This window comes from Schistocerca americana, chromosome 1 (assembly GCF_021461395.2).
Source record: "Schistocerca americana isolate TAMUIC-IGC-003095 chromosome 1, iqSchAmer2.1, whole genome shotgun sequence".
NCBI lineage: Eukaryota > Metazoa > Arthropoda > Insecta > Orthoptera > Acrididae > Schistocerca > Schistocerca americana.
This window is the reverse complement of record NC_060119.1, coordinates 1,155,777,279-1,155,849,367: the sequence shown is the minus strand read 5'-3', so window position 1 is coordinate 1,155,849,367 and position 72,089 is coordinate 1,155,777,279. Positions and strand designations below refer to the sequence as shown.

The following is a 72,089-nucleotide window of genomic DNA, read 5'->3' as shown; positions in this document are numbered from 1 at the left end:
ATTTGTATAAATGTATTAAGTCATAATATGATAAAACGTCAGTTACATCTGTAGAAAGAACTAAATCAGCTATAAACTTATGACAGGTAATGCAATATTAACTTTATTTAGATCAATATTCATAAATTCCTCAATTATATAGAAGCAGTTTTTCTGAAGTAAAATGTTTACTTTTGCTCTTAATTGTTCTCTATTTGACTTTAAGCTTTCAGGTAGCTTTTTGTACAGAACAGCTCTGATGTGCCTTACAATGCTGTGTCCTTATATGGAAGTTGACTGACTATAGATACGTAATTGGAATGATGAGTCTGGCAATTTTTTTTAAATGTGTAAATTTTCGTGTAAAACACTCTTCTTCATGAACATAAATTCAAGGGAGTGGCAGGATACTGTGTTCCAGTGTATCGACAAATGTCAGCACGCAGACGAAGATTGCAGGAGCAAAAAAGGCGGTGAGAGGACGTCAACCAATAGCCCACTGACAAGGACCACACCGTGACAGGAGCACCCTCTAGCTGAAGAGAGTATAAGCACTGCTCCTGCCAGCCTCAGCCGAACAGTATTAGATGTGGCCTAGCAGAGAGCAATACGATAGCAGTGACGTGTGATCCATACCGATTGCTTAGATGGACCTCGCATACAACAAAGGACTCTTGATTGTTTGCAACACCATTGTAAATTCAAAGTTAAGTATCTGCAATTTGCGTTACTGAAATAAAACTATTAATGTTATTTGCTCGAATTGTTGTACAGCATTCCGAGAAAGCAGCATCCTTTAGGCAACCTATGAGCGATGAGGAGACAGGACCCAAACATACTGAGCTCCAGAAATGGATCTTTGTGGTAGAGGAGAGAGAAACTCTTCTTATTGTGCTGACTAATCCCTGCTGCATAACAAATATCTCCCTGTGCAAGACACCTCAGAATGCAATGCAATGTGAGTACTTAGTGTTTCAATGTCACAGACTTTACTCAGGACTCAGTCTTTTACAAACTTTTTTTGATGTTTGTACCACCACAGAGAGTCATCTATACAAACTCCCAAGGATTCCATGATTACTTCTTGATTTATACACACATTTTCAAATATGACATCTATCCTTGATGAAACTGTTGGTGATTGGTGAAAATTTATATACACAGCTTTGTCCATATTCAGCAAGTTTGTTTGTTTAACCAATTTACCTACTTGGTGTTTGTATCAAGAGAGCATGTCATGAAATTTATTAGCACAGTGATTTGAGTATAAATGCTTTGGTATCATCAGCAAACATTACTGTTAGACCTTTCTGAGAGACACTGATAACTATAATAACCAGAAGCAGAACCTTGAGGAATGCCCTGTCTTACTACTTGTTCCAATGGCTGTATGCTTCCAACATATTTTGAAGTGATTAAAACTCATTGTACTCTGTCTGAGAGAGATGATCTAATCCAGTCATTGCATTTTCTCCCAATTCCATACTGTAGCAGTTTCTTTATAAGTGATTCTCAGTTGATAAGATTGAAGGCCTTTGTGAGGTCAAGGAATACTTCTGTTGTATGCTTCTCATCACTGTGCGCACTATAAATGTCATTTAGAAATCAATATAGGGCCCTGTTTATTGATCTCCCTTTTCTAAAGCCAAACTGATGAGTGCTCAAGAAATAGTTGTTTCCAGAGACTTGATAACACGATCATACACTGATTTGTCAAGAACCTGGGATATTCTTGACAGGACCAAGATAGGTCCGTAGTTATTAACTTCACTCTTTCCATCTCTTTTAAAGGGAGGAACCAGTTCCACTACTTCAAAAATTTTAGGGAATTGGCCCAACAGCAAGGAGCAGTTTATTACGTCTGACAAGCGAACATGCTGGAGATTTGTTTGAAAAGTTAATACAGTATGCAATCAAAATCACATGAGTAAGAGTTTGAACGATGTGAACTGAGTTGCCCATCGATGTGATCTGTCCACCAGCCAGCACCCACAAGAATAACATATACCCTTTACCATGACACACTGTGCAGGTTATTATTACTAATACTATAAAATCAGAGTGGGGATTGTAAAAACTACCAATGTAAAATGATATTGCCAAAAATGTTAGGGGTTATCTGCCAGAGGGAATGTAAAGTTGTTTTGAGTATAACAATACTTTATGAGGGGCATTTGAAAAGTCCGTGCAAAAATAAAAACTACTTAAGCGTTTGGGGTAAACCATTTTTATTTTTCGACATTTTTTTTAGACTTTTACACTTCGTCCAGTGCTGTTCTGATTTGTTGATCCCTTCAGAATAATAGGAATTGTCCACCTCTGCAAAATAGCTATTAGTTGCTGCAATCACCTTCTCGTTTGAATAAAATATATGTCCCACCAGCCATTTCTTCAAACTGGGGAACAAATAGTAGTCCGAGGGAGCCAAATCTGGAAAATGAGTCGGAATCCTATTTCCATTAATTTTGCAACCACAACTGCTGAGGCGTGTGGGGCTGGTGAATTGTTGTGATGGAAAAGGACTTTTTTGCGGTCCAGTCGCCGACGTTTATCTTGCAGTCTGTTTTCAAATGGTCCAATAATGATGAATAATATGCAACTGTAATAGATTTACCCTTTTCCAGATAGTTGACGAGGACTATCCCTTGCGAATCCCAAAAGGCAGTTGCCATAACCTTTCTGGCCGACGGACTGGTCTTCGTTTTTTTGATGCAGATTCTCTCTTGGTAACACATTGTTTAGATTGTTGTTTGGTCTCAGGAGTATAGTAATGTATCCATGTTTCATCCACAGTGATGAAACGATGCTTAAAGTCCTGCGGATTCTTCCTTAACAGCTGCAAACCATCCTTGCAACACTTCACACGATTCTGTTTTAAGTCAAGCATCAGCAATTGCGGAACCCATCTTGTGGATAGCTTTCTCACTTCCAAATGTTTATGCAAAATATTATGTACCCGTTCATTCGAGATGCTCACAGCACTAGCAATCTCATGCACCTTAACTCTTCTGTCATCCACCACCATATCATGGATTTTATCAATAATTTCTGGAGTCGTAACCTCCACAGGGCGTCCAGAATGTTCAGCATCACTTGTGCCCACATGGACACTCTGAAAATTTTGAAACCACTTATAAACTGTTCTAATCAAAGGTTTAGAGTCACTGTAAAGTTTATGAAGCTTCTCTTTAGTCTACTGAGGCATTTTGCCATTTATAAAGTAATGTTTAATCACCACACGAAGTGACTGGGTGTTGTGTGATGTCCTTAGGTTAGTTTGGTTTATGTAGTTCTAAGTTCTAGGGGACTGATGACCATAGATGTTAAGTCCCATAGTGCTCAGAGCCATTTGAACCATTTCACTACATGAAGTTCTTCTTCGTCCATTTTTTGACTTTCACTTGACTTCCTTGATTCACACGAACGTCAAACACAAAGAAATAGAACAGTATGGCTGAAACTTGGTGTGCGTTCTTTTCAAAGATACTGCTTTAAACACGACACAGATACCATCTCTCGGACTTTGCACGGACTTTTCAAATGCCCCTCATATATGCAATAGGTATGCAAACAGCTTGTATTAATGTTCAGTACAGTGCCAGCTAAAGTGTGTTGCACCTGTCTGCAATGCAGCATGTCATCTTTGCGATGAGTAGCAGTCTGTCCTTTTCATAACATTGTTAGAATTTTTAATAATATTGTTCTGAGAACTGAATGTGCATTACCATTTCTTCATGAAAATATTACAAAGAATAGTCAGTGTGGCAGCTGAAAAAAATCATGGCAGTCCAAAGTATATTTTGTGATGCAATATGAAAAGAAATGGTCAATAAATGTATGAACAATGATAATTTAAAATTATGATGAAGATAACAAGGCAAAAATTGTAACACCAGAGTGCGTACACAATTTTGGGCCTAAGTAGTAGGAGGTGAGTCCCTCAGCTGCGCAACCATTTGCCCTGACCATTTCTTCACAATCCTTGGAGTGGCTGGTTCATTTTGATTCCTTTTACAGTAATTTCTCTCTCTCTCTCTCTCTCTCTCTCTCTCTCTCTCTCTCTCTCTCTCTCTCTCTCTCTCTCTTTAGCAAGCTGGTGGGTGAAACTTTTCACATATTTTTTGCTTTTGTTTTCACATCTAATTTTAAATATTTTAATCACACGTCTTGATTTACAAATGCATGGTGAAAAATAGCTGTACATGCAGTCAGGTGATCTACACGAAATAACCATGAAAGCCACCACGTGTGCAAAGTAGATAGTAGAGATTATCTGATTTATAAATGTTTTATGTGGGGAACTTTGACATTAAATATCAGGGTACCCAAATGCACAGTGCTAATAATATACTGAAACACATGCAACTAACTTGTTACAGCGGAACACCCTACACACACAAATAACATGGTAATTTGCAAGTGACTTATATGTTTATCACAATACACTAACTAGCAAACCTACCATACGCTTGATAAATTAAAATCAAATGAGAGAGAGAAAAAGAGGCCAGTCTCAGCCCACAACCAGTATGGCAAATTTGAATCAGAATTTAAGATGGATGCATTATATATTGTTATCAAATATCTTTCTGCAAATAGCTCTCATCTTCCTGGGAGTCAGTGCCTCTGAGAGGAAAAACCTGCGTACAAATGTTTTATTGAAACTATGAATTTAATGCTGTCTTCTCCCACCAATTTTGTTACACAGATTAAGTGTAACTTCTATTTAAAATTATCGCTTACAATCAAAATATGACTAAAATCTAAGTAATTCTGTTTACACATAAATGCAATTGTCAGAAATTAAAAAGGTACATTTATAATAAAAGTCATGTGTCACCCATTTTGGTACTTCCTGTGTTATAGAGAATGCCAATGATGCCATAGAAAAACTTTTTATATCTCTGTGTTCCAAGGCAGAGCCAAAGAAGAAAACAATTAATGCAATGGAAAACCCAGCATGGAATAATGACAGTATTATAAAAAGGATAGATTGCTACTCACCGTGTAGTGGAATGTTGAACCGCTGACAGCCACAACAAAAAGACTGCTAAACAAGTGAGTTTTCAGCCAAAAGGCCTTCTTCTAAAATAGACAACTCACACACATATTCACGCAAGCGCAACTCACACACATGACTACTGTTTCTGACTGCCGAGGCCACAGTGCATGAATGTGTGTGTGGTGTTACTTTAAAAGAAGGCTTTTGCCAGAAAGATCCCTTGTTTTAGTAATCTGCAACTCAAAGTCTCCACTATATGGTGAGTAGCAATCTATCCTTGTCATAATATTGTCAAAACCATGAATGCATAATTCATAAATACCTGTTGATTACAGTTATGAGTAAAAGGAGAAATGGTATGAGTATTATAAATAGCTTCTTCCTATTCACAATACAAGATGACAGCCATGGAAGATGTGTTTTACTCTGAAAAACATGGGCAAAAATTAGAGAACATAGACACAGTTGAAACTTGTATATTTCAGTATGACACGAACACATGTAGCATCCAGAACAACATTCAAAGAGCTATGTCTTTTCATCACAATGGATTTTTTTTTTCACAGCGTAGGGTTTTGCTATGTTCACACTGCAAATTCTGAAAACAATTTACAAAAAGTTTACAATACCATTTTTGTAACACAGTGAGGCAAACTGAATTATAACAGCTACTGACTGAAGAAAATACAGAATAAACTGACAAGACAGTTGATGAATTATTACACAATTAAAAACAATAGATTAAGGGAAATCTCTTGGAAGAAACAGCTGTATTTAAAATTTTTATAATATGGTTGCATTAATAAAATTATGTCCTCAAAACACTACTTATTCAGCCAGTCACACTAAAATATATAATGTGACATTACTATAGCTGATTTTTGTGTATCTTCCACAAATAGTCTGTTGAACACCAAACACAGAGACAAAATTCACGCTTTACAGAAGCACAGCACAAGCAACATACAGTACATGACTAGTTGACATCTACTTTGAAGTCTGTAAAACTCATTGTTCAAATTTCACATTTTACCAAGATTTTTTTGTCTTATTTTCCCCACATTAAAACTGAACTGAAATTTTACAAATACTAAAATAGCACGAACCATAAACCTGAAAATAACAATACTCATGAAAGCGTCTTAAATGTTGTAGCAAATTCAGATAGTTACATCTACTACTATCCCGGAAAACCTTGTATCAATTGAAATCACTTTCCTAGAAGAAAAAGAATTATTGATTACAATTTGTTAACATAGTTATTAACAAAAATGACCAAATTTCTCATATTAGTGGTCACTTTAGTAATATTGTGACTACTCTCTTGGTTGATCTGTCCAGCTATGAAACTGACTCAACATAAAAAAGATGTATCTTGCTTTCAGAATAAAAGTCTAGTTGATATGTAGTATTGACCATAGTATCTATATGAAAATACTGATGTAAGTAATGGAAGAGTTTTGCCTTTACTACTATTTGCACCAAAACGCGTGGTGAATCAATGGCAGTGTTTGTGTTTCTGAACTCTTTTTCCAATTCTGAAGTATTCAAGCTTCTTGACTGAACAGCAATTATAGTCTTCATCAGGGATTTCAGTTTTACTGCCACAGCATACAGTCAGTTCTGAATCCTGGATATAATTATTCATGTGGGTGCATAAAACATATCACACACACACACACACACAGAGAGAGAGAGAGAGAGAGAGAGAGAGAGAGAGAGAGAGAGAGAGAGAGAGAGAGAGAGAGGGGGGGGGGGGGGGGGAGAGGGAAGAAACAGACAACTATCATGTGCAAATAGGTGCTCCATGTCTTAACTCCTCCTTCACTGAAATTGTTACCAAGTAAAGACAGAGACGGCAGAGTGGATATTATTTGCATAAAAAATTATTATTAGGCATTGATAGACATGAGATCACCCAGGAAAACCAATTCTTTATCTGAAATACAAAGCAGTCCTATCACAAGTCAGGAGCAACAACATTATGTGATATATGCAGTGATAATGAGGATCTCTTATTGGCGCACTCCATGACAAGCTTGTCAGTGCTATTGCATTGTGTTTGCCTTCAACGTAAACATTTTAGTACAAAGAGAAATCTGAAAATGTATGATATTTGGAATAAAACTAAGGGAGGAGATTTAACTTCATATTGCCCAAAAGTACAACAAAAAAGAAGGAATGCGAATATCAAGTTTTAACTTCCCATCTATGATGACGTCATTAGAAACAGAAAACAAGATTACGTTTTGGAAGGAAACTGGCTGTGTCCTTTTCAGATGAATCATCCTGACATTTGCCTTAAACCATTTAGGAAAACAATAGAAAAGCTAAATCTGGATAACTGGACAAGAATCTTACACCCTCCAAAATATGAGTCCAGCATCTTCATCAGTACTTCACTTCACTTCACAAAGTTTGCTGTAGAGCAATCACAGGTATCTGTTACCTCTGTTAGATCAGGAAGACAAGTGATATTTATAGTTTCTGAAAATACAATGAAATTTAGAAATAATCATAAATGGATGAACTACTTTGCAAAGAATAATGCTTTCAGTTTTCAGTTGATTATATTTTCTGGTTTATGTAACACGAGAAAAAAAAATTATTTTTATTATCTTGGAATGACAACTCATTTCCCAACATTGAACAATTTAATAATTCAGTGTATACACAAATGCAGTAACTGATACAACATTATACTTATCTAGATGACAGAAAAACACTGTATCACAAATGATACTCAAGAGTGCTACAGGTACCAGCTGTTGGTTTACAATTATAACACCTGAACAGATTTAGAATTAATTTTCTGGACTGGCAACACAACACTAAATACATACAGCTTCACTTCCTTGTATCTAAAGAGAAAATATTTACAAAGTAACTGTGGTGAGAACTGAATACAACAGCAGAGAAAGAATACAAGAAGTGGTATAATGAAGTAACTTTTGGGTTTGTATGTGTATGTTTTCAAACGAAATAACAAAATAGCCGAATGAAGGATGAAACCAACGAGAAGTATGAATGATATGGTCAATAAAAATAGAGGAATCATAAGAAACAAAAAGCAGTTCAAAGATAAGGAAGACATTTGAAAAAAATGATGGTTGATAGGAAATATACACTTTCTCTCTCTCTCTCTCTCTCTCTCTCTCTCTCTCACCCCCCCCCCCCCCCCCCCTCCACCCCACACCCCCTCTGGCCTTTCCTTCTCAGTATTTCTTAATTCAGATTTCCTTTGATTCCACATGCATTATGTGATGCAGTTGTTTATTGTTTATAAGCATTCTCCTCCACTTCAGCAGTGCCTTGTGAACTGTAGCTGATTCTCTTCCTGAGTTTCTTTCTTGCATTGCAACTACAAGCAAGAATTGTAGATATCTGTTGCTCTCAGACAACAGCAGCACATACAATATTGTAGTGCCTGTGTTATTCAGAATTATGTTACAATGTTCCATCAGACATGGATACACGTGTGTGTGAGTATTAGCAGAGTCTTCAATTTAATTCTTGTGTAGGTAAAGATTCAATTACTACGAAATTCAACACTTACTCTTTACTGCATTGTGCTCATCACTCACTCCATCTCCGGTCACTGTAATGATGCGTCCATGTAGTTAAATTTTTCCCAAATTTGACAGCTCTTGACTATGATTCACATGTGTACTGTCTTTAAATTTTCATGCCATTTCACTCTGATGTAGCATTTGTGAGCATTGTTCCACTAATGAGAACATAACATCATAATGCTGTGAAGTTAAAGGATGAGTAAGAACTGTGTTATTGGTTCCATACTTTGAAAAATGCTGTTGTGTATCTACCAGACAGTATGGACAGACACTGACTACATTACACATTAAATGAAAGTAGCATTCCTGGAATTACTTAGCTGGATTTGCAAAACATATTTTCTTGAAAATTGTGGTCATAAAATAGAAGGATACAATATGCTGTGATCTGACCTGATATATTGGATGTTAGCTCCTGGCTCCCATTTTACATAAATCAAGGGTTGCAGAACACTTTCAAAATCAGAAACTAACATGTTCATTGATGACAAAAATCGTCAGCTGCATTTATTTTACAGCCTAAAGTCATAATTTATTCAGATGGAGCAGTACAGAAAATTATTTTTAAATTTAACACATGGCCTCAGGAAAAAAGGGCGAAGCATTAGCAACGGTTTTGATTACTTTATTATCATTTAATTCCATAACTTCCCTCCCCCACACATCAAATATTTTTTTATTATTCAGAGTAACATCTATTTATCCCACTTCCCCTTCCTTTATCTAGCACCTTTTCTAGAATACATCTAATTCTTTATTTTCTTTACTCACTCTCTCCTCCAGCTAAGAAGCCCAATTTTATTCCCACACTGCAAAACTCTACTATCTTTATCATGATACAAGTAACATTGCATCCACTTACATTCAAATATTATTTACAGACAGTATGCAGTTATTTTTACATTATCGACGCACTAATTACAATTCCCTCAGCAATGATAAAATAGTGTTTTTACAAGAATAATTATTTAACTGTATTTTTACAGTCATGGTTGTCCTCCAAAGCAGAATCAAAAATTTAATAATTACAGTACTAAATAAATTCATAAAAGCATAATCCAATGATAATGTCAGACATTTCCTCATGAAGGCAATGTAATGAACTCAGCTGAAGTAATGATGAAGATTAAAAAGAAGAAAGAAATTAACACAAGGTCCATAGCTACTGCCTAAAATCAAATGTATATAATCAAACACTGAACAATACACCACTCGTTCCTTGGAATAGTACCTGCTTATGCTGGCAGTCATTTAAAAGATTCTCAGGAAATGAAGGTTTATCCAAATCACTGATAGCAAAAATTCATATAAAAAACTGAAAAATTGTAATAGTAGCACCTAAGCCACTAGAAAGCTAGAACTCTGAATAATGCAAAAACATCTAGCACTAATAAAAGCCAGTTACATTTTGTTACTCAATTGTTTATGAGTGATATGAATTATCTCAATTATATGGTTCACTGTATGCGAAGGCAATAAGCTACAAAAGCAGAACATATTAATTCAAAAGCAATTTCAATGTCTGGTAACAGTTATGCAGTATTTCCTGGTTCATTTCCAACAATTCATTATAAAAACCTTTCCAATATTTTGCAGCAAATGAGGTTTTTTTTTAGTCTCTGTCTATTAATTATTCATTTGCTTTATACGGTTGCATGTCCAGCTATAAAACTAAGAATTTACTTTGTGTCTGAGTGTGAAGTATGAGCACACACTATGGCTACGCATGCTGTATGTTAAGTGAGTAAACTCATACTGCTTACAAATTGTTGGTGTTTTACTTTACCATAAACATTAATGCTGGAAAAGTGTACCACAGAATAAAAGGTTTACAAAACTTCGTTATTACAAGAAAACTGATTACAAAAACATCTACTGTTTGTTCACAACATCCTGTTCTAGATTGGCTGAAACCAGCAGAATTTGGCTGATTTCAGTATACAATTGTTTTGTGTCTGGTTGCTGTCAACATTGGTGATCTAACAATGCAGTACCTGTGTGTACTGTTGCTGTTACAAAGTGATTGTCATGCTGTGCCATCGAAACTAGTGAATATACATGCAGTGCTGGTGCTGCTTGATAAAAGCAGAGCTTATTCCCCCGGCACTATCTCTCCTGCTCGGCTGCCAACGTGCTGTGGAGCTGGTGTGCAGAGCTTGCTTCCTTCTCTTCCACAACCCCTGAGAATTTGTTCAGGATGTTGTGAACAAACTACAGCACTACAATGTAGATGCATCATTAAACAGTAAAAACATAAGAAAGTTACACTTTACAATACATCACTAAAAAGACAATTGTGGCATCCTATCTAATACAAGTTATGTTTCTAAGGAATTTTTATGATGTATATTTCATTGACCTCAATTCTTATGTACATAAAGAAGAAGGCAAATCTATTTGCATCAAATCATAGATCTCATGTATGCCTGCACAAGTTACTGTAGAGCTACATTACACACTAAAGATCAGCAGCTTTTTTTCTAGCTTAATTCAGCACACAAAGAAAGATCCAGGTTACATAAAATCTGAACATCTCAACAGTCTTATAAAAATTTAAAGCATTTTTAACACAGAAAAATCATAAAATTAAAATTAACTAGTGTTTAAATGACCAGTAAATTTGTCACTTATGGCAGACAAAGATACATTCTCTCATAGAATGGCAGCAATGATAAAAAAAAAGCACTAAATAGCTCTGTGGCTCACTAATCAAGTAGAATGTAATAAAATCTTTCAAAATATGACTAGCTTATTCGACTTACATGAAACTGAACACCAAACAACAATAGAAGTCATATGGTAAGAGAAAGAGGTGCGTATTACTGAGTTTAATTGTATGCACAAGTCAGCACTAAAACTAGTGACAGGATTACTTAAAATCATTTTATACACTAAATACCTCACTGTCAAAGTGCAACGTAACAACAAATGCGATACAAAAGAAATGTCATTTCAATGGACCAACAGTAGAATAACCTCAAGAGAAGGGTTGAAAGGCGCCAGACCAGAGGAAGCTTCAAAGATAATGACAAGCGCATTTTTTAGAACTATGTAACCCAACATTCTTTGCCAAACAAGAGAGTTAAAGCAACACCAGGAATGAAAGACAAGACAGAGAAACAGACCACAGTTAAAGAGTTACAAACAGTTCACAAAACAATTTGGTAGATGCTAATATGTATGCCTGATGACAGAACAACTAAGTTCAGCAAGATTTTAGTAGCTGAGTCAGTGTACGAGTTATCTTAAACTACAGATGCAACAAAATACATGGAACAAACTATAGAAACTCAAGGCTAGAATATCAACAATGTAAGGAACAGACACATTGCTACTTACCATAAAGATGACACGTTAAATTGCAGACAAGCACAATTAAAACACTTACACATTAGCTTTCGGTCACAGCCTTCATTAGAGAAAGAAAGAGAAACACACACCATTCAATCACACAAGCAACCACACCTCATGCACATACGACCACAGACTCCAGCAGCTCGAACCAGAATGCCTTTCTGATCCAAGCTGCCTGAGGTTGGCGGTTATGTGTGCATGATGAAGGCTGTGGCTGAAAGATATTGTGTAAGTGTCTTTTAATTGTGCCTCTCTGCAACATAACACGTTATCTTTACAGTAAGTAGCAATCTATCTTTTCCTTACACTGTTAAAATACATGTATGATATTTATACTGGACAATACATTTTTACATTTCTCTAGGCAGCAAGTGAAGCTAATTTTTTACAGATTCAGGTATGAGAAATGTATATAGCAATTTGTTGAATAATGGACAGTCCAGGTGAGCATTTTGTGGAGGAAAATACTGACGAGATTTAAAGCACTTTTATTCAAAAATTGTATTATCCAACATAACAACAAATCTTATTACAGTGAATTGGGTTGTCACAACAGTGAAAAGAAATTTAATGCCACTTTCATTTCTGATTTCACTACCACAATCATAAGGCAAGCAGCCAGTTCACTTCACTGTATCAAACTTCTTTCAAAATGCAAGTACACAATATACTTACACATATTTATATCTTTGCTATACTAAGCTCACAATCGTTTATTATTCCCACTCCCATACATCAGTGAATGGGTGGAGGAGGGAGGTGGAAAGATATATAGAGAGGGCTTTTCTCTGTGGGGTTTCATGGGGCGAGGGGGAGGGGCACGCCAAACAAAAATTTGTCAGTCTAAAGTGATATTGAGGACAACAGCTGTCTTTTCTTCTCCATTCAAACATGGTTTTCAATGAATAACAAATACAAAGCAAGAGCAAGGGAAATTGTTTCCATTATTTGTTGGCTGCAGAATATAGGAATTATACTTATTAACAGATCGAAAATCTTTTAATCCAATTCTTTAAAAGCTCTGCATTATCAACAATGCTGTTTTTGACGGGAGGGGGGGGGGGGGGGGGACTGTACCAATTGTCAAATAAGTTGTGGATGAAGTTGTTAGTAGAAGACTAATATGGTTTGTGTAATTGCCAAAGTTGACTTCGTGACTGCTCACTGAAACTTGCAATGGCGTGCGTTGAAGATAAGTGTATTTCTCTTCGTTGTAAAGCCAGTAACATTATGATAAGGCCTTCAAAGTGTTCTTAATTCCACCATATTTCTATAACTGGAATAGTCTTATGAAGCTACTCCCCCATTTTATTAAACTAAACTCCAGTGACATTTTTCTATGAGATCAGTGCTGTTTACTAAAAAACTCTGTGGAATTAAAACCACTTTTTCTTGGCCCCTAATTTTTTTCTTCTGATTTTACATATTTGCCTTTGTAGACAAGAAATTTTAACATTTTTTGACAAACTACTTCCATTATAGAGAATAGATAAATATGAATAATTGATTTACTCTATCAGGAGCAGTTAATTTCAATATTAAATTAATAATCAATTTATTACAAGAATTGGGAATCCAGTGACAGTCTCATTCTTAAGGATACACTGGACCCGTATGCGTCACTTTCACTTGCCAGATTTTGCATTCCTAAAAAGACCAAAGAGTACCAGAGTTTAAAATTGACATTATCTTAATGAGTTTGTATGACATATGTTTATAACATAAGCAAACAACTATGTATTACGTATTGACACTGTCAACTCCCTCAATGGTGCAAAATTTAATGAAATGTATACACCAAATATAGAATTCCATTTCAATACTAGCAAAATAGGCAATGCTAATAGTGCACTACAAAAAAAAAGTTGCTATGATGCTTGAATTTACTCTCAGATTACTAAAACATAGTTCTAAAATATTTATTAAATATATTCATTTTTTCTTTGTTTGTCTTAAAATTTTACTAACTAGATACATGCAGCTTTGCAACAGATAAAACTATATACTGGACTAACACTCAAACCTGTACTATTAGTTTTCACTGTCAAGTTATCTAAAGATATGCCATGCACACAGAGTAAGGAGTGTCTTTTGCAAATTACACTAAGATTGCACAGTTGTTGAGAGTAACAGTGAACAATAAATATCTGGATTTAAGCTCACTCAAATTTATATTTATTACAAAGATGCATTTTGAGTCACACTCCATTATAGAGTGCATAAAAAAAAGAATGCTTTGAAAATAAGAACAACTATACAAGTAACAAATAGAGAAAACACTAACACAGTCCATGTCAACCCAAAACAAATACAGATTACCATTCCTTGGGACCTATAAGTGTCTGAAAGGTACTTGACATGAAACCAGATATAGAACATAAAATGAACAAGAGTATAAATAAATTAATCTCTATGAGATTTTCTTTTGATATTTTGGATATGACTTGCACGAGTGAGAAAAGTTACTGGATGAGGTTCTCAACAGAACAAAATAATCACAAGAACCATAAGCTAATGAGCCCTACAGTCAAAAAATAAAATAATGGATTGCAAACTTTTATAACAAACAACTAACTCTTAAAGTAGGAAAAAAAACCTACATGAAAAATAATTTGAACACTTAATTCACGTGTGTGTGTGTGTGTGTGTGTGTGTTTGTATGAGCAGGGAGAGGGGGGGTGGGGGAGGGTGGGGGGGGGTGGGGGGGGGGAATTATCAATCATGACTTACTGATGGCAAATTCCATCGTGTGTCTATAGTGGTAAAGTGGGTAAAGAAATTGTCTCATAAAGGTTCTACAAATGAATGGAATATGCTATGAGCACTCAAAAATAAATACATTAGTGGTTGTTAATTGCTAAAAGGATTCAATTTTGAACTGAAAATAATTTTCGAATTTAACAGAAATAGTTCTTTTCAGTAGCTCACCATTCTTTCATGTGCAATTAATCATCCTTTCTTCCCGTTTAATCAAATTATAAGGATGGAAAAAACTAAAAACCTGGAAGACTAGGGATTGTAAAATTTATCAATGACATAAATTGATTTCAAGTGGTCATGCATGGAACTGTTTGGAATAGCTAACTGTCTCCTCTTCAATGATTTCAGGAATGCAAGGACTTCCAAGTTACCCTAAAATTGCGCAACACACAAACTAAATGCAGTAACTTCAATTATACTGTAACAAAACAATAAAATTTATTACACCTAATAACGAGATACTATGCAATAGCCATAGTGCTAACTATGACTTTTTATATTAATCTTGATAAATTTTGTAATCCGAACTTCACATTTATAGACAAAATATAAAACAAACACCTCATTGTTCTGAAAATTTTGTACACTTTTATATTAAAAAATCTGTTCTCATAAAACAGAAGTAATAAATTACTCTCAAAAAGTTGTCACCCAGAATACAAATACTTTACATATTTTGCCATTATGAAATTACTCTGTATAAGAATACTGAGAAGTCCAGAATTATATGACATGCTGATTAGCATGTATTATTTTTTTCTTTTACAAATGGATGACTTGTCAAAAACAGTTGCCATAACAATGCAAACTGTGCTACCACTAAAAATGCTATAACACAAAAAATCTGGCTAAACAAAATCTGCAAAATACAAATACAAAATTCATAATATCCTGTAGTGTGTTTATTGCCTGTACCTAAAAGTAAGGCACTTCAACACAATTGCAGTTTTACACATGTTTTAAAATCTTTGCTTATACATAATGTTTAGATAAGTGTCCATTCTATATGGTACCTGTTACTATAAAATACATTCATACAGATTTGCAACATGTTGAGAACACATATGGTTTTATTTTCGCACTATTTCATTACATCCTGTCACCTCAATTTTACTTCCTATGATTCACAACATTTAAAACTCTTTAACCCTGAGTGCCTGTAACTGTGGCAATGAATAAGATACCAAAATCAGGCAATTAGTATACCAGAAGCCACAGATTGTGCATACAGGATAACAATACTCACCTTTTTGTTCCACAAGCACTCTTCAAGCACGCAATTCTACAATAACCAACTTTCATTATAAAGTGTCCACTTCACATCCTGCTTTAGTCCACAGCATACATGTTTTAACATTCATTTACAAACACTTCAGGTAGTAAAAATAAGAATTAAACCTTTTTGGTTTCCATTAACCAAGAAGACTGTATGTGAGGATCTCTGTGTCCACCACACTAAGTATGTTGTAGCATGCCAGGAAAGACTTCTATGAATCAAGTTTTGCTAATTCAGCTGCATAAATGCCAATGCTTTCCATGTCAAGTAGAACAAAGTAGATTTGCTTCAATGATGAAGACATCACATTTACAAAGTAGTTGCTGATAGCTTTCAAGATGGTCTGCGCTGCCAACTGTTTGGGAAAGCCAGCCCTGCAATTAAAATAATACACAATTATAGTGATATATTTCCAAAAGAAAGGAGGATGATGATTAAGTTCAATTTCAAGCTATAAAAAAGTTTGGTAAAACAGATGAATGGCTCTCAGAGACATAGAGATACTGCAACATTGGATTTAGATGCAGTCATTCCTGATTATCTAGTCCTATGCAGTTCAAAAGTAAACATTCCTTCTTATTTCTGTTTAACTAGTTTGTCACCTATTTTTCATAATTCTTTGTGATTTTTACCCATAAAGCTTTAATTCAGTTCCTTTGTTTTGTGCATGTAGTACAACGAGGAGTCAAATGAAACATTTATTTAGAAAGGCATATTGATTTTCAACATAGTATATTTCACATTCAATGAAAGTAGTTCAGTAGTTACAATAAGTGAATTTACACACACACACAAAACCACACACAGTTTGCACAGGAACTCTTGTATTGCACGGTTTATATTTACAGCAGAACAGGTCATCATGATTTCAGCGGTCCTGATTCAAACTTTAGTCATCACTGATGTTTGTAACATTACAGAAGAGAGCATAAGTGCCACACTCAGAAATGTTGGTACAACATGAAAGGCATTTGAGAGACCATGCTCACATGAGTGGATGAGCGATGTCAGAGGTTTTGCCATAACTAGTCGCTGGACCAGGCAGATATGAAATGTCAGGTGGGAAGGATCTGTGTTATGGTGGTTTTATTCCACAGTAACCAGTAGACAAATGTTATCACAAGCTTCCGGCTGCATTGTGGGCACACAAAGCATGCATTCAAGTAATACCATAATCTTGGTAATCATTTACACCAAATTTCATCTGCATAGCTAAAAAGATGCATCTCTGAGAAATGAGTGTACAGCAATATAAGCCACTTAATTATACCATAAAAACTACATAAAAGTTACAGGGCATCTAATCAGACAGACAGTAGCTAATAAGTAATTATAATCAACAGCTGCTAAACACATGAAGCTACAAAGCCATGTGATATCTTAACTTGAATACTATGTACAGTAAAACTTCATCTATACATTTTTCACTTATACTCTCTCTTATATTTTTTTTTCCGTGTCATGGCGAAATATCCACAGTGTGCACAACTCATGATGCAGTGTTTCTGTGTGGGTTGATGGGAAGTGGATTGGTAAGGCCGATGTTAAACTAGCCTATAATAAAATTTGATAGTGTAATAAGGAACTTTGACAAAGTTAGACATTAGTCAAATTTTCTTTGCTCAAATCTAGCATCTCGCCTTAGATTTGATCAAAAGAATTGTTTGTCTTATGTTTACTGCATGGAGAAATCAACTGCTTCGAGCGCTAGCATCGCTGCAGCTGTCTGACACACAATGTTTATCAATATGACACCCAAATTTACATGGTGCGCCGCATATATAACGAAATTGATAGAAATATTTGAGGCAGATGAGGCACTGTGTAGCTTATGACATCCCGAATACAAAAACAGAATAAAAAGTGAGAGCTATAAAAAAATTGCTGATGCTATTAGCAGTGAAGGATGGCCAGGATATACTCCCCAGAATATAAAGGAGAAAATCTACAATTTCTGTGGAAATACAAATTTTACTTGACTGCAGTACTTATTAAATTTATTTGCCTTCACATATTCCTCCTTCAGTGTGTTATAAATAGCTTCAGACATTTCTGGTATTATTTTCATCAATGTGCATTGCATTTTGTTCTTTTGCAGGTACTGGGCCCCTGGATGTTTCTTCAAAGCCCATTTATTCTACTTTCATAAAGACCATTCCACAGTCTAGTAAATTGTACATGCAACATCACAGGTTTTATGGCAAAACCTATAACTTGAACATATGCCTATGCCTTCTGCAGGCAAATGGGAGCAAGTAACACACAGTTTTTATGCACTGTGGAACCTGCCCAACTGTGTCAATACTGTTGATGGTAACATGTAAGAATAAAGACAACACAACATTCAGGATGTGCCTTTGTGAACTACCAAGGATTTTTTTGCAGTTGTTTTGTTAGGCCTTGCAGATGCAGATGGGTTATCTGTAACAGTGGACATAGATGCATAGAGACGCAACGGTGATGGACACGCTTTTCAGAAAAGTAATTTTAGTCGAGCTTTGCAACAAGGACACTTACCATCAGACCCAACTCCATTACTGGGTGAGACATAAAAGGTTCCTTTTTATTTCATGGCAGCTGAGGCATTCCCTCTTTGCACAAATATTTTGAAACTTTCCTCATGGAATCAGTTGACAAATGAGTGAAGAATATTTAACAGTAGATTGTCACGGGAGGGGGAGCAAAACTCAATGGAAAGTGCATTAGGTACATTAATGTCTACATTCAGAGCTTTAAATATGCCACTGCATTGCAATCTTCCCAAAGTTGATTTTATAATTCCAGCTATGTGTGTGTTACACAATGTTATCCAAAACTACGATGGAACATTTTCAAGATCTCAATGTGGCAATAGCCTAATATGATACCAAGTGAGCAGTGAAATACAATCACATTTGACGACTCCACTATACAAGGTGACTCACTTAAAACTTGCACTGCATATATTGAGGAAATGGAAAGTGCTATTGATGTGCAGTTTTCACAGAATGGATTAGTACGCAGGGGCTCATATTGTTAGCCACAAAACAGATGTAATAATACTTAAAAAGTGTTTTTTTTGTGCAAGCATACGCTTTTTAAAATGTAACACTGCTGACTGACAGTAACAGACTAAAAGCAGGGTAAATTAGAATGTCAGTAGTGTCTGTTGAAGGATCCTACTGCAAGTCATTTATGAGATACCACATTTTGAAAAGTTTCCACACTGACACTTGTTTTTACCATTCAACCTGCACAGTTGCTAGGAATGATGTTGTTATGTTTGCTTAGAGTGTGCTTGTGTGTTCCTTGAGTGCATTGCAACTTTCTAGTCATTTAGTGTGTGTCAGTCGAAGCAGAAGGTTGAGAGTGGACAACAGGATTTAACAGTGCAGAAAAAGCAGACATGCTCATGGTGTATGGAGAATGTAGGAAGATTGCAGTTCGTTCTTATACAGTGTATCAGGCAAGATTCCAACAGATGTCAACTATTTTGGTAATTATTTATCAACTTCTTCAACTAGTTATGTGAAAGTGGTAGTGTAGGATCTAGACAATGTAACAGAAGGAAACAAATGTCACCACAAGAGGGGAAAATTAATGTTCTTGCTGCTGCTGCTGCTGCATTTGATCCGCATGTTAGCTCCCACATAATGGCACGAGGAAGTGGTGAGTCAGGCAAGAGTCCTATGTATTCTCCATCGACATAAATTCCATCTGCATCACATCTCTCTCCATCAAAAGCTGTATGGAAACGATTATGAGAATTGTGTTAACTTCTGTACATGGGCATTAAGACAGGATACTCCAGATGTATCATGTACCTTGTTTAGTGATGAAGCTAGGTAAACCGCTGAAATGTGCACTACTTGGTCTGTTGACAATCCCCATTGGCTTCGTCAGGTAGAATGTTAGCATCCATGGAGTGTAAACATGTGGTGTGTGATAGTGAACCATCAGCTCATAGGCCTATTCTTCATAGATTGAGCACTGAATGTGTACAAGTATTACAGCCTCCTAACAGACCACCTTCCACAGATGCTAGATGATGTTCCCCTTCAGACTAGGAGGAACCTGTGGTACCGACATGGCTGTCCAGCCCATAGTGCAGAAAGTATTATGGCACTTCTTCATGAATTGTTTCCAAATCATTAGATTGGTGCAGAGGACCTGTACCTTGGCTGGCCCATTCTGGATCTGATGCCTGTAGACTTTCTCTGTGGGAAAAACTGAAAGACGCTGTCTACAGGAACAGACCAACTACGGCCGATGATATGCAATTATGTACTACTGCAGCCTCCTCAAACATCTCTGCTGAAACTCTCAGATGCAGCAGTTGTTCCATAACCAGAATGAGAGCTTGTATTGCAGTTGCCGGTGGTAATTTTTAACACAACATATGATGTTCAGTTGTCTTGTTAATGGTCAGAATCCACATAACTAGTTTATGCACTTGTGTTGTTCTTTAGTGTGAGCTACCACAGGTATTGTACAAGTGTTGGTGTGGGAACTTTTCAAAATAAGATATCTCGTAAATGACCCATACTAACATTCTGCAACGAACACCACTGACTTTCTAATTTACCCTACTTTTAGTTTGTTAATGTCAATATGCATTGTTCCATTTAAAAAAATGTATGTTTGCACAAAAATAGACTTCATAAGTAATATTACACTTTCTTTATTGACTGACAACAGGAGCTTATGACTACTAATCTATTCTATGAGAACCGCACATCAGTGGCACTTTCCATTTCCGCAAGATTTTTGCTGCAAGTTTTATGTGATTCAACCTGTATATTAGATAATATCTTTCCAAATGCTTTGTAGAACACACATCCATTATACTTCAGGATAGATACTGCACCCACTAACCACTCATAGTCAGAATAACAGCTAATTGTGAAGTGTTAACTTTTGCACAATGTTACAAAAAGGTGGTTTAGGTACTAACTTATGACTATTGTTTTTGATAAGCATTGTTTTTATCACATGAAACTATGTTATACTTTTAGTTAGGGCTGAATCTTACAAACTCGCTCAAGTGATAGCTATTACAAAGTTCAGTTTTGTTATCTGCCTGTCATTGTGGTGCTGCATTTGATCCATGCAACAGGTAGCTATCAGGAAAGCTATTCGAACAGGTGTCACTGACAAGGGGAGGACAACCTAGGGCACGCTGTTCCAGAAGTTTGTATTTAACTTAAAATACCTATTCTGAACTTAAGTTTTTCTTGTGCCACCATTGCTTTTATATCTGGAAGCAAACTTTGGGGAAATGTCATATCTGCATCAAGTTAATCTACTTTGTCATGTTTTTGTTTTAATAAATTCCTGAAAACAGTTACAAGCACTTTCATTGGGCTTGTATGTTTACTTGCACTCTCCTCCTCTTGTTATCATTGAATTTAATAACTAAAGACACTTCCAGAAATGTATAAGAAGTATTTGGTTGGAGAGTGGGAGAAGGTCCAGATGAGGAAGAACAAGAAACCTCAACCAACCGATCATGATCTTCTATATCACCTAAAAAGCTCTCATCTATTTCTTCCCCTCTTGACTTTCTCAATGATAAGGTTGCACTCTGAAGGAGGTCATCTTAAAAAGTTGTTCAAGAATTGAAGAACGAGGCCAATTAATACTCCAGAACCTGATGGAACCACTGCTACCTTTTTATATTTCAAAAATAGAAAATCCAGGATGGAATGAACAATATTATGAAAAGGATATTTGCTACTCACCAAATAGCAGAGATGTTAAGTCACAGATAGTCACAACAAAAAGACTGTCAGAAAATAAGCTTTCGGCCAACAAGTCCTTCATTGGAGGTAGAAAACACACACACACACACACACACACACACACACACACACACACACACACACGAACGCAGTCTCTGGCAGATGAGGCCACACTGTCATTAAAGCCAGAGACTGCAGTTATGTATGTGTGACTTGTGTGTGCGTTTTCTACCTCCAATGAAGGACTTGTTGGCTGAAAGCTTATTTTCTGATTGTCTTTTTGTCGTGGCTATCTGTGACTCAGTATCTTTTTGTATTCGGTGTACTGCCCTCTTATATTTTTTGGTCTCTCTTTAGAGTGCTACACTAGAAAGAAAAAAAAAAAGCAAATTTTTTGTCTAGTGAGTGGTCTGCATTAAAAGGTAAGGATTGCCTGAACAATGTTGAAACCAACATTTTTGTTGAAAGTGAGTTGGAATGGATTTGTATCAAACGCTCTGAATCTTCTGATGAAACGGGTTTTGTCTGAAGTTATTTATAGTACCACTGGTGAACCGCATAATTCTTTGTTGCAGCAAACAACAAGCGGGGCACAAAAGTGCCAGAATAAAGAAAGGAAACAAACTTAACATTTGTGGATGGTAGGACAATACATGCAAGGCATACAGGGATAGTGGATGCCCTAATATGTCAAGGAGAAATGGTCCTGTTCCTGGAAAATTGCCTCCTCTTGCTGTGAGTGGAACAAAGTTGTACCTGCAACTCATAATGAAAAAAATTGTTTCTCATGATTTGTGTGGAAAGAAAGTTGTAGCTATTTGTTGAATATTTGCACAGTTTTAATGTAATAGTGTAATTAGTTGAAACTGAATTGTTTTGATCACAATCACTATTTTTTTTATATGATTTTCATTTGTATGTAAGCCTAAATATCACAGATTTTATGAGAGATGTTCAAAGTATTAAGACACTTTTCCAAAATTTGATCATCCATACATATTTCACTGCTATAGACCGGAAACTCCTCATTAGAGGGCATAGTTTCCTACCATGTGATAGGGATTTTGCCCTTACAGAGAAGAACAAATGACCTTTACAAATAAAGGGTGTATCAAAAAGAATCATTCAGTTTTAAAAAAATCATAACTATTATGTTATCTGAGATATGTGGGTGAACAACTACAGTTGAAAAGAGCAAAACTCTTGAGTTTTACATGATTCCCACTAGGTAGCAGCAGTGTGCGCCCACTTCAGTTGTAGTAAAAATGGTGTCGGGACAACAGAAAGCATTTTGTGTTCTATGTTTTGCGCAGTATGGGTCAGTAATAACTGTTCAATGTGACTTTCATACTAGGTATGGTGTGGATCATCCTAGAGGACAGAACATTAGATGATGGCATAAACAATTAAGAGAAACAGGTTTTGTGTAATGGCAAAGTGTCAGGTCATCCCCGAGTGTCTGACACAGATGTCGAACGCATCCACCATAATTTCACAAGGAGTCCACAGAAATCCATTTGCCGTGCAGCTCGACAGCTCAACATGCCCCCGATGTCCATCTGGCGTGTGTTGCATCAATGTTTACACACGACACGATACGAAGTTCAGCTACTGCAAACTCTTTGTGAAGGTGACAAACAACAAAGTGTGAAGTTCTGTAATTTCCTTCTTGACATGATGAAGGATGATAGTTTGCTTCCAAGCTTAGTGTTTAGTGACAAGCTAACACTCCATTTAAATGGAAAGGTGAACTGTCACAATGTGAGAATATGGGGTACAGAACACCACTTGAAGCAGTACAACAAAATTTAATGTTTTTTGTGCAGTTTCGCGGAGAAAGGTATACAGTCCATTTTTCTTTGCTGAGAACACTGTTACAGGAAGCACATATCTCAATATGCTTGAGAACTTTCTTTTCCCACAGTTGGAGACTGATTTGGACAACTTCATTTACCAACAGGATGGGGCACTGCCACACTAGCACTTGGAAGTGCAGGAATTTTTAAACCAACGGATTACTGAATAATGGATCGGTTACACTGGATCAAATGATTCAGCCTTACATTATTGGCCTCCAAGGTCACAGGACCTGACTGTATGTGATTATTTCTTGTGGGGGTTTATAAAAGACTCTGTTTATGTGCAACAACAATGAATGAACTGAGATATAACAGCAGCTTTGAAAGCTGTAACTGAAGAGATGCTCACTGCATAGTGGGAACATTTTGAATACCGCATGGACATATGCCGTGCATCTCAAGGAGGGCATATTGAACACCTATCAAAAGGTATGAAAAAAACTTTTTGAATTTCCTGTTCATCAAAAAGCAAAGTTCATACAATATGTTTATTAGTTTCAGAAATACAGACGTGCGAAAGTGAATTATTCTTTTTCATACACCCTGTATATCACCCAGATGACTGAAATCAAGTTACTGCAATGCCAAGGACACTGGACTCTTTGTAATATTGAACCAGAAGTTTTCAAGGATCTTAGTGGACTAGACCACAGTTTTTACAGGGGCTCACTCAGAATAACTAAGTATGGCTACTACAATTTCCTTCTGATGACCCTAAACTAAGGGGAAGAAAAAGTTGCAATATTCTGCAATCACTGGTTTGTCAAAGCATTGCAAAGGAGCCAACAGGATACTGGGAAAATAAATCTGCTGCCGGATAACATTTCAGTTTTCCCTTTCTTGTCTGATAATCTTTTGTCAGTATAAAGTGAGAAAAAGATGCCTTATTTGACATGTGGCAGCATCTCCCAACTGAAAAATGTAATGTCTATGTGCAATTAACAAGCGAATAGTGAATTTACATGTCTGTCTAGCAGAAATTGTAAAGCTGACTCTAAAAGTTTAGTGTAGTGCCACAGAAATGGTGTTAATTCTTTCTTTTTTTATGCTGTTGCAGATCTGTACTGTAATAAACATTGTGTGTTTTGCTCTGTATTGTTGTACTTTCTCAAAATAAACTTTCCATTTTTGCAGTACGTAACACAGGAAAACCAGTGTGTTCCAGCAGCCCAATGTTGTAATTGGGCAGATACAATGTTGTTCATCCAAGAAAATTAAAAAAAGGTGTAATAATTGTCACAAAAATGTGCAGGATAGCTTTTCACCACATACTGTAAGCTCCAATAGATAAGCATAGAACAGTTTTTTTTTTTTGTTCTCCTATAAAATTTGCTTTTTTATGGTTACAAAATTGTTTAGGTGAACAATTCATTTGTGCAACACCAAGTACAATATTATTAATGATGAGATCTATTGGCTAACCTAATATTTAGTCCACCAGTGACATTCTGCCATGCTTTGTTTTGCACACTACAACTGCAATAGTCCTCACGATTATGATCATGCAATTGAAAATACTTTTGTACTAAATTGTAAATAATTTTGCACTTTGACACTTCAAATTAATGACTTGAATGTCTCTGTCACATGTTGCTTCCATGCACAACTAATGGCTACTGAAAGACATGGCGGAGAGCACAAAGCACAGTGTCTTCACCAAGTCACTTCTGTGTGCATTGCCTCATTTGTTAACATGGACATGGCTTAAAACAGTGCCCTGCCAGACACCTGTGCTACACCATTTTTGTGTGAAATGGGCCTAAGGGGCATTCAAAAGCATCAATGTTGAGTGATCACTGAAAAGGACACATGTTGCGTGCTCATGCGAGACAGCGTTATCAGCACTTGACTGAGTTTTAAAGACGCCTCATTGTGAGTTTCCATTTAGCAGGTTGGTTGAACCATGCAATGTCCGTATCTATGGTGCATTTGGATGTGACAGTGGCCTGATTTTGGAGTCATGACAATGTGATGGTAAGCATATTGTCTTCGTGGTTCTGGTCAACCACGTCTGACCATCACAAGAGAGGGTCAATGTACAGTGCACCAAGCACATTGTAACTGTTTCACATCTGCCATCCAAAAATAAGTAATGGATTCCTTGCAACATTCTGAGTCACCTTTTGCCGCTTGTTAGAGACTAGCAGCAGCCAAACTAGAAAATTACTGTCCCACTGATAAATTTAATATTTAGCTGAATAATTACATGCATTCTACATGAAAAGCTGACATGTCAAAATAGAATAAAATAAACTGTACAAAGCAAAATACATTATGGAAAACACAAATAACAAAAAAATGCTATTGATAACTGCAAAATTAAAACATACAAAACAGTTACACAGCAAGAAATAACATAGTCAATGGAAACCACATTCAAAACAACTAACACAGCAGAAATTTATCAGCATATTCAAGCCAGAGAGAAGAATATTTAGGACATGTATAAATAAACAATATGAAGTAAATAGGCAATGGAGATCAGCTTCAAATGAAACAATATACAAGGAAATAGAACAGATAATGAGCATCACCAGGAAGAAACCCATCTCATTCTTTGAACATCTGATAAGAAAAACAGAAAACAGAATTACTACAAGAATAACAGAAAAATTGTGGAATAGTAACATTAAATGGATTACAAAAATTAAGGAAGATTATTACAGCAGATGACCTGAGTATGTGTGTGAAAGAGGCGGCGGCGGGGGGGTGGGGAGATAAAGATAGCTGAAAGAATGTAGAAATATTAGGCAGGCAGAAGAGCAAAAAACCCTTTACATAATAACAAACTGTAACAATCCTTTGTATTGCCATTGTATTATTAAACTGTATCTTGGAATATTACTGAATTAATGAATAACAAAAACTCATAATTTTGTGTGTAAACTTCATACAAATGACTAGTGAGGTCTAATGAAGGCCATAAAATACATTAACAAATTAAAAATTGTAGATGTTCACAAGTGAACTGAAAGCAGTTTGGTAATGAAGTCCTTTTCAATCAGAATGACATATAAGAGATACATAAATGTTACTATAGCCTGCGCCATGTAGGGAGGTGTCCCAATTTTCAGCTGTTCTGCACATCACCCTCCATTAACTATTAGCAGCCGACATGATTCATTCTCTCTCCAAGCAGCTAGCCAAGAGATACAGCTAGACAGTGAGAATGTCTCCTATATGCTGCTCTGTTGCTATACTTTAAGACAATGCAGTTTCATTCAAAGAGCAACCGCATCACTCATTCAGATGTCAATGTTATTTTCTCTTAACACTACAGCTGAGAACCTGTATCTCTAAATATGTTAGTGTGATTTCCAAATAAACATCTCACACGACTGCAATACAATGAGGTAGTTTACAAGAAGTGATGGTGTTTAAAAAATGTTTTAAAACATGAGCTTGAAAGTGGGCTCCTATAGTTGACTTTAGCATATGAACAGGCAGGACATTGTCACTTCACTACATGATTGGTGCAAATACTTCACAAGCCAAGGGTGGCTTGATAATAGTTGGGAACAGGACCCCATGAAACAAACTTGCCATGTGAGTCAATCTACGGGATGCAGAGAGTCCAAATCTACAGATATGAGCACGAGAACTCAAGTGTGCACCATGCATTGATGGCTAACAGCTAAGCACTCGGCACAACGCATGGCACGATACACTAGGTGAGGTCCTTGATGGATGAACTCATTGGCAAACCCGGCCTACTGCCTCTCGCAGGTAAACAATTCTGTCAACAAGTCTGCCATACAAAATGTTGTGTGCACTCTCCATGGCAGGTTTCTGCACTATCTCATTACACTGTCCATGCCACCTCAGTCTCCTTAGTGATGTCTGCTGGCGGGGATACTAAATCCCTCTGAAAAAGACTACATAAGGCCAGAAATGACCAGGCTTGGGGCCAGACCTGTGGACCAACGACCAACTACCAAAGGAGGCAATTCTAAAACTGATTAAGACAGAAGAGCATGGAGTACGGAGGCCACAGCAACGGGGCAAGGGCGGAGGCCACAGCAATGTGGTGGGGGGGGGGGGGGGGGGTGCCTGTGGCAGTGGATGTGATGCCACCTCCATTGGTGAGGAAGGAAGGAGGTGGAGGGTGGATCAGAATCCATGGGATCCACATCAACAGGCGCAGGTGAGGGCTTCACTGAGAGCTGTTACTGCAGGTGATGGGAGAACAGTGGTGCGCAGAGAGGAGGCAGCAACAGAAAAGCACGCCACTGCAAGTGGAGCCCCTCACCCAGAACAACATCATGACCAAATCTGCAGCCTGGTCGACCAGCAGATCATATCCATGGCACTGCCCAAACAGCGCAAGCTGTTTGCATGGTGGGTCAGTTGCTTCCTACCAGCATTGACCAGAACAACTGCTGATGTTTGTGGCATCCTCAAAAACCCAGCTGCCATTCCTGCCACGACCCAAAGGATCGGACCCAGACGGAAGCCCTGGGAGGAAAATGTGGCAGTCCATGGTGCTCTGTAGCGTGCGATTTGGGGTGCACCAAATCCAGGAGACTTCATAGCTGGTGCCCATGCAAACGTTTGCTCCACTGGGCTGCATCCACAAAGTTGAATGGTGTTGCCCAATATGTAGCCAGAAAGATCATCATGGGAAGCAGCAGACACAGACTTCTTCATTTGTGTCTTAAATGTATGGGCAAAGCGCAGCAACTCCCAAGTTAGAAGCCGGATGAAACAGAGCAGTATTCACATGCAGGACACCACTGTGGTCGCGGAAGTCCTCAAACTTCTGTGACAAATTGTCAACCATTGTTGGGTACCAGGGCCCTGAAGACTCCCTCCGCTATGTACATGAAACCAGGCACTGCATCGACCATCAACAACCAAATGCTGTCCAATAGGGGTGACAAAATCACTGTGTATCCTGTCCCACGGGAGCGTGTGGACCAGCCAAAGAGAGAACTGGTGCTGCACTGCAACCTGGCTTTGTGCACAAGAACGCATCATATGTTTGATGTCATGATTGACTGCCACCCAAGTACAGACTACGTCACTCCTATGCGTTCATATGAGTCATACCCTAGTTCAACGCTTGCAGCAACTGGAGTATGCAAGGATGCAATGTTACGGAAACGACCACACGACAGCATTGCTCCGCCATGCTCTGCTCCAGAGCACAAACACTGCTTGAGAGACTGAAAAGCCTGGTGACAATCTGCAATATGGACAAACTTAATGCCCTTCTGGCAAAGCCAGTTAAGAGGCTGGCAGATACGTGTGGTCTGGGGAATGAACTGAGCGTAATATAAAATCTTACCCAAAAAAGACTGGAGCTCCTTCACGTTATTGGGAGGTTGACAATGGTCTTGGTATGCTCATCCATGGGGACAAGGTCATCTTTACTAAGCACATGACTCAAAGAATGCACTTTTTGGGGAGAAAAAACTGCACTTATACAGCCTGCAATGAAGACCATTCTTTAGGGGGCATTGGAAAATCGAGTGAAGGTTTTGTAAATGGTCATTCCGAGTAGGGCCCATGACCCACATGTCATCAAGGTAAATGATGCAACAGGGGACATCCTGTATCAACTGCTCAAAATACCATTCAAAAAATCGTGGCACAGATGAGATTCAAAATGGAAAATGATTAAACTGGGAAAGCCCGAAGGGGGTGTTGGGGACCAGGAAAGTCCGAGAAACCATGTCCAATGGCAACTGCAGGTAAATATTGTGCACATCAATGTGGGAAAAAAATTGGCCCCTGACGACTTTACCAACAACTCTGCCTGTCATAAGAGTTGGATATGAATCTGTGATACATTGCCCATAGATCATATATTTGAAGCTTCAGTAAAGGCGCGGGGTCCATCAGACTTCTGAATCAACACCAAAGGGGAGGCCCACTGACTTGACAAAATAGGAGAAATGACACCCTGATCCTGCCAATGTTGCAACTCAGCCTTCACCTTGTGAATGGTGAAGGGGATGGGGTGGAGATGACAAAATTTGGGTACCATTGACAGCTTAAGAGAAACATGTGCCTCAAAATTATCTATTTGGCCGAAGGTATTCTCAAAGAGCACACATTAGAATCATGCTAGAGTCCAAATCACGAAAAGGAATGGTTTGAGAAACTACATGCACTTTTCAATGATCTTGAAGCCAAAAACAGAAAATGTGTCAACCCCAAACATATTTTGCACCAGTGATGACTTGACCACTAACAAGGTAAGTTGCCTTTCCACATTCTTATACCATGCAGAGACAGAGATGCCCCCACCATTGAATTCACTGTTTACTATAAGACACAACCTGATGGAGCGACCTTTGCAGCACTGAGCACCCAAAAAGCCTGGTCGTATCTAAGTTAATTAGGCTGACCGTCACTCCACACGTCTACCTGAAGTTCAACTGGCTGCTCATCCACTACCAATGTCAGCAAAATATGCCTTAACACATGCGGGGCGTCAGGTGGAGCCCCAGAGTCCAGTGAAAGCAACAGCAGAAACACTTGGCGGGAGGCAAGGTCATCTGGGGTATCCTGTGGGAAACTGGGCGCTGTTTAACATTCACACCCAATTGAGCCACCTGCTAATTATCAGAAAGGAAATCCCTTGCCAATGCCATAAGCTCATGCAATTCCAAAATTTGGTCAATGTTGTCTGCCGAAGGGTTGGATAAGGTCAATGCCCTAGTATAAACCTTGAATCACGAGCTAACCTGACAATCATGTTCTGAATTAGCAAGTCTGCATAAGAGGTAACACATTTCAGACACTGTAAATGACACTTGTATGAAAAGCCCTGCAAATCAACAAAGCAGGCTGCACACGACTGCCCAGGCCACTTGAGGTGATGGTTAAACTGCAACTGTGCCATCACCACGTGGGTTTAATACCCAAAATACTGCATAAGCAACCAACAAAGGGGAGCTTCTCAGGCTCAATGGAAGGCTTCAAATTTTGGAGAACTTCATATAAACATATGCGGCTGGATGACAACAAGAGAGCCTTATCAACTGGACTCACAATACACCTTACTTGGTAATGCAGCAAGACCTGGAACAGGTGTAGCCCCCACCTTTCTGTCAACTCAACAAAACCAACAAACAGCATTGAGGATTGAACCCAGCAACAGTGTTGGGGTTGTCGGGAGTGGAGTGGAATACAGAACAGCAGGCATCTGATACCTCTGGCCACCCACCAGAGCAAGACGAGGGTGCAAGGCAAGTCCGCAATCTGGGTTATCAGCACCTGCACCTGTTCCTGTTACTGCTGCTGCAGCTGTTGCTGCTACTCCTCTTGTTGGTGCAACTATGCCTCACAGAATAGCAGAAGTGCTGAGTCCATAGTGGCCCAAGTGAATATTAGGAAATGGGGAAAGAAATTACAGAGGCATTACACATATAAGAGTGCCCTTCATTGCTGCTTTAGTATCCACACAAGTGTGACAACACTGCTCAATACACAGTTGGTGCAGCTATTCAGGGGCTGATGGTGGCTTGATAACTGTAGGGAACAGAACTCCGTGAGAAGAAAACGAACTTGTGTGTGAAGTGATCTATGGGAAGCAGAAAGTCCGAACACACAGAGAGAGCAAGGGAAGAATTCAGTATGAGGCTAGTGCAGGAGGTTGACAGCTAATGGCTAAGACATTGGTACAACACATGGCACAACAGGCTTGGTGAGGTCCACAGTGGACGAACTCTGAGTCAGCTCTGGACCGCCTGGCCCACAGGCAAACACCTCTGCCAGGGCGTCTGGCTCATACAACGTGTCACATGCACCATGGCAAGTTTCCACACTACCCCGTTGTGCTGTTCACACCAGCTCATCTGCCTCCACCATGATATCTGCTGCTGGGTATCCTAAAGTTGACATTTTGAAGACCCAAGACCACATGGCAGAAGAATGTGTTGGCAAGAGAACTATACAGAGAATAGTTTTAAAATGTCAGAGGTGTAGAAATGTCAGGAAAAGAGGTTTCATGTCACCTGGGAAATAAAGAAATTGCAACATACTTATAACACAAATTAATAATTTTGACAAGAATGAGTTAAGGTTCTCTATTTCCAAAACATATATAATGGTAAATATCTGAAGTCACAAAGACTGGTCACAATTAGACATGAGAAAATTGGGGTCAAAGGAGTTTTAAAAAACATGGTTTTTAGTAAGTTAAAAGTAATGATGGACAAAAGTTTTTATTGGAAAAAAGTGACATAGCTGCAGCACGAGACACATTTTGAGAAAGATGCACGAAATGAGAGAAGGTGGTAGTTCAACACTATTACTTTGATGAAACAAGGGTGAATCAAAATAAATCCAGGAGAAGCATCTGGACAATGAGTGGCGGTACTGGCAGTTTCTCAGTTTCCATAAGAAAAAGTTCTCGCATGATTATTATGCATGCTGGCTCTTCTTCTGGTCTTGCTCCTGAGAGAAAACTTGTATTTAGATGTACGAAGTGGTTTCCCGTACAGTTCTTGCCACACCATGCTCTGAAGTTGGTCACTGTTATGGACAGTGGAGGTTATCATTATGCTGTTAAAGAGACAACACCAAGCACAAACAACAGGAAAGGGAATATTGTGCTCCAACTTAAAAATAAAAATATTCCACACTGTATACACCTTGACTAATAACAAACTCCTGAAGCTTTTTAATTTATACAAGTCATGTGAGAAACCATACAACTTCACTTTTTAGCACCTGAATGTGGTCACACAATTTTGCATTTACCCTAATACCACAGACAGCATCATCAATTGAATTAATTTGAGCATAGTATACAGGTTATGTGGCAGAAAAGAACAAAACATTCTAGATAACAGGCACTTGTGCATGAAGCAATAGACAACAATTCCCCTTCGTATGGGCAACCTGTGAGTGGTACACTAAAAAACTCTAGGAAGAAGACTTTGAGAGTGAGGCGAAGGTAAATACAAGCATTGCACCTATCTACATAAAATGGCCGTCATATAGTTCGGACGCTTACTTGGACAGCAGTGACGAAGGTATTATGATGAAGTGTTTGAGACAAAGTAAGATAATAATAGTTCTTGGTTTTAAAGACTCATGGTTTAAAAAAAAGTTTCTGTTTGGCAACATATCAATTGCATAAATAGTATATGAGAACTTTCTAGCTTTTCCTGACTGGGAATTTGTACCCTAAGAAGTATGCATTCACTTGTTGTGAGTGACATAATCATAAGTTTCGACATGTCATCCAAGGAGAAGCAGTTAGCTAGGTGTGAAATTTAAGACTTTCCCTGCATGTAGTACACTCTAGTAACTCATGCAAATGCAGCTGGATAAATTCACCAAAAACTCCAAATTTCCAGACGTAGCCCCATCATTTTCGAGACACAAATCGGAAAATGTCCTAAAATGACAGAAAAGGTTATCTGTTGAGATATAGGTGACTTTCGACATTATTGGGCACCACTCCCTCGAGTTATATCTATACGAGGCTTTATTCCTACAAAAATTGAAATTTTGAACAGAGAATCCATCCCTTGACTTTGAAATACTGTTTCTTTCCTCTGTGACTGAAATAAAGAAACCACTAAGTAACCCTACAAACTGCTTGGAACACTAGAAGTCACAACCCTACAGGCATTTACTATGAAAATTTTGAAACATACATTTTGTGTCAAAAAATTTACACACACTTTTAGTTGTCACAGAAAATTTCTTTCCTGTTTTACAAGTTTCGATTTCCGGGCAAAAATTATGTTATATTTCTTAATCAAGTGGCATCAGAATTATCACTCTCACTATTCAACCCAGTTAGTGGCAAGGAAGTAACTTCAACACAGTTGTTGATTCAATATTCCTTCCATTCGTGCTCTATACGATAATGACAAGTTTTATTACCAACATGATGGCACCCGGCCACACTATCATAGGGATGTATGAGCATACCTGGAACAAAATTTGCCAAGCCAATGAATAAGATGCAGGAGGCAAATGAAGATTCATCCATGCTCTCCAGACCATATGCTGTTCTTCTTATGGGGCACAGTAACAGGTGAGAAGTACAAATGTAAGGTGTGTACAAATACAAACCACATAATGTGGACACACTTTGGAATGAGATTGAAACGGTGTGTGCAGAAATCCTGTTGGATACTTTCACATGAAGTACGGAATCAATGGTGACTTATACTCAGGAATTTAGTGATGCTGAATGTCACAATTCTGGACATTAATTAAAGAAAGTACATTTGCTTTTCAAACTGAACTTTACTATTTTCATTTTCAGAAATTTAACATTGTAGATAAATGTTCTATGACACTTGAAAGTGGGTGTACTTTTTTTTTACATACTATCTATATAACTGATGTGAACACAGATGGTTTACTTAGCTCTTCTCACCAGGAAAAGGTTTAAACAAGTTCATGGACCACAACATAACAATCACTATCCAGCAGTATAAGGAAATATATGAATATTTCAATTCTTCTCCTCATGACAACTCATAGTTGCAAACTGCCAATCTTGTTGCTGACATGTTAACTAGGAAGAAATCAGAAGTCCTTAAATGGTCTGCAGATTTGTCACCACATGACTTCCACCTTTCCAGGCTGATAAAGACCAGATTCTATTGCAGTGAGACCCTAACAGATAGAGTTAGTGAATGGTCTCTATCTTTGCAGACAGAATTATCTGTGTGCATGAATAGTGACATATATTCCTTCAGGGCCAAGAACAATTGCCGCTAAAAAAGGTTTATGTGTAATGAGCTTAAATAAACATTGCTCTGTATATTTGCTTTTACGTCATTTTCAATTGCATTCTATAAATTGCCAGATGACTCCCAGGAGTGTCACCTGACAGTATCTTGTAGTTTTCCAACCTGAAGAATGTTGTATCTATTCAGATATTGATAAATAAGTCTAGTTATCTATTTCTTATAGAGGAGATAGCATCCTTTTCTACGATGGTAAACATGCATGAATTCTGTTATTGGCCTCCTCTTAATGTCATGGCTATCTTTACTAATGAGAAAAATGCACCCAGACTGAGCATTAATATACAGGTTTTAGTCTTTGCTATAGTCTGTTATAGTTTTCATTCTCTTTGCACACATTATAGAGTGATATGTTTTACATCCTTTTTAAATGCACACATTTACACTCTTGAGTTGGTTTGTGGAATTTGTTGCTGGTACATATTTTATGATGAAGGTCATGTACAGTGAGCCTCTGGTTCCTACATTCTCTAGTCCAGCTCTCACCCAATTTGGCTGGTGTGTTGTAGACCTCTTGGTCTATCTCCTTCTCGTTCCAGGCTCTGATATTACTCAGCTCCTGACATGGTCCTGTGGAAGGTAGCCAGTGTTGTAATCTGATGCACTCTATGAAATAAGCTTTTTTTCATGAACTCATAAGTAAATTGAGATGGTGCTGTTTTTCCCACTCCTAGCATCCATATCATGAATGTTCTCTTGATTTTTTTCTGTGCCATTCATATTGCTGATTTTAAGTTTTTACCATATGTTATGACTGGTGTCCCTGCCATTTTAAATATGTCATCACTGTGATTGCTGATAGATTGGTTATGTTTGGGATAATGTATGAGGTTTTGATGGCAACTATGGTATTTGAAGGGACTGAATGATCACCTTTGCTTAAGATTCCTTACTTAAAGCGTTTGAACAGGGTGGGCAAGAAGTCCCTGTACCACTGTTCAGTATGTTATTACTTAGGCTGGTAGGCATGTTACTATTTATCAATTGTTGGAATTCATGTTTACATGTTTTCGCAGTCGCAGTTGAGTTTTAATTTGTAGCCATGGCAGATGTGAGTAATCATAGTTACATTATTGAGGTAAAAATCAAACAACGGAAATGTGTGTGTGTGTGTCTGCCGTCTATTTTTGACGAAGGCCTTACTGGCCAAAAGCTTATTTGTGACAGTCATTTCATTACACTATTGAGGAGTACTTAGTGGCAAGTGCATGGGTGCATAATTGATGACACACAGGGCAGACAATGAGGAAGATTATGGAAGCATTCCAGAAAAGATTTAATAAGGTTCCCCTGCAAAAGGCAACAGTTCTGTATTGGAAAAGATGTGCTTTTGCTTTTGGCGGGGTTAAAGGCACACCACAGAATGGAAGGAAGAAGACATGAGAAGAAACATGTGCTGGAATCTCTGCTTCAATTGAACAATCTCCTATGACATTGACATGTAAACATGTTTTGGAACTCGGTATACTGAGAACAACAATGCGGGATCATATGAAAAAAGATGAAAAAAGACCTTAATGTTAACCACTTTTGACTGACATTCATAAACGAGTTATCGGATAAAGACCAGAATGAGCATGTTTTAGCTATTAACTCAATTTCAAAATACAGCAAGCAGAGCCAAGGTTATGTTTTCAGAGGAATGTGCCATTTATCGCAGTTGACGTGCAAGAAATTTTGTCTTTTGGGCCAAAGAGAATCCTTATTACACAGTCAAGTTAGAAAAGAACATGCCTCATGCGATGATATGGCCAGCAATGATAGCACATCTGCTTGGACCATACTTTTTTGAAGGGACTGTGAATGGTGAAATTATTTACACATGTTACAAACATGGTTAATATCTAAGCTTGAGGAAGGGGGCCTCGCAGAAGGCATACGGTTGCAGCATGACGGAGTGCCTTCTCACTACAATGTTGCAGTGCATGAGTTCTTAAATGAACACTTTTCTAGGATGGTGGGTAGGTCATGGTTCATCAGAAACACCAATACCCTAGAAATTGATGTACAAGAATTCCTGAACATGCCTCATCTGCAACTCATTATGTGGAGTCATTCAGGTGAAAGTATCTGCAAGTCATTATGCTACAAATTAAGAACAGCGCAGTACTGTTGAGGATGAATCACACGCCATAACACAGGATGTGCTCAAAAATATGCCAAGAAGAACATGGAGGCATATGCAAATGTATTTACAGCATGATGGGGAACACACCAATATACTGGACACTTAATACATAAGTAAGTACTTGCACTAAAACAAATCAGATCAATTAGCATTTGATACTAGGGGGTACGGATCTAAAGATGAATTTTAAAAGTGTCTAAATATCTGACCTGCCACTTCCAATTGCTGGTATTGCAATTGACTTCAGGTTTTTCTGATCAGCTAATGTAAGGCAGTTCTTAACAGTCTTCTCCAACTTTTCAGTCGAGTCCACCTCATTCCATGCTGGACCGTTTACATGAATTACCCATTTTGCAGGAAAATTGTGCCCAGCACAAATGGCAGCTGAAAATAATTCAGATACAGCACAGTTTAACAACATGAAAACTAAAGTTGATGAATAACTTACAAACTTGAGGACTGTTTGTTATCTGACAAACTACTTGTTTGCAAAAAGGTAACATTCAGGTAATATGCAAATCGTGGTGTTTAAAAAATAATGCACACAAAAAAGATTTACAAGTATATACATGTGCAAACAGCTACAAAATACACACTCTTAAAATAAGTAGGTTATTTGCTAAAACTGGAGCAACTGGAGCAGGCTGTCGGAAATTGGAATGTAAAAGTAATACCTTGGATAACACTCTAGCTTTTGATGATTTTGAAAGTATTCATCAGCAGTAGGTAGAGCATAGAAAACAAGTAAGTTATGCAGCTGGTGGGGATGCAGCTTTCTGACTCAATCATTCTACTGATTTTGGGCTTTGAGTAACTCACACACACACACACACACACACACACACACACACACACACACACATCCTTATAACCAATTTTACATGTTATCCTTCTTCTTCATATATGAATTTTTGAAAGACAATGTTTCAAGTGTATATTTTAATTTTTGCATCTGTCTGTTCCATTCCAGTTGTTCCTGCTTTGATAAATGATAAAGGCACATGTGTCTCACCTATAGCTAATATTCAATTTTATTTTTATTTATATTGCTACTACACTCCTCATTTAGCCAGTCAAATAAGAATTATCTTTAATGTTTCAGCCAGATATTGCTTGATTTTATGAAAATTCAAGGGTGCTTACCATTTGTTGAATCCAAGCTTCCTTGGTTTGAGCGCAACTCATGGATTTCCTGAAATGCAAATAATTACTGTTATAATACCAGTGATAGAATACACATCATTATAAAAATCTAATTGTGAAAATAATAGCTTAAATTACAATCTATAGCTTACAAATACAAAGGCTTTGCATATCTAGGGAGGCTTGTTTTTGCTCTGCTCAAATGTTTGACCAGTAATGTACGAGCAAATATCCTACTGTTGGACATGCTATCCAACAGAGTAATAGTACTATTTCTTTTCTCTTTTGCGCAATCATGTAAGTACCAGTGTCTTGAGCAGTTGCCTCTTTTACGGTGCATGCACACACACACACACACACACACACACACACACACACACACACACACACAAACTCTGCATTTTCTTTTCTCCAAACCCTCCAAATTCTTCTCTTTTCACACTAAGTATTTTCTTTGATCTTCTTGAACTATTTTCTGTTCTATAACACAATACAGCACAAATCAAAATCTCATGAAGGATATTTATTTGTATATAATTTCATACCTGCATGAATTCTTTGCCTCCTTTTTTTTCTAGTGCTTGCCCAACTTCACCCATCATTGCTATAGCAGAATTGGTAGGATGCACCAAAGCATCTGAAGAAATATTTGTTATGTCACCCTGTACAACTGTAAGCTGCAAAGAAAGAAGTCGCAGTTTAGTAAAGCACTCTATAAAGGTAGAACTACATGAAAAGCTGTGTCCTAATTAATCCCTGATAACATCTGCACCTCAACAACATTTTCCAATGAAAATTTCAGTAAACTCTGAATACTGGGATATGGCAACAGAAGAATGGTGGGAGGACAGTGCTTGGTGGTTGGAAATTAGTGAAATTATGGAATGTAATCGAATTAAGTCGGGTGATGCTGTGGGAATTAGATTAGGAAATGAGACACTTAAAGTAGTGAAGAAGTTTTGCTATTTGGGGAGCAAAATAACTGATGATGGCCGAAGTAGAGAGGATATAAAATGTAGACTGACAATAGCAAGGAAAGCGTTTCTGAAGAAGAGAAATTTGTTGACATCGAGTATAGGTTTAAGTGTCAGGAAGTCGTTTCTGAAAGTATTTGTATGGAGTGTAGCTACGTATGGAAGTGAAACATGGACGATAAGTAGTCTGGACAAGAAGAGAATAGAAGCTTTCGAAATGTGGTGTTACAGAAGAATGCTGAAGATTAGATGGGTAGATCACATAACTAATGAGGAGGTATTGAATAGAATTGGGGAGAAGAGGAGTTTGTGGCACAACTTGACAAGAAGAAGGGACTGGTTGGTAGGACATGCTCTGAGGCATCAGGGGATAACAAATTTAGCATTGGAGGGCAGTGCGGAGAGTAAAAATCGAAGAGGGAGACCAAGAGATGAATACACTAAGCAGATTCAGAAGGATGTAGGTTGCAGTAGGTACTGGGAGATGATGAAGCTTGCACAGGATAGAGTACCATGGAGAGCTGCATCAAACCAGTCTCAGAACTGAAGACCACAACAACATGGATACACATTCCAAAAACTAAAATATTTAACAATTTCAAAAGCCAACAAAGGAATAATTTACAGTGAATACGATGTAAACCTACACAACCAGATGCAATACTTTAAGACGTTCTGGAATTTCTGCCCCATTACTTACAACCAACAAGCTATATAAAAGGAAATCACTATCTTAAAAAATAGTTCCAGTCTCTCACTAGTGAAAATAACACTTGGACAATAAATCACTATGTACATTTTAAAAAAAATTAGCCATGTGAAATGTAGGTACATATGATTAACAGTTTGTAATGTAGAACTACATGCATTTGAAGCTTCATAGGAAATTTATGTATGTATGTTCAACATCTCTTCCTAAAAGAATGGATTGATTTCAATCAAACTTGGTGTACTTATTACTTGCTGTCTGGAAAGAAGCACTGTGGGTGTAAGAGTCACCTATCCCTCAAAGGGGTGTGGTTGAAAATGAAGCGTAATACACTGTGTGAAAATACCCAGAATATACTCATCCAGTACTTGAGTATGAGAACACTTGACAACTTGCAACAAACTTTGCACGAAATTTTGAACCTTTACGAAATCTTTTTTTCATTCACACCCCCCTCAAAATAATGAAAGGAAAAACATTTATCACTTTCCCTGCAGCATCAAGCATGACATTTCAATTTATTACTTGTTTACTGCTAACTCCACTCACAACACCTTTTAAGACAGTATCCACACATACCTTTAAATGTGTCTGCAAAATTATATCATTGTACAACATACAGCTTAGGATATATGTGACTTTGTAAACACTGATATGCATGAAAAAACTAGCTGCTCATAAGGAGGAGGAGATTAGTGTTTAACGTCCCATCGACAACGAGGTCATTAGAGACGGAGCACAAGCTCGGGTTAGGGAAGGATGGGGAAGGAAATCGGCCGTGCCCTTTCAAAGGAACCATCCCGGCATTTGCCTGAAGTGATATAGGGAAATCACGGAAAACCTAAATCAGGATGGCCGGACGCGGGATTGAACCGTCGTCCTTCCGAATGCGAGTCCAGTGTGCTAACCACTGCGCCACCTCGCTCGGTTAGCTGCTCATAAGATGGAGTACAAATTACCCAGTCTATACTCAACCACTGTTTGATAGCGACAGCACTTGGTGACTTCCAACAAAATTTAAACATAATTTCAAATGTTTCCTAAATTTTTTCTGGCTTACATGCAAAACATCAAATATTCAAAACATTACTCATTTGTAAATAACTCAGAAGTTTGAAGCTGATCCTTTAAAGAATTGTGGGCTTACTGTTTTCTTAGTATCTGGAAAGAAGCACTGTGGGGTTAAAAACCACCTACATCCCACAGGGCTTGGAAAGAAAAGGGGCCGACACTGAAGTAAAATTGAGAACACCTGAGGTAATTTCAGCTACTTCTGTTAGTTATATGACTTAAAGTTTGTATAAAAATACTGTGGGATAAGATTCCTCACAATCATCTTGTGAGATTGTGGATGAGAAGTGGAGACCTAAAAAAGTTTGAAAACAACCAGTTACTATTTCATTTTCTGTATTTAGGTGATTTGGAACACTTTTAAAAGTTTTACGAGCAATTTATCTCTTATTTGTGCTGTTCATTGTGTCAGCAGTTAGTGAGAATGAGCAAAGCAAAGGCCAGTAATTTTGTCAATGTGTCTTGGGAACAAGATCAATCTTCACGCTTGAGTACTGCATTTAACACAGTCTCTGGAACCGTATGGTGCAAAACAGCAGAGAATTAGTCGTATACATGTGCAATATATGTCACATACCTATGTGTTCGACATCTCCTCCTAAACCCTTGTATCAATTCCAACTTCATTTGGTACATGCTGGGTTAGGGTGGGAGGGTGGAGATGGACAGGGAGACAGTGGGGCAAAGCAATGAACAAAGAAAGTGGGATGAGGAGATGGAAGAGAGGAGATAGACAGAGGGAGGAGGGGGGGGGGGGAGGGAGGAAGTGATGAAGAGAGAGGGGGAGGGATGAAAAAAGAGATTGCTACTCACTACATACAGGAGGCATTGTGTGCACACGCATGCTCACACACACACACACACACACACACACACACACACACACACACGCACGCACACACACTCACAAATGGTCATTGTATCTGGCCTTTGTGGCCAGACTGCAGACTGGATCTGCATCTGATGCGAGCAGCAATCCTGGGTGGTTGGTGGGGAGAAGAAATCAGGGGGAGGGGAGGGGTAGGAGGGAAGGGGTGGGACAAGGTGTTGTGCTGCCTCTGAGAGCATGGCGGAACCTGGTGGGGCCAGGATAGAGCTGTTAGGTACAGAGTGGGAATGCTGTGCTGGGGTGGTGGTGGCAGCAACAGGTAGCAAAAAAGGGAATGAGAGAGGAGAGAAGTAGAGAAGGGGGGTTAGACTAATACTGGAGGCGTATTTAGTGCTGGACTGGGAGCACGGAATGGGATAGGGAGGCGGAGGACTGGGACTAGTGAGGGCTGAGGCCAGAAGGGTTACAAGGACGAAGAATATGTTATAGGAAGAGTTTCCACTGGCACAAATCAGAAAAGCTGGTGTTGATAAAAAGGATCCAGATGGCACAGGCTGTGAAGCAGTCACAGAAGTGAAGGACGTTGTGTTGGGCAGCACGTTCAGCAATGCAATTCTCATGCTCACATAGAAAGCAGCGGAGTGGTTGCAACTTAGTTTGTAGATCACATTGCTGCTTCCACAGGTAGTCCTGCCTTGGTGGGATAGGTGATTATAGTGACATGACTGGAGTATGTGGTGGTGGTGGTGGTGGTGGTGGCGGCGGCAGCAGATATATAGGACAGTTCTTGCGTCTATGTCTATTGCAGGGATATGAGTCATGGGGGGAAAGGGGTTGGGAGCAGTGGTAGAGTAATGACAGACAAGGATACTGTGTAGGTTTGGTGGACAGTTGAATAACACTGTGGGAGGGGTCAGGAGGGTAGGGGTAAGATATTCCTCATTTCAGGACAGAGGCGAGAAGTTTTGAAGCCCTGGTGGAGGATGTGATTCAGTTGCTCCGGTACTGGGTGGTACTGTGACACGAGGGCAGTGCTCCTTTGCGGCTGGACGGTGGGAATGTGAGAGGTGGTAGGTCACTGGAGAGACAAGGCACAGGAGATCTGTTTCTGAGCAAGACTGGAAGGGTAATGTCAGTTTGTGAAGGCAACAGTGAGACCCTTGGCATACTTGGAGAGGGACTGCTTGTGATTACAGATGCAATGACCACAGGTGGTAGGCTGTATGGCAGGGACTTCTTGATATGGATTGGTGGGGCAGCTATTGGGATGGACGAATTGTTGGTGGTTGCTAGGTTTGATTTGGACAGAGGTACTGATATAGCCAATATTGAGCTGGTCAATGTCGAGGATGGTGACTTGTTGGTTTGAGGAGGATCAGGTGAAGCGAATGGGGGAGAAGGTGTTGAGGGTTTACAGGAATGTGGATTGGATGTCCTCACCCCTGGTACAGATCACACAGATGTCATCAATGGATCTGAACCAGATGAGGGGTTTGTGATTCTGGACAATTAGGAAGGGTTCCTCTAAAAAGTCCATGAATAAGTTGGCATAGGATGGTGCCACGCGAGTGCCCATTTCCGTACCAAAGATTTGTTTGTAGGTGATGCCTTCAAAGCAGAAGTAATTGTGGGTGAGGACATAGTTTTATTTGGTGACCAGGAAGGAGGTTGTGGGTTTGGAGCCAGTCAGGCATTCGAAAAGGTAGTGTTCCATAGTAGGCAGGCCATGGGCATTGGGGATGTTAGTGTACAGGGAGGTGGCATCAATGATGACAAGCACGGTGCCAGGTGATAAAGAAATAGAAACTGGGGTGATTCAGTGGAGAAAATAGTTGGGTTGAGTTGTTTGGGGAGGAGACCCGACAGCAAGTTCATTGGTCTCATCGGATTAGGGAAGGATGGGGAAGGAAGTCGGCCGTGTCCTTTCAAAGAAACCATCCCAGAATTTGCCTGGAGCGATTTAGGGAAATCGCAGAAAACCTAAATCAGGATGGCAGGACGCGGGATTGAACCATCGTCCTCCCAAATGCGAGTCCAGTGGAGGAAATAGTTTTTTTTTATTTTTATTTTACTTTTTTTTTCTTTAAATAGGAGGGCAGGCTTCAGATAATAGGCTCAAGGTGTTGGTCCATAACAGCAGATGGGTTTGTGGAGTTTAGGAAGCATGTAGAAGGTCACACTGCGGGCAGGGGTAGTAGAGAGATAGACTCACGGGAAAGGTTCTGGGATGGGCCTAGAATTTGAGGAGGGACTGGAGATCATGCTGGATTTCTGGGATGGGTTCACTGTGGCAAGGTGTGTAGGTGGACAAATCTGACAGCTCAAAAAGTCCCTCCACCAGATTATCCCTGCAATTCAGAACCACGGTGGTAATGCCCTTGTTGGCATGTAGGATTATAAGGTGGGATCAGTTTTTAGGTGGTGGATTGTAGTTCTTTCTGCAGATGTAAGGTTGGCTTCCCTGTTGAGGAATTTGGGGACTGATTGTGGAGCAAGGTTGGAAGTTCAGAAATTCTTGAAAATTAACAAGAGGTGATTTGGGAGCAGTGTGTGTGGGCGGGGGGGATCGTGGTTGGATGAGGGACTGAACTGTGTCAGACAAGTTCAATGTCGGTTTTTGATTGAGCTCTAATTGGTAGGGTTGGTGGCAAAAAAAGTGTTTCCACTGTAGGGATTGTAAGAAGGTCTTTAACAAGCCCAGCATGATTGCATTTGGGACAGGGACACGAGGTGGGGCCTTGGAAAGAACTAATACTTCTATGGGACTGAGTCTTTTGGAGGACAGGTTCATGACCATGTTTCAGGTCTGTTTAGTTTCTGGATTCTGTATGGTGGTGACAGGAATTTTTTGAAGGTGAGCTAAATGGGGGTATGCAAGGAAGTGTTTGTTGGTTATGAGAGGATGCTAGGGAAAGACCCCTCAAACACATTCTAATTAAAATTTAATAAATTTTCTTGAGAATGAGAATCACCATGGTTTCAAAAAGCATTGCTTGTATGAAACTCAGCTTTCCCTTTTCTCACATGATACACTGCAAACTACGAATGAAGAGCAACATGCACATTCCATATTTCTACATTTCTGCAAAGCATTGACACTGTGCCCTATTGCAGGCTGTTAAAGAAGGTGCGAGCATATGAAATAGATTCATAGATATGTGAGTGGCTCGAAGACTTCTTAAGTTATAGAGCTCAGTATGTGCCCTCGATTGCGAGTGTTCATCAGAGACAAGGGTATCATCAGGAATAACCCACTGGTGGACAGGTTGGACAGTGATCTACAGTTGTTTGTTGATGATGCTGTGGTATGCAATAAGATGCCAAAGTTGAGTGACTGTAGGAGGATACAAGATGACTTAGACAAAATTTCTAGTTGTTGTGATGTTGGATACAGCATTAGTAGTGTCATTCTTGACACAGCCATGCTAAAGATCTGGTTGTACCAATGCAAAGCGACATGAAATAGAATGAGCGTGTGAGGATTGTGGTAGGAAGCTGAATGGTCGACTTCAGTTTATTGGGAGGATTCTAGGAAAGTGTGGCTCATCCATAAAGGAGAGTGCACATAGGACCCTAGTGTGATATATTCTTGATTACTGCTCATGGGTTTGGGATCTGTACCAGCTCAGATTAAAGGAAGACATCAAAGCAATTCAGAGACTGGCTGTTAGATCTGTTACTGGAAGGTTCAAACAACACGCAAGTGTTATGGAGATTTGCGAACTCAAATGGGAATCCCTGGAGGGAAGATGGCATTCTTTTCAATGAACACTACTGAGAAAATATAGAAAACCAGCATTTGAAGCTGACTGCAGAACGATTCTACTGCCTCCAATATACATTGCGCATAAGGACCATGAAGATAATATACGAGAAGTAAGGCTAATACGAATGCATATAGCTAGTCGTCTTTCCTTGCTCTATATGCGAGCGGAACAAGAAAGGCAATGACAAGCAGTGGTATATGGGTTACCCTCTGCCACACACCATACAGTGGACTGCGGAGTATCTTTGTAGATGTAGATGCAGCTACGGAGGCTCTTGTAAACCTTAGCTTGGCTAAGCTCTTAAACCTCGTATTCAAATGAAATTACAGAGCCAGAAACATTTGGCTAAACTGGCAGGTGAGGACTTGACTTATTTCATATGCCTTGTAAACTAGAAATTTCATTTTACGACAAAATCTCAGAGCTTCTCCGAAGCTAAATGTTACACTGTACCCGCCTAAGACAGCTTCACCCCCAACCCTGAACTAATCCCAAAATATTCCCATGTCACCTATCCTGATAGGAGTTTGTTATTATCTTTCTTGTCACTTTCTGATATACCTGGTCATAAGTGACTTTCCAATTTAATCCCTGAATAGTTACAGTTCCTTCCAACTTTTTCCTTTCTTCTGTCAAGTGAAGACATCTCTTGTCCAAACAAGCATTTGTATCAGTATCCGCTATGTCTATCACAGAGACAAGATTCCACATGTTTAGGCTTGTCATTACATAAAAGAATATGAAAAGATTACGTGATTCTTTCAGCAAATTTCTGATCAGGAGTTGTAAAAATACTTATTCTGATATATTAGAACATAATGAAACAATATCAAAACTGCTTATAATATCTTATTCTCAGCATCCAAAATCCTTAGGCCACTGGACAAAATCAAAAAATTATCACACTGTTGTTTGTTAACAGACAGTGCATGGATACCAAATATTACCTATTGCAGAGATCATAGCCCTAAAATTAATCTTTTCAGTGCCAAATATGATTCTATTGCAATGTGAAATTCCCACGCAAAGTGCCAGCCCATGACTCAATAGCAAGACAGCGCTCTTTTCCAAATAGAAGATAAATGTGAATGCAAAGTAAGTTTCAAAAAACTGGCCTGTTATAGCTTCAATTGCTACATTTAGAAGGCACAATGACATTGTGAAACAACAAATTTCAGTTTAACATGAACAATTCTGATGGTACTATAAAAAAATTTATTGCGAGAAAGTTTGCCAGTTTTATACAATTCTAAATGTCTAGACTTTATGACAAATCATGTTTAGTATTCACGTGACAAATGTGCACCAGTTAAGTGATGAAGACAGAATTATAACTTGGAACACATTTGGAGAGTAAGGGATTTCAATATAGGAAAGTACTGTATTCCAGATAGGCTGCAACATATGTATGACAGGCTGAATAAGTTTTTAAAAAGGTTCAAATAACATGCAGGTATTATGGAGATACTGCGGGAACTCAGTGGGAATCACTGGAGGAAAGGTGACATTCTTTTCAAGAAGCACTACTGAGAAAATTTAGAAAATGGGCATTTGAGGCTGACTGCAGAACGATTCTACTACAAGCAACGTACATTTCATGTAAGGACCTTGAAGATAAAATTAGAGATTAGGGCTTGTATGTAGACATATAGATGGCCGTTTTTCCATTGCTCTATTCAGGAGTGGAATAGGAAAGGATATGACTCACAGTGCTACAGGATAACCTCCACCATACACCATATGGTGGCTAGTGGAGTATGTATGTAGATGTAGATATGTTCATTTCTGTGGTTTGGGATGTTTAGGGGGAAACAAACTCAGAATATGGATGTCTGGTGATAACATTTATCACAATATGGCGCACACACACACTCATACCTATTTGTTACTTTTACTGAAAATACAATTAAAATATTTCAAATACATGCAGTGTGTACTTAAATTTGTATACATATGTAATTATAAGTTTCAAGCACAAACACAGTGTGTCTCAAAATCAAGTGAAGAAAGAAGTGTTACTTGTTCCCAATAAAAATTTCCCAATGAAACATCTAGGAATGTACGTATTTTAATAATGTGTACTTCACTTATTATAGTAGAAAGCACTGTATACAAATTAGAAATAAAGTTCTTACAGTTAATAGCTCAGATTTTTCATCATAAGATTTATAAAGCTCTACCATAAAATGTAAAATAGCGTGGATGTTTTCATCTGATGCACTGAAAAATGGATGATATTAAACATCGATCACAACAGGGCATAAGGTAAACTGTCTTATGAGTGCTACATAGGTCATAACACTAGACAGAAGAGGTGATGGTGCTCTCATTTTCTGTAATACTTTATTATTTACAGCTCAGTTACACAGAACTATCACTGTTCCTCCAATTGAGAACAGTTTCACTGTCAGAACTAACATATGTTGCAGACAATGGCATTTTCAGAATAGCCAGCCAAGTGTGTGAAGATATGACTTGAATCCTGGTTACTGATTTGCTGCCACTAACCCAAGAAATCTCTGATTTCCATTTTTATGTTATTGCATGATAAGACTTAAATAAATGTTCTATTTATGGCTTGTTAGTGACTCTTCATCATTGCAGAAATAAAAAGAGTTGTAAGACATTGAAGGCTGGGACACCCCAAGGAGTTTCCGTCTCTGCACATGATGGCCTCTTTCTACACAGTGATTCAGACTTGAGACTGGTGTCTCTAAGAGTAGCTGCTTGGTGTGTAACAGAGCAAGGTGGGAGTACTCTACATGTTTTATGCCACTCCTGCTATTAATATTTATCTCTAAATCTCATTTTGTTACTAGCACATCTGTGAAAATATTGTAGAAAGGATAGTTCTACTTGGTAGCAGAGATGGTGAGTCACAGATAGGCACAACAAAAAGACCAAACAACTAAGCTTTTGGCCAAAAAGGCCTTCATTCGAATTAGACAATACAAACACACACACACTCATGCAAATGCAACTCACACACACGACCATCAGCAGTCTGGCCTCAGCAGCCAGAGACTGTTGTCTTGTGTGTGTGGGTTGTATTTGAATGTGTGTGTGTGTTTGAAGCTCTGTTTGGCCATTAACTTGCTTGTTTGATAGTCTTTCAGTTGTACTCATCTGCAATTCGGCATCTCTGCTATTCATGATTAGCAACTACCCATTTCATAATACTGACATCTATGACAGTTACATAAAATTCTAATTTGTTATTTATACTTTATTTCATTAAACCTTCTTATTTGATGAACAGTTTAATGATAATATAGTATTTAGTTCACCTGGAAATATTTTTTTCTAAAGAAATATCCATGATACACAATTCATACAAAATGCATGGAGGGAAATTGTCAATGAACAAATAGCTGTTTGTTTCTAAATTACTTTAGTTCACTAGAAAGCTGTAATTCTCCTCTTCTACAAAGATGCTTCACTTTTTCCCAACACTTCCTATTTAAAAAGTTACTTGTATTCAAAAATTTTGTATTCCAAATGGTACAATCTTAAACAGTGACTAATTTCAAAATTCTGTAATGCAGTTCTGAAGCCTGGATTTTTGTGATTCCAAAAATGCTTACTTTCACTAGATCAACTTGAAAGGTTGTTACATGCAAAATAAGGAAAAGGCAACCACTCACCTGTAGCAGACATGTGTATGGAGCACATAACAGGAAACAGTATTCACACCAGCCAAGAGAGTGTGCGTTTGAGTGTCTGTGTGGTTGTGTGTGTGAATGAGTGAACTTCAACTAGAGAATGGGAAAGAACTCAAAAGATATTGCAAATTCTGTTTCCTGTTACATGTTCCTATGCCCCACACCTCACACCAATTTGGAACACTAGTTGCCTCTCCCCTATTTTATATATTGCTTCATTCATTGCTACATCTGTACTCTGCAAACCACTGTTAAGTGCATGGCAGAGGGAATGTCCCACTGTACCAGCCATTAGGGCTCTTTCCTGTTCCATTCACATATGAAACATGGAAAAATGACTGTTTAAATGCCTCTGTGCATGCTGTAATTAATCTAATATTATACGCTTGTTCCCTATGGGAGCAATATGTTTGGAGTTGTAGTATATTCCTATAGTCCTCATTTAAAACTGGTTCTTTGAAACTTTGTTAGTAGATGTTCTTGGGATAGCTTACGTCTACCTTCTAGTCTGCCAGTTCACTTTTCTTCAGCATCTTTGTGACATTCTCCCATGAGTCAAATGAACCTGTAACTATTTGTGCTGTCCCCCTCTGTATACATTCAATATCACGTGTTAGTCTTTCTTGGTGTAGGTCCTACACAGTTGGGCAACATTCTAGAATGGGCCACATAAGTGATTTGTAATCTATCTCCTTTGTACATTGATTGCACTTACCCAGTATTCTATCAATCAACTGAAGTCTACCACCTGCTTTACCCACAACAGAGCCTGTATGAACATTCCATTTCATATCCCTATAAAGTGCTACACCCAGGTAGTTGTACGAGTTAGTCGATTCCAAATGTACTAATTATTATTATAGTATAGGATACAAGATTTTTTTCATTTTGTGAAGTTCGCAATTTTACATTTCTGAACATTTAAAGCAAGTTGCCAATCTTTGCACTACATTGAAATCTTATCAAGATCTGACTGCATATTTGTGCAATTTCTTTCAGAGATGACTTCATTATAGATAACTGCATCATCTGCAAAAAGTCTGAAATTACTATTAATATTGTCCACAAGGTCATTAATATGCAACACGGACAGCAAAGGTCCCAACGCACTCCCTGGGGCACACCTGATGTTATCCATTATTGTTATTTTGTCAATTATTCAGTTCGGAAAATTTTACGTTTTAGAAACTTTTTGGTAGATTTTGGGAATACCCGCATAAGTAGAAAACATTTTCATAAAATTTACCTATAATTTTGCCTTTTATCTGACCTATACAGCTGATAGTTAACCAGACTTGATCTTTTGCCTTTTGTAATTTTGTGTCCTTTAGTTATGTTATTTTTTAGGTTTATATTTAAAATGTAATACTGAATTTTGATTTTTAATCTTATGCATGTCTACAAATAGGCATGAAGGAAAATCTGGTCAGTCGCTAGATCGCATCCATGATGTCTACAACAAGTAGCAAGTCAGAAAATTGTTCAGTTACTGTGTGAAACATTCTATACTGAGCCATCAATTAGGTTACCCTGGAATCGAATACTGAAAATACTGTGTTAATCAGCCACCAGACCACTGTGTGATATAGGGTCTATGAACATAACTGTTCACCTGGTTCATATGCTTAAACTATTGCTTGTGACAAAGCTCATCATCAGGTTATAAAATAAACACAAACAAATCGAGAATGAATGACTGCAGTGTGGTACACATTATTTGATATATGTCTTACAGACACTTTCACAACAGAAGATCATCAGCATCATGTGACAATATCACAACTGAACGCAAAATACCAGGTGAGTGTAGTTAAAAGTGACCATAATGTATATGTATGGATGTGTGTGTTTTTGTATCATGTGGTGTCATGTTTGTGTCATAGATGATGAGAGGAGAGGGTGAAGCTCAGTGCCAGCACATATCTTATTTCTCTCAAACGACATCTAGGAGACTACCATACTCGATGTACGCATTTGACAGATAAATCATCATCGGTATTGCTACATGTCCCAACTTCAAAAGACACTACAGAGAGGTTTGGAATTCAATTCTGGGCATTGGTGTGAGTCTGGTGATCAGGAACTTTGCAATATTGCAATGGTAGAGAGAGATGGTATTTACCATATCTCCCACCCCTGGCCAGGTGAATAATTTCACCACTAGGTGTCCAACCGGCTACCACCAAGACGAGCCAACCGCACAGAGGTGTTCAGTTACAGAGGATGATTTCATCACTACAAGATGATGATGTTGATTGTGTGGTATCCACAGCTTTATGTGGATATATGCCCAACAAAAATTCTGTAATGACACCTGGAAACCATCAAGATACTACATGCAAGAGAGTGCCAATAAAGCAATACAGTGATTTTACATATGTGACAGGGGGGATTATGTATGAAATACAAGGACGAGTCTGAAGTTCGAGACAGAATTGCAGAATACTCCATACTGTACTAGAAAGGGTTAATGCCTGAGGACCTTGGTAGACTCCATGCTTTTAGATAACTGATCTGGAGTGAAGTTCGAAAACAAAATATATTTTGGTACTTTATCTTTGTGCAGTGTTATGAAAGTCAATTAAACAGATAAAGTACAAAAAATATACAATGCTGTTAACAGGAAATAAGAGTGCAAAACTGTTTTTATTGTTAAAATATTGTTTTCTTCCCAATGAAAAGCTCTCAGATATCCAGCCGCGTGGGGTCGTTCAATTTTCACTGTTAATTTCTTCTTGTAATATATGTCCCTCACATCAAGAGTGCCTCTTCTGTCTTTTTTAACTGACACAGTCTCTGTATCTTTTCCTCCATTTCCGAAAAAGAACTTCAAGTTGGAAAACTTGTATTATTCCTCACATTAGTCTGTTTTGGTTAAGAAAAGATTCAGAACAATGGTGTAAATTTGTTAGAAGCTCATACTGAATTGTAATAATCAAACAATGTAAAATCCAGAATGGAATGTAACAATACGAGAGAAGGAAAGTTGCTACTCACCATATAGCAAAGATGCTGAGCCGCGATAGGAACAATAAAAAGTTCACACAGGCACAGCTTTCGGCCATTAAGGCCTTTGTCAGTAGTAGACACACACACACACACACACACACACACACACACACACAAACACACACACACACATATATGCAAGTGCAACTTGCACACACATCTGCAGTCTCAGCGAGATGAAACTACACTGCGATCAGCAGCACCAGTGCATGATGGGAGTGGTGACTCGGTAGGGGTAAGGAGGAGGCTGGGGTGGGAAGGGGGAGGGATAGTACGGTCGGTTCATACCCCTGTAATAGACCTAGATGCAAGACCTGTCCGATACATCCTCCTACCACCACCTACTCCAGTCCGGTCACTAACATTACCTATCACATCAAAGGCAGGGCTACCTGTGAAATCAGTTGTGTGATCTACAAGCCAAGCTGCAACCACTGTGCTGCATTCTATGTAGGCATGACAACCAACAAGCTGTCTGTCCGCATGAACGGCCACCGACAAACTGTGGCCAAAAAACAAGTTGACCACCCCATAGCTGAACACGCTGCCAAACGTGTTACCCCTCATCTCAATGACTGCTTCACAGCCTGTGCTATATGGATCCTTCCCACCAACACCAGCTTTTCTGAATTGCGCAGGTGGGAACTTTCCCTGCGATACATCCTATGTTCCCGTAACCCTCCTGGCTTCAACCTTCGTTAGTCACTGTCCTCACCTATCCAGCCCCCTCCCTGTTCTCATTCCAGCACTACACAGCCGTCATTTCACCGCCACACCCAGTCTTTTAATTTCTTTTATTCTCTCCTTTACGCTACTTACCCCCTCCCTCCTTCGCACCTTCTCTCCTACCCTTCGACTAAACTGCAACACTTCACTGTCTACCACTCCCACCATACTATCCCTCCCCCTCCCAGCCTCCTCCTTACCCCTACCCAGTCGCCACTCCCATCATGCACTGGTGCTGCTGATCGCAGTGTAGTTTCAGCTCTCTGAGACTGCAGATGTGTGTGTGTGTGTGTGTGTGTGTGTGTGTGTGTGTGTGTGCGTGTGTGTATGTGTGTCTACTGCTGACAAAGGCCTTAATGGCTGAAAGCTATGCTTGTGTAAACTTTTTATTGTGCCTATCGGGGCTTAGCATCTCCGTTATATGGTGAGTAACAACTTTCCTTCTCTCGTATTGTTTAATTGTAATATTGAAAGTCATTTTTTGGTATTTTTATTATTTATATATTCTCATCAAAGAAACAACAGTGCGCAACTGACTCGGTGTCTACTTGCTGCACAAATGCAAAAATGCACACAGCCATGGCACTCTGTTACTGCCTTTTAGTTATCTCCAGGTGCTGGAAAAGATTTTTGTGTCAAAGCTCCAGTTTCAAAATACATCTTTTCACAAAGAAAGAAATTGTTGCTAACTTGAGGCTAGTGTATGAAAATGGACATTTATTTTTGGATGATTGACAGCAGCCAGCCACTGCACCTATCATTGATAGTCTACAGGTCTATATTTTGATAAAGTCTTCTGGCCATGCAGCCTCCTTAAAGACAATAGCATTGTCCATGAAAAACCTCCTGGAGCTTTCAACACTCCAATTAAGCAGTATTTCTTTCTTTTGCAGCAATGCAAAATTTAGATGTTGACATATGCAATATGCTTTCAGCTTCATTTTCTTAGTAGAGAATTAAAATTCAGTTATCCTCGCAGTAATAGCAGATCCTATGAGTCAAGTATGCCAACTGACTATAAAATCAGGAAAGTTATCCTTTGAAAGAATTACTGTGATGGTAGCATGAACTGTTGTACAACATTATAGCTAATGCACTCAAACGACTTATAGACAGTAGCGTTGTCTTAATATATTCTGTTCAAACATTTCACTTTGTAAACAACATGCATTATTGTTTTTTACAGGCTTAAATCACACAAAGAGTACCATAACTGGTTTCGTCTTCTTAGGAAGTCATTATCAGGTGATTTCAATATGTTACATAGCAGCTCATCAAAGTATGACTATGTTACAAAGTAATGTATTCAAATCATCTGGTGATGACTTCTCAGAAGTTAAAACCGACTATGGCATATTTTATATGACCAAAGGTTGGAAAGAGACAATAGAAGAATTTTGTTACAATAAAAAAATTGTGTTTCCCTTAAGCATAAATAATATGAGTTTAGCAAGTAACAATGATACACAATTTCAAATCCAATCCTTACCTTTTGCCCAAGAAAGAGTTTCTTTTCAGACAACGTTGTAACACTAGCACTTGCTGGTGTGACTACAGTAATGCTGGAATCTTTGCCTTTGCCTTTCCCTTTACCCGTCTTACCTATATCAGAAAGAAAACATTATACATGTGACCAAATAATGCATTTTGTAAATATGCAATAAATGAAATGAAGGTGAAAGATGTAAAAAGCTAGATTTTTTTTTCAAATTAAGTTTTAGAACTTATGATGCAGATCTTAAGTTGCATCATTGCTATAATAGCCTTTTAATTTCATTAACAGTATAATTACACAAGTGTTTCAAGAAATGTCTTTGCCACAGGATGTAGATAATTGTTTTGATTGAGTAAAACAAGTGGCAGAACAAGCCTGTGAATATTTCACATGAAAATCATTCCCAGAACATACCAGATGTTGGACTTAAAGGCTGTTTCTTAGCACGGACCCCGCTTGAAGCACCAAGTGCAGCCGGTGAAGGTTTCTTGTGATGTGACATAGGTTTTGTGGCGATTGGTTTTTTATATGGCACAGTCAATGGCATGTTGTTGCTCATTACAAATTTGCCACCTTTCTTTTTGGCCAACAGCTCAGGATGAATCTTTGGAAGCACTCCTCCTGATGCTATTGTTACATTTTTCAGCAACTGCACAAAAAATGTGTTCAAACCACGAACATGGAGATTAGTATAAAACGTCCAGAACAAAGAGAAAATGCACAATCACAGTAAAACAAACATAATTTACTCAATGTTGTATGAAATGGCACTAGAACACAAATTATAAATAACTGTAATATTTTATCGCAGAAATTTTCAGGAGTGTGGTAACTGGAACATACTGTTGTTTAAATTATAAAATTACCAATTTACTACAAGTGTCTTAGCTGATTTGTACCCTACATCAAGAAAGAAAAGATGCTGCAGATAAGGCTTTTTCTTCATTTGATAAACAACACTCAGCTGTAAAGCTTTGTAGCCAAGCTAACACGGAAAACGTTTCACTATAAATAAACTTTCCACTGAGTAACCTCAAATTATATATGACACAGACATAGTGAAGTTTGATGAGATTTTTCTTCTGTATTTGAGACAGATATGCTGTGATCAAAGTAGCCCTGTTGTACACCTGAACTTCTTGTTGTACATCAGAACTTCTCATGGAGACACAGGAAATACATTTAACTTAGTGCTTCGGAAATTTTTGAATCTCAATACATCTTTTGATACAAAGAAACCATTTTTTCTATGCAACTAGGCTCTCAAAGCACAAGTTATTTGTGTGCATATTGTAAGTTTGGAAGCATTCTTGCTGTCTCAGTTTTATAGACAGTCCTTAATTCTTTACACCTTTAGCATTAAATCCAAAGAAACAAGCTTCACAAATATCACATTTGAATATTTTGAACCATTTCTGATGCAGCATTCTTACAGACTTACAGTCTTGGAGAAACCAATAAGAACAGAAGTCAAAAAAATAAAAATAGCTTCTCATCTACACGGCTTCAAGGCCTTCTTACCAAATAAACTATTTCATCAGTGGAGTGAAATGAAATCTGTGTCTTATCAGACTAGTAATCAACTATCCAACTTGCATGACTGTTTTCACTTATGAGTGTTATGTGCATATGTACATCGATATTAAGATATGTTGTACAGTCCCTTACTCCACCATTCTGTTCTCCGTTACCACATAACAAATGCCAAACCTGTAATTCAGGTATACTAATATCATGCTGTCTTTTCTAGCTGAACCATCACTTTAGCTTTTTCAGTGCTAACATATACTTTTTATATATGGCATATGTTACTTGCTAGAGTGAGGTATTAATCTTACAGCTTCATGGAACTGTCCATAATAACACAATAAGTACTTCACTCATTTCCAGCCACGTTCAAATGTTCACTATAGGTCTTTGCTATGTGCTACAATATTACACCATGACATGCTACAAATAACATATGGCAATACGACAAAGTTTATTTAACCTGCTCATTTATCATAACACACAGCACTCTAGTTTGCAAGACAGGGAAATGACCCATATACAGATGTATCAACATGTCCAATTAAAGACTGTTGGTCTGATACACCACGCAGTCTGGGTGGTCGTTTTGAAGTGGTTTTCCCTGCTGGGCCAGTCACCAATCTACCCTTCAGAAAATACAATACACAGTTAGTTAAAACACGGTAACACAGAGAACAAAATTTTGACCTTCACAAACAGATGGCACACTTGACTTTTCTTCCTTAGGTTAGTTGGTGGTGACAAGAAGGGCATCTAGCTCAACTATTAAAATAAAATAAATTTTGCAAACTATGACAACAGTGGTTGCTGCATGATGGAATAAGGTCTATGAAAGAGAGAAACAGCAAAGTTTACAGACTGGTGTGGTGGGCATAACTTAGTAAACCATCAGCGCACATTACACTATACTATGAGGACTTTCTGTGGATGAATGTTCGTAAAATTATTCATCACATTGAAAATTCTTGAGTGTAGATATTTTTGATGACAGACTCATATTCCTTTGAAACTCATTAAGATAGTGCTTTTGCACTGTGTATGGATGGCCTACTTTTTTTTATGTCAAGTTGAGTACAGCCACAACCTCATGTCTACTTTTGGATAAATTAAAAACACAAGTGTACATCTTTCAAGTTAAGTGTGAATTAAATTTAGCAGGCACCGAAAAAGAATTTCAGCATTTAAAGCTTTGTCATATTCATGAATTTTGGTTTACAATGATAAATCATGTGAACAATGCAAAAATTTGTGCTTCAAGTATTTAACGTGGGCTTGATTTGTCACACAGCATACACTCAACAATAGGTGCATTTTCCCCCACCGCCACAGCCACAGAAAAAATAATTTATACAACCTCAAATAGAGCGAAACACATAAACTCAATACTGGGCAACTATGGAGGATATGCTCAACATGTTATACCATCCGGTCACAAATGAGGCACATTATCTTGTTACCAAAAAGTTCTCTTGCTCATCTCCCATGTGACGAAAGAACCATAATTACAGAATATTGAGATAAGAATTTCCGGTGAAACTTTCTTTAGTGCAAAATAGTGCCCTTGGGATATGACACCAAAAAGTTCGATTTTACATAGCCTTTATTGCACTGCAATATCTGGTGGTGATTATTTGACCATCATATACTCACTATACAAGTGTTTACCTTCCCATTAGGCTGAAATGTTAATTCTGTGGTGTCACTGATACCTTATATTGTGAGACTCAACGTTGGTGTCACCACAGACACTACTAGATGCATAGCAACCAGGCGACACAGCTATCCACAACTTGGCCGAGGGCACACCAACAACGAAGCTTTGAAACCAACAACTATTTACATCCGGCCACAGAGCTCTATGCTCAGTCTGTGTTTGGTTGCGTTTCTTGTACCATGAAGCTACTCGAGTGTGTCAACAAGTATCAGTTTAAGTGGTGTCTGTGCAGTCTACACAGAGTGTCTCTGCATAATTACTGTGCTAAGACAGTACATTAATTGTAAGTTTGGACACATTATTGCTGTCTCAATTTTTTTGACAATCCATACTTCTTTATGTCTTCAGTATAAAATGTGACAATTTTGTTTAATAGTAGTGAATTTATGCACATTGCTTTACCATCCCAACCAGGGGCCACATCAACTACACAAGTTGAGTCTTTGTCTTCATCAAAAATAGTTTGTTTAGAATTGTGACGCCATTCTTTATTGTCTAGTCTCTAGACACGCCACAACAAATCTCTCAATGAGGATGACAGAATCAAGAAAGTCTTTGAATTACGTGCTAACATTTTGTTTGTGAGCTTAACAATGTGCTAATTATAGCCTTGAATGAAATGTAACAAGCACATTAAGCTGATTGTAGGGAGGGCAAATGTCAGTTTTTTGGTAGAATTCCAGGAAAGTGTAGCTCATCTATAAAGGAGACTGGGTACAGAAGACCAATGCAACCCACACTTGAGTACTGCTGGAGTGTTTGGGATAGAAATGCCCCATGAACTCAAATGGGAATCTCTGGAGAGAAGAAGGCATCCTTTTTTAAAAATATTGTTGAGAACTGGGATTTGCAACACACTATAGGATGCTCGAACAGCCACAAGCATATATCTCATATAAGGACCACAAAAAAGGGCTCATATAGAAGAATACTGACACTTGTTTTTCTTTTGCTCCATTTGCGAGTGGGAACAGGTGCAGAACAACTGGCAGTACAATGAGGTACCCCCGCTGTGCAACATATGGTGGCTTGCAAAAAGTGTATGTGGATGTAAATAGATTGTAGGCTATACAGTTAGAAAAACTATAAATTATATGGATTCACCTGCTTGTGCTTTCTTGAAACCCTCCAGACAGGTGTAATTGAAAATGATAACTATTGGCTAGCCATGTGAATTTACTTAGGGCTGCAAGCAGAAGACAGTCTTCAACAATTATTGTACACACTCCGTGTCATTCGTTACCCTTCACAGCACAATAACTAGTACTTTAAAAACATTATAAATGTGTTATGCCAATTACTGAACATTTGTGCCACATGGGACACAAATCGAGATATCCTGTTTATTGTGAAAAGCTATCTTAACCGAATTAAATGTACAGAAATGAAATTATTGGATCAATGGTGGTCAGGATGCCTCAATGGTTCACACTGATACTATCCCGTGTAACTGCATCTTCACAGATTTCATCCTCATAATGTATTAATTTTATTTCATTATACAGGTCATTTCAAAATGAATACACGGGATTCAAGGTTTTGCAGCATTTATTAGATTCAACTTACCATTATAAATAATTCAGGAAATGAAAAAACAACTCAAAGAATTTTTCTTTTAAGTCTTCAAATTGAGCACACATTGAGTTCATAGACAAGTTCTTCCCAAACCTTGATCAGTTAATCTGGAGTAATTGTTGCAACAATGCTGTTTCTAAAGTTGCAGAGATTAGCTGGTAGCAAAGGCACACACACGATTCTTTATGACATGCCAAAGATAAAAATCATACAGAATCGGATTGTGTGTGAATGTAAAGATTATGCAAAACAAGCTCTTTCATCTGGCCTCTCATGGCTCATTCAGCGGGCAGGTAGAACAGTATTTAACCAATCGCGTACTGAGTTATGCCAGTGAGGCGGCGCACTATATTACTGCCAAATAAAGTTCTGTGGTTCAACTTCTTCCAACTGAGGAAAGAGTCACAACTCTAGTGCATCAAGATAAGAAACATCAGTTACAGTTCTTCAATGGAAAAAAAGGGCACATAAACTTTCTGCTAGGAAATGGCACGATAAACATTAAATTTAGGGGAATCTCATGGGGATTTGCTGATCTACAGAAGCGCACATTATGTGCGCTCAAATTTCCACTCAAGTGAAATGTCGATTCATCACCGAAGACCAGATCCAGACAGATATAGAAAATCTTCATCCTGCTGCAGAAAAATTTCGTTTGCAAAGTTGGTACATGAACTGTACTCTGTAGGCTCTAGAGTTTGTAAAAAGTGCAAATAATAAGGATGTAGTTGTAAGCATCTCCTTTAAAGTCTTTGCACAGACATCACTGGAACTGCTAATTCACTACTAGCTCTCCAAACTGATTTCTTGGGGCTATGCATGAAAGACTCACTCATTCAACAAGCTCTTCACTCACTGTTACTCATTCCATACTCTTTCCTTTGCCTACAGGTATACAAAAAAAATGAGTTGCTCTCTCCTTTGAGTTTTATTTATAGCTGTTAAGTTGAATGTAATAAATAAAGGATTACATTCAAACTTAGTTAGTACCATGTACTGAGCTGTAACAGGGTGTATACGGGGACAAGGAAAAAAAATTCCCGGATTACTCCCGGATATCCCGTTTAAAAAATATGCTTTTTCCCGGGCGAAAATACACTTTTTCTGTGCTAAGTGACAGTAGGTTTTCGGTAGATTTTCCCTTGGAACTGTAAAACTTATCAATCCTTTGAATGGTTAACGTTTCATACAATCGCGCAGAACTTCCCAGAAAAAGAAGGAAAAGACAGGGCAAAGAAGTTTTGGAGAAACTTTTAATAAAAAAAAGGAGAGAAGTTTTGGAAAGACTTTTGATTTGCAACAACATATACGCTGCATATTTTTGTATTACGAAAGTATAAATTCGAATTGCACCAAACACAGCGCGTCAGTTTCCGGAGCGTTGAAACCGAGGGTGTGATGTCCTTTTGTAAGCGAGTCATATCTCAAGCCACGAGATCTCGTCAGCTGATGACAGCAGCTATTCAGAGCATAGGACATGTGTTATAGTCAGCCAATAGCAAGCCAATAGCAAGATCACTGGTTACATAGCGCGAACACGCAAGAGGAAAAGTTAATGGTTTACATTAATGTACACAGTGCCGTATATCTACAAGAAGAGCTAAGCTTTCACATATAATATTAGTCTGTAAGATTAACACGCTACAACAGAAGCTAAGCTTTCACATGTAATACTGATCTTTTTTTGCGTGTGTTATACTTAAGACACATCACACAAATGTGCCAGTAAATTTAAAATTAAAATTATGACATAAATGCCTCGGCTCGAAATTCTTATAAGGGGCTGGTCCTCAAACAGTTCAGTTTCGAACACTCTGTGATTTAGATATCCATTCCACTTTCTCACACGTAACATAATTCATCTTGCGTAAAAAGAAATTTACTTTGAAAGTAACGCTTTTCTAACCACCGTTCGCAATACTATCTGGAGACTGTTGGAAATAGGCTCGATTTAACAGTTGCCAGAGAGCGCCAGAAAACAGGCATTATTGTGCGTGTGCAACTGCAGTGGTGTAGGAAGCCCGTATGTTCGTGTGTATAAAGCACTAAGAGAGTTTACATTACACCATAAAAGAAACAGGGCATCAGAGGATACTCCAAAGAGCATCGGAATTTCGTAAACCATACTAAAATGCATAATTCGGCTTGAAGTGCAAATTGGCTTTTTTCAGATTCACAATGAAGTAGGTCCCATCTGATATTAAGCTTTTCAGTGTGGTTTTTGGGATGTAAATTTTCTTGGAGTACCAGTACTCTACGATCTCATTTTTGGTTCTTTATTACGGCATAATGCCATATATGGCAGAAGATGATAATGTGCACTTGAAATTCAGCGAACAGTTGGAACTAGCCAATACTGTAGAATGAAACACTTAGTTTCAAATAAAATGATTGCCTCAGCGAAAAGATTAACAAAGCCAAATTTCTTTAGCAAACTTGCAAAAATAACTTCACTGTTCTGCAGGGCGATTGATGCTTGACTGCTACTAACTTGAAAATAACATAAAATCAGAAAACTGAAATTTAAAATATATTTTTCCCCTCCGTAATTATGTGAATGTATTTTAATTCACTTGATAGCTCCCGGCCACACAAATCCGTTTTGTTTTTATTTGACGTGCGAGCTGTACACGAATGCAAGCAGCGAAATCACTTAACGTAAACACGGGTCACGTGGAGGTTAACCCCCTCCCCACAACTCTGTGCAAGCGTGAATCTGGCAGCTAGGACGTGCGAGAAAAATTTTTGTCGTTTGCATCTGGCTGCTTGCTGCTACTACCGATACAGCTAATAGGCATTAGCCAAACTTCAAGTAGCGGGAGAAGGTACTGCTTATACGCGAGTCAAATGCGCATGCCCAACAGACCGCTGGCAATTGGTCAAATGAACATAATGTGAACAGTTGCGATGTCATGCTCATAGCAAGCAGTTTATTGTTACGAAGAATTACAGTCTGCGCCCGACGGCCTTTGACATATTTTTACTATCTGCAGACGCTTGTGCGTGCACGGTGTTTTGTTCTCGTAAATTGCACATTTCCTTTGCAACTAAAGTTTTTTTCCCCTCTCGTTTATATTTTATTGCTGCAGTATCATTCTCCAGTAGCAGGATACAATAACATTCTTTGCTAGAGAATCAACTCTGCAGTCAAAATTACAAAAATTTAACTGAAAGTTAAAACAATGAAAAATTCCCGGAATTCCAAAAAATTCCCAGGTTTTTCCCAGTTTTATCCCGGATGAAAAAATTCCCGGGTTTTTCCCAGATTTCCCGGGTCGTATACACCCTGTGTAATTCATATTTACTTGGAAAACATGGAAGCTCACTGAGTGGTATATGTGCAGGCACACAAATAAATCTGTACCTTTGTACTCTCTTTTTAACCTCAAACTGAATTAGGGGAAACTAAAGTTTCAAGAGTGAAGCTGTCTTCTCTCTACTGCACTCCATATCTGAGAGCAGAATGGAGAAAACAAAACGAGTGGGGAAAGTGAAGAACACTGCAGTAACAGAAAGGCTAAGGGAACAAAGAACTCTCCTACACCTGATTAAGAAAAGGAAAGCAAACTGAATGGGACATACACTGTATAGAAATGAAATTCCTACACTTAATATTGATATTACAGTAGAAGGACAGAATAAAACAGGAAGGAGACAACTAGAAATGATAGCTGGAAGTGAAAAGAGGACGATACCAGACAACAATGCAATTGGCCTGGAACAGGATCAGAGGGAGACACCTGTGGTATCAGGACAGAAATCTGCCATTAGGTGGGAATGATGATATCACATCTAATCACAGAAATACCTCAATGTCTTTAAAAAAAAAACACACTTGGTAACTTTTTAAAAATTCTGAGTGGAATACAAACATTGGTACAAGAAAAGACAATCCCCAACTTTATGTAGGAAGAGTTGAGAAGCGGACAGTATGTCAATGAGGTGTGGAATATTGTAGCAAGGAATTCAAATTTGTGTTGTTCATCAGACATTACATGTATGGCACACAACAATTACATCCCTTACTATTCTACCCGAAGCAGCAACCAAGCATTTTGCATGGCAGTGCCAGGAGAGAATGATAGACAGGAAGAGTTTTACACTATTCTGATACAGTATCGCATTTATGAGGAGCTGTGTGTTCTTTGATTATGTAACTGACATGGTTGCTAGGGATTTATCGCTCTGTGGTCTCAGAGAATTTGAAATTTAAATAAGACAGATGGGCATTTCAGAGGAAATGAAGCTGCTGCTTACTAACAAGATGAATCACTGAATACCAAAGATATTGCAACTAGAGAAGACAGCTTCAATATTATGGCTTTTATTCCCATCATTCAGTGTCATGGAAGAGGACCACAATTTGTGTGGTGCACTAGCCCCTGTCACAATTAACTGTTGGTCACTGAAACAAATCAATAGAATTAAAAGCCCTTTAATTCTTTCTTGTTATGTTTCATCTTTCTGGAATGTGTCAACTTAGCTTCATGCCCAGAAAAACAATGAAAATGATCAATTATAGAAGCAAATAAGCACTCACAATTAACAATGCATTACATTAAATTTCATGCTTCAATTTCCTTACAAATGTCTATGTATACTCACTAACAACACATCATCATCATCCCAAAACAGAACAATAGTTTTAATACTACTGTGTGTTTATGCTCTTTTTTTTATACATCCTTTCACACTAATTATTCAGTACTACACAGTATGTCAGCCTGCCTCTTCACACTTATTTCTACATAGAGTTAAATGTGTATGCATTACACAAAGGTTAAAAGTGTACAACAGCAAAATCTCAGGGTAAAGTTTCATAACAGCTACAAAAATAAACGATGTCTCATATTATGCTGACAGTGCACTATGGTAGCCACATTAGTTTAGTTACTTCCATATCCCATGGATCACTTGCACAATAAATTGTAAAGCTGTGGAATGAGTAATCTTGTAGCCAATAAAGTGACAGTTCCTGACCACACTGCCCGGAGTCTTTTGACTGTGCTTAACAGATGTATCATCTATGCTGTGTTTGTCTTTGAAAAAGAATGTTTCTGCTGTTTGTTTTCTGCTTCCTCTGTTTCAGATACTGTGTAATACACATCCTCTGAGGAGGAATATGGTGCTAGCCTAGTTTTGAAGGATACACACTCTGCAGGTTTTTGTGTGTTCGTTCATTATTATTTTCAGCAGTGTTATATAACATGTTAGTGTATTTTTCATTTTTTTTTGTTTAATACAGTTTCATGATTTAGCTACACCACTGATTTATTTATTATTCATATTGTAGTTTTTAACAGTGTTATGTTACATTTTTTTACTTTTTCAGTATTGTTTTTATTTTCAAAATTTCTTGTTCACAATTTACTATTTGTGCATGTTGTTGTTGCTTGGTAGACTACGCATTTGTGATTCCTCTCCCAATGACGTATAAAGCAAGATGACTACACCAATCTTAATGTACTGGACGCACATGTGGGAGGACTGGGGACTATCACTGTCTGAATGTCCTGACTTGGGTTTTTGATGGTTTCTCCAAGTTGCTAAAGTAAATGCTGAAATTGTTCTTTTGATTAGGCCATGGCCAACTTCCTGCCCTGGCATAACCTAATCCTATCATACTTTTTAATGTCAAACAATGTAAAATCCAAGATGAAGTAATGACAATATTATGAAAAGGATACAATGCTACTCATTATATAGTGAAGATGCTGAATCGCAGATAGCCACAACAAAATGACTGCTAAACAAGTAAGCTTCCCGCCAAAAGGCCTTCTTTTTGTGTGAATGTGTTGCCTAATTTAGAAGGCGTTTTGGCTGAAAGCTTACTTGTTTAGCAGTCTTTTTGTTGTACCTGCCTGCAAGTCAACATCACCACTACCTTTTTTATGTTTTATGTATGTATATACTTGTATTATCCCAATACTGCATCTGAAATGTCTCATACTATTGTACTAAATGGTCTATGGATGAATAAATAAATAAGGATTGTTGTTTAAAGTGGTATACGAGAGGTCAGCATAAATTGCTTTCTAGAAACACACATTCTCCCTACTTCCTCTCACTGGCTACTGAGAATCACTTTCTGTTTACCATCTGACATCAACAAAATATGTCACAGTAAATGCTGCCAACATTACTATGCACACTATATATACAGGGTGTTTATAAATGAATATCAGGTTTTTAACACTTTATAATATTTATTACATTAAACTTACAGTTATAAATGATATGTCAAATGAAAGAGCAACTCCAACAGTTTTACCAAGAATCTTATAAATGTGCAATGTGAGCACCACTTGTCACACGGCACACATCAAATCTATAGCCGAGTTCTTCCCAAATGTTGATAAGTGTGTCTTCAGTCATTGTAGCAACAGCTGCTTCAATCCGGTTTCTTAATTCAGGGAGGTCTGCTGGTGGCGGAGGCATGTACACACGATCCTTGATGAAGCCTCAAAGGAAAAAATCACATGGGGTTAGGTTGGGTGAACGTGGAGGCCATGCAAAGCAAGCCTTGTCATTGGGCCCCTTGCAGCCTATCCAGCACTCGGCTAGAGACTTGATGTGTGCTGTGTGACAAATGGTGCTCACATTGAACATTTATAAGGTTCTTGGTAAAACTGTTTGAGTTGCTCTTTTATTTGACATATCATTTATAGCTGTAAGTTTAATGTAATAACTATTATAAAGCATTAAAACCCCGATATTCATTTATAAACACTCTGTATAATGTTTAAGCAAGAAGCTTAGAAGAACATGATTCAACCAATCAGCTTTGGCCAGTGATACCTGTATAAGTTACTTTCAGCAAGTCTATGCTAGATAGGCAATTAAATATTGCAACACTGTTCTACCACGAATGAACAACAATATATGAAAATACTATCAAACAATAAGAATTTCTCTCTCTAAAAAACATTCAGTGTTGACAGGAAACAGAGCCCATACTCTGAATTTCATAAGAATTTAGCATATATTTGACATTATTCTACTTTGGGGGTGATCTAGATTGATATAAAACTAGAAGCAATAAACTTCAAAATGCCATAATCACTTTAGCACAGCTTTTAAGTGAGCAAGATAATGTATATTCAGTGCTCTGTGTATGATATTTTATATAATGATTGTTTTGCTTTTGACATGCCAATATATTATGCCATACATGTTCTTGAAATGTCTGTTTATCATGTGACACAAATTATTGTACATATGAACAAGATTCTTTGATGTGTAGTGCATAAGATTTGAAACTGGTAACATAGTTTGCCAAAACAGGTAACCTAAATAAATATTCTACTACAGAAATTCTGATGTTTTTTAGTTCTATTTTTGTATCGATGTCATTATTAGTATCTACTCATTACTTTTCGGTTAATGGGCAAGCTGCTGAAAGTTTCATTAATGCTGTCCTTTCTTCTGATGGAAGCAAATGCGGTACAGATATAAGATTACTCTGGAAATTTATAATTTACAGGTGGTTCCCTACCAAACAGTGTGATATACTCAACTTTTAACACCCATGTCATCATCACACAACAATTAGTACCTTCATTTTACATACATGTAATAACCACAAAAATGTACATTTTTGTAAGTACATTAAGCTACAGCATTTATAATGTTTTACCAAGTGCAGCTCTTCATCATTAGCCACTGCAAGCAAAATGTGCCTTGGGGTGATTCGCCCCTTCCTGTTGTCTCTTGCAGCATTTCCAGCCAGCTCAAGGACCTCAGCTGAAATTTGATACAATAAATAATTAATAAGAAAAAAATTATTGACAGCCTCAACACACAGGTATTAAATATGATGGATGGTGTCAAAGGAAAAATCACAATCATGGTGTATATAAAGTAAGCACTTTCATCAGTTTGATAAATTCCCCTTTATTGAAAGTAAAAATCATATGATAAATTCCCCTTTATTGAAAGTAAAAATCATATGTCTTAATCTTATAGTCTACACTACAGTGCCTTTCTGCTGACACTTTTCATTGAAATTCAATTTCAGTATTAGCTTAGGCTTCAGTGGCCAAATTAAGCTGTTCACTCTGCACCATGCTTTCTGAAATTTAAAGAATATGCTTATTCCAGACGTTCTCCAATAAATGCCCTCATCAAATCTTCCAAAAATACCACAAGTATCATTCTCACTGAATTTAACCCTTCAGAAAATCCTCAAATTAGTTTTCCCTCGTCTTTCATCAGCTGAGCAACTAGGGAGTTAAAACACTGGACTCTAACTCACACTGTGTTCAAGGCTCTGTCTTGGCATTTACCATTGCTCAAGTTTCACAAAATCTAGTCTAATGAACACAGGGATGTGCACATTACATGTTACGTTCTATGAGTGTAAGAGAAAGATTTCTTGTAAGGTAATTAGTTGTTACTTATCTGTGCATCTTACTTCCCACTTATTAATTTTGCTCCAAGGGAAAGAACGAGATGGGCGAGTTGAAGACACGGAGAAGGAAAAATATTTGCCTAAAGACTCGATTATAAACCTGCTTGATAATATGGGAAGTTTATGGTTCAGATCACTTTCTTTACAAGTAGATTACCATTCATAAATGTAGTTAAATGTAATGCTTTACAATTACTTCTTTCTTGGTGTTTTGTTGACTTCACCATGAAAGAGAACCTCCAGGAATGTAGACTTAAATTGAAATATCACAGTAAGTGAAACTTTTTTTTGTGTTGATGATGTTCGTCTTTAGTGTTTTATCCATCCTCATCAGCGGTAGCTGATGGTAACAAAATAATTAGCAACGAGTTGCGTTTTAGAAATTTAAGTTCTTTACCGGAATCGGGTACTTAGTGCCCCTCTTCAGAAGATTGTATGTATCGCATTTTGTAGTTTTCATAATAGATTACTGGCTATGTCGAATGTGCAAAAACTGTCGGCCGCATTTGGTTCACAGCCCGAATGTTGCCGAAACATGGGAAAAGTCCGCAAGAGCGACTCTTAATTGTCATTCTCATATCTGAAACACGATGCTGTTTAACTTCAAACGGTGACAACTAAATCATAAACCACAAATTAGAGACGCAAGAACCTCAACCGTTCCTCGCAGATATAATTTAGTTATACCCAGCTACACGAAATCATCCATCGTGAGAGTTACCACTATACTCTCTTGGTGTATGGTAATAGCCGATGCCTAAAATGTAGACAGATAATCGGTGAGTTTCTAACTTTTGTGACATTTAGGGATGCCGTACAGAGGAAAATATAGTTTCCTTAGCGCTTACGCACTAATCGTTTGACTTAATTTCCGATTAAATCCCTATGATATTTATTTTTCGTTTGCCGGAAGTCTGGACGCCACAGTACCAAACACACCGGCACGTTCATTGCGCACAAAATGCTTTTCTTAATTCGTTCTTAGCAACTTTTCATTTTCAGTAAAGTTGTTTATATTCCAACCGCTAGCCGCTATATACACAGTTTGTTTCCACCGGCTCTCAGGGCGGAAGATATACAACTTCGCTACGACACATCGCACATGTAATGCACGAAACTTTTGAACATACTGTACTCCAACTCATTCAATTAAAATCAACATATTCTTTGTTTTAAAATTAAGTTTGGTAGCGTTTGACTCAATTCATAGTGGTCTGCAGCACTTTTTTTGTTCATCGAAACCTAGAGAATGATATATATTTAAACGTTCGTCTTACCTGTGAGATACTCGATGACGGCTGCCATGTATACCGGAGAGCCGACTCCGATACGCAAGCGGTGTGTCCCCATCTTCAAGTACCGGTGCATTCGCCCTACTGGAAAAGTAACATTTGCTCTTTGCGACTTAGACATCGCCTTTTGGCGCTTCTTTCCTCCTCTAGCAGACATATTTCTTTGTGCCTGGAAACCAAATTTACACTGAAAACGCTAATGAAGCCAAGAATAATGTAAACACAACAATCCGGCACCTCTTGATAACTGGTTTACCCACAGATGTCGCCACCTTCTACAAGTTGCGATACATAGCACGAAGTTACAAAGACGACCAACAGATGTCGCAGCAACCGATCACCCACAAGTCCCGACTAGTAGTGCGATCTTTCGGTAGCGTGTAGTACTTATACAGCTATCGGCGCAACTTTAAAAAGCCGCAAGTGATTCCACTGTGCCATTAAAATTCCGTGGCAATGGATTCTGCAGCAGGGGGACGAAAGATGCTGCTAGACCAGTAATCCTGCTCATGTAAATTATTTGTTGTCTATTCCTCATTCTAATTCTATTTGTTGTTCTATACGGGAGGATTGAGTTTGCTCTGCCGACCATTCTGATTTTGATTTTCCTAAATGATTTCAGGTAAATGTCGGGAATGATTGTAATATGTATTAATTATTTTAAAGAAGTAGTTAATGGAAGCCAAATGCAGAGAAAATGCGCACTGTTAGAAGACAAGCAGCAATATATGTATTTATACACCGTACCACAGACTGTTAGGATCACTTAAGTGCTATGAATTCGTGAGGCTCAAGTTATTTAATAGGCCTCCTGAATCTGTACCAGATTTACCAGAACAAGGGTACAAACAATCTCTGCACGACTGGTGAGCTGTCCACTCATTCTATGACACAAAATAATTTATCAACTTTAATATAATACTGTAACGTTAATAACAAACCTATTTCTTTCTTTATTTTTCTTTTTTTAAATTATCACTTGTCATGTACCACGTGAGTGACATTATCTATTGCTGTAATGGTGATAATTAAAGAGACCTTTGGAGAGAAGAGAACCACTTGTATGAATATCAAGAGCTCAGATGGCAACCCAGTTCTAAGCAAAGAAGGGAAGGCAGAAAGGTGGAAGGAGTATATAGAGGGTTTATACAAGGGCGATGTACTTGAGGACAATATTATGGAAATGGAAGAGGATGTAGATGAAGATGAAATGGGAGATATGATACTGCGTGAAGAGTTTGACAGAGCACTGAAAGACCTGAGTCGAAACAAGGCCCCGGGAGTAGAGAACATTCCATTAGAACTACTGATGGCCTTGGGAGAGCCAGTCATGACAAAACTCTACCATCTGGTGAGCAAGATGTATGAGACAGGCGAAATACCCACAGACTTCAAGGAGAATATAATAATTCCAATCCCAAAGAAAGAAGGTGTTGACAGATGTGAAAATTACCGAACTATCAGTTTAATAAGTCACAGCTGCAAAATACTAACACGAATTCTTTACAGACGAATGGAAAACTGGTAGAAGCGGACCTCGGGGAAGATCAGTTTGGATTCCGTAGAAATGTTGGAACACGTGAGGCAATACTAACCTTACGACTTATCTTAGAAGAAAGATTAAGGAAAGGCAAACCTACGTTTCTAGCATTTGTAGACTTACAGAAAGCTTTCGACAACGTTAACTGGAATACTCTCTTTCAAATTCTGAAAGTGGCAGGGGTAAAATACAGGGAGCGAAAGGCTATTTACAATTTGTACAGAAACCAGATGGCAGTTATAAGAGTCGAGGGGCATCAAAGGGAATCAGTGGTTGGGAAAGGAGTGAGACAGGGTTGTAGCCTCTCCCCGATGTTATTCAATTTGTATATTGAGCAAGCAGTAAAGGAAACAAAAGAAAAATTCGGAGTAGGTATTAAAATCCATGGAGAAGAAATAAAAACTTTGAGGTTCGGCGATGACACTGTAATTCTGTCAGAGACAGCAAAGGACTTGGAAGAGCAGTTGAACGGAATGGACAGTGTCTTGAAAGGGGGATATAAGATGAACATCAACAAAAGCAAAACGAGGATAATGGAATGTAGTCAAATTAAATCGGGTGATGCTGAGGGGATTAGATTAGGAAATGAGACACTTAAAGTAGTAAAGGAGTTTTGCTATTTAGGGAGTAAAATAACTGATGATGGTCGAAGTAGAGAGGATGTAAAATGTAGACTGGCAATGGCAAGGAAATCGTTTCTGAAGAAGAGAAATTTGTTAACATCGAGTATAGACTTAAGTGTCAGGAAGTCGTTTCTGAAAGTATTTGTATGGAGTGTAGCCATGTATGGAAGTGAAACATGGACGATAACCAATTTGGACAGGAAGAGAATAGAAGCTTTCGAAATGTGGTGCTACAGAAGAATGCTGAAGATGTGGGTAGATCACGTAACTAATGAGGAGGTATTGAATAGGATTGGGAAGAAGAGAAGTTTGTGGCACAACTTGACTAGAAGAAGGGATCGGCTGGTAGGAAAAGTTTTGAGGCATCAAGGGATCACAAATTTAGCATTGGAGGGCAGCGTGGAGGGTAAAAATCGTAGAGGGAGACCAAGAGATCAATACACTAAGCAGATTCAGAAGGATGTAGGTTGCAGTAGGTACTGGGAGATGAAGAAGCTTGCACAGGATAGAGTAGCCTGGAGAGCTGCATCAAACCAGTCTCAGGACTGAAGACCACAACAACAACAACAATGGTGATATAATAATAATATGGTGCAGACGGTATCAATCATCCCGTTATGGCAATTAAATATTTCTCCTTCTGTGATCACATACAAATGAGAAGAATATATATTGTTAATAATAAAATGATGCTTCCTTGTTTTCTACAGAAACAGCATAGGCCTATATATTTTTTATTCCGTTTTCCTGCTGGAAGTCCGTTTACGAAAGCTTTTATGATGAGTACTGTCAAGCTGATTTCATTCATCAAGTGTCTGCAAAAATAAAGTCATCACATGCACACATTTAGATTCCCCTGAACTCCACGTGGAACTTCGTATAGTCATACTGAAAAGGTCGCTTGCTCACGTCCTGTCTGGCAACTCAACTAAAGCGCTGCCATCTCTTTCCCAAGCGAATGTGCTCCCCTTTCTCCCCTGGACACCCTGAGTTAGGGGAACACTCGGTGTATTAGACGCAGGAGTTCATCTGTCACTGGCAGTATGAAAATATGCTATTACGGCAAAGAGAATATTTCTTGGTCTGTCAGTGAAACACTGTGTTTTCTTAGGTAATGAAGTGCTCTTATTTTTCTACGTAGTCTTCTGATAGATCAATACATTTTGTTCAACGTTTTTCCTGCGAGAAGGATCCATTCGTAAACCGGAGGGTGTACAAAAACCAAGGACTGCCATAATCCTTTGAATGAACTCAAGAAGTTCTCCGGATACAAATTTCATCAGGGGTGTCAGATCTAATCAACTTGATTGGTGCTCCGGCAATGAAACCGCGAGATGTTGCTCTGCCTTGTACCGTCTCTATCTCCTTTATTAATCCTTCATGAAAAGAGATGTAGATTGAGGAGCAGTGCTCAAGACTGGTTAGAATGACGTTTCATTAACCCCCTATGAATTTGCATTCCATTGCCACCTGTTGACCGATATTTGAACTTCCTATGAATGCATAAAGTGTCGGTCGTGCAATGGTTATGGCTGAGTGTGACTACTTAGCCTTTAGAACTGTATACATTTTTTTCTAAATGTTCAAATAAGTTCTGGAATTTTTCCCTACTGAAAGAAGTTTCCATAATTTCAAAACTAGCT

The 72,089-nt window shown here is 38.2% G+C and overlaps 1 protein-coding gene across 1 annotated transcript; it reads right to left on the bottom strand.

Moving 5' to 3' along the window:
- Positions 1-14,668: 14,668 nt before the first annotated feature.
- LOC124551586 (core histone macro-H2A.1-like) lies at positions 14,669-68,545 on the bottom strand. The gene is made up of 8 exons (XM_047126452.1): positions 68,269-68,545; positions 66,218-66,324; positions 54,177-54,411; positions 53,757-53,869; positions 38,066-38,197; positions 37,521-37,569; positions 36,587-36,761; positions 14,669-16,317 (listed from the first exon to the last, which is right to left on the bottom strand). The coding sequence occupies exons 1-8, from the start codon at positions 68,438-68,440 to the stop codon at positions 16,155-16,157; spliced, it is 1,146 nt and encodes a 381-aa protein (XP_046982408.1). The 5' UTR covers positions 68,441-68,545; the 3' UTR covers positions 14,669-16,154.
- Between the last annotated feature and the right edge of the window lie 3,544 nt (positions 68,546-72,089).

Coding starts and splice junctions, on each gene's coding strand:
- LOC124551586 (XM_047126452.1), bottom strand. CDS start 68,440: ATGTCTGCTAGAGGAGGAAAGAAGCGCCAAAAGGCGATGTCTAAGTCG. Junction 54,412..66,217: donor ATGATGAAGAGCTGCACTTG/GTAAAACATTAT, acceptor TTTTTTGTGCAG/TTGCTGAAAAATGTAACAAT. Junction 37,570..38,065: donor GAGGCAAAGAATTCATGCAG/GTATGAAATTAT, acceptor TTTGCATTTCAG/GAAATCCATGAGTTGCGCTC.